This window comes from Gavia stellata, chromosome 10, assembly GCF_030936135.1.
Source record: "Gavia stellata isolate bGavSte3 chromosome 10, bGavSte3.hap2, whole genome shotgun sequence".
Classification (NCBI taxonomy): Eukaryota; Metazoa; Chordata; class Aves; order Gaviiformes; family Gaviidae; genus Gavia; species Gavia stellata.
In genome coordinates, this window is record NC_082603.1 from 26,667,657 (window position 1) to 26,737,949 (window position 70,293).

General features: G+C 45.3%; 3 protein-coding genes across 4 annotated transcripts; 1 reads left to right on the forward strand and 2 right to left on the reverse strand.

The window, feature by feature from the left end:
* Window positions 1-926: 926 nt before the first annotated feature.
* Window positions 927-10,166, reverse strand: TAL1 (TAL bHLH transcription factor 1, erythroid differentiation factor). The gene is made up of 4 exons (XM_059822026.1): window positions 10,153-10,166; window positions 6,920-7,348; window positions 6,007-6,098; window positions 927-1,386 (listed from the first exon to the last, which is right to left on the reverse strand). Exons 1-4 carry the CDS (start codon window positions 10,164-10,166, stop codon window positions 968-970), a joined length of 954 nt encoding a protein of 317 aa, XP_059678009.1. The 3' UTR covers window positions 927-967.
* Window positions 10,167-14,465: 4,299 nt separating this feature from the next.
* Window positions 14,466-34,566, reverse strand: STIL (STIL centriolar assembly protein). The gene is made up of 16 exons (XM_059821679.1): window positions 34,535-34,566; window positions 33,301-33,408; window positions 31,514-31,629; window positions 31,213-31,400; window positions 29,967-30,214; window positions 29,219-29,302; window positions 28,998-29,084; window positions 27,201-27,348; window positions 25,907-26,016; window positions 24,955-25,069; window positions 23,131-24,192; window positions 21,663-21,828; window positions 20,650-20,875; window positions 18,505-18,697; window positions 17,635-17,888; window positions 14,466-15,734 (listed from the first exon to the last, which is right to left on the reverse strand). Exons 1-16 carry the CDS (start codon window positions 34,564-34,566, stop codon window positions 14,906-14,908), a joined length of 3,966 nt encoding a protein of 1,321 aa, XP_059677662.1. The 3' UTR covers window positions 14,466-14,905.
* A 1,212-nt stretch (window positions 34,567-35,778) lies between these two features.
* CMPK1 (cytidine/uridine monophosphate kinase 1) lies at window positions 35,779-50,264 on the forward strand. 2 transcript variants are annotated; one of them, XM_059821843.1, is made up of 6 exons: window positions 35,779-35,895; window positions 44,462-44,608; window positions 45,502-45,654; window positions 47,184-47,260; window positions 47,341-47,437; window positions 47,914-50,264. In XM_059821843.1, the coding sequence occupies exons 1-6, from the start codon at window positions 35,821-35,823 to the stop codon at window positions 47,953-47,955; spliced, it is 591 nt and encodes a 196-aa protein (XP_059677826.1). In that variant the 5' UTR covers window positions 35,779-35,820; the 3' UTR covers window positions 47,956-50,264. The 2 variants fall into 2 exon arrangements, with proteins under 2 accessions (XP_059677826.1, XP_059677827.1); XM_059821844.1 differs by lacking the exon at window positions 44,462-44,608.
* The last annotated feature ends 20,029 nt before the right edge of the window (window positions 50,265-70,293 follow it).

The following is a 70,293-nucleotide window of genomic DNA, read 5'->3' on the forward strand; positions in this document are numbered from 1 at the left end:
TTGCCTTTCTGTTGCTTTTTGAATTTAAGAATCCCCCAGTCCAAGGGGATGCTTCATTAGCAATTTTTTTTCTCCTTACCAATTCTGAAATTTATCTTCCTTGAGAGAAGCTCTGGCCCTACAGAAACTGCTGGGAAAACTCCAGAAGACCACAACAGGCTTGGAGCTCACCCGCTGAGCATTACCAGCAGAAGAATCAGGGACTGGGAGGGCGGCAGAAAACACCTATGTACCTTTTCGTTCAGTGGATACTGCATGACAGTGTTAAACAGAAGTAATCCCACATCATAAATACAACAACCCCAAACAATCCAAAGTTAGGTATAAGGGAAAGGAAGAAAGGGGGAAAAAAAAAAAGAGAAAAAAAAAGCCTTAATCCTTTTAATAGTTCTTTTGCTGAGGGTATTTTTTCACCTCTTTAAAAAGATACAGTCAAAAGCTCTTGGACAACAGGAGCACATGGCCCCAGCTCCTGCTCAGACCAATTGTATATGCCACAGGCTGGAGAAATGCTGCAGCACTGGCAGGTTTCAGCAGTCTCCAGCGCCACATGGAGCTGGAAAGCTTTGGTGGCCTCCACCAGCAGTGAGAGGAGTTTCATGCCTCAGCCGGGTGGCTGTTTAAAAAGTGATGGTCAGCAAATGGTCTGAAAACCCTCTAAATGCTGGAGAGGTGCTGGCCACGTCTCCTTCCCCTCCACAGAGTCACATCATGAGCAGTATGTACAATGAAGATGACTTCAATGCTTTTCTTCTTTGTACGATCACGTACCTAAATGCCGAAAATCCATCTGGTTTGGTCTTGTCCTCAGCCAACGCGCCGGCCACTCCGTCCCGGGCTGGGGAGAACAGGGAGCCCGAGCCCCTGGGGAAAGGCAGAGTCACAAATCCCATGGGCACAAGTTCCAGCATCTGCATGCTCGGGTCTTGCCTCCCCCTTGGTGCTTCGGGAGTGATGCGGAAGGTCATCACCGCTGCGCATTGCCTTCTACAGGGAGAATGGCATGGTGCAGGCTCCGCGTGTGCTTCGAATCTAGCGTTTCGTGCTCTTCCGTGAAGCTGTCGGGGCTTGCCGCTCCATCTAAAGAACTTCCACAGCTAGAGTTAGGAGACAACATATCCTGCAGGAGGTCTTCCTGGACTATCCCAGAGTCTTTGTTCACTTTGCCCCTTTGGTTTCCTTCTTCCTCCTGGTCGTTGAGCAGCTTGGCCAGGAAGTTGATGTATTTCATAGCCAGGCGCAGAATCTCGTTCTTGCTCAGTTTTTTGTCGGGCGGGTGGGTGGGGATGAGCTTGCGAAGCTCCGCAAAGGCTCCATTGACGTTCTGCTGTCTCCACCTCTCTCGGCTATTGGTAAAAATGCGACGAACCACTTTCGTATGAGGACCTGCAATTGCAACCATGCAGAATTAGAAGCGGCGCATAACAGATCATTTTTTACTTTGCTGAGTAAATCACCATTTCCCAAATTAACCAATTTATTTTAGCCACATCTGCAAGGCAGTGAAACAGGAGTTTCCAGCTAACTGGAAGCTAACCTGATGAGCTGAGGTAGCCATAATTTCTGTTCAATCCAGTGGAAGGGAGAAATGTAGTTGCATCTTTTTAGATGTCTCCTGAGATACCTATATTTACCTCTCCAAGGAGGAAGGCTTAGGCCATGACACACCTGCAGAAGGCTGCTATATTTTTAGGATATCTTAGCAACAAAGGTCCTATTAAAAGGTTGTCTCACTGGGTGGTTTTATTTTCTATCCCAAAAGCTTCTTAAGGGCATACCATTGGGACAGGAGAAAATAAGCTTGACCAGAGACTTTGACAACTCTAAGATCCAGAGATCTTCCCTGATGTAAGCAGGATCCAGAGCTGATAAAGCCTGTAGGACTGCCACCAGCCCTCTGGGTGGTTTCTATGAAATGGGGTGGCAGGATTCACCCCGTAGCAATGAGGACAGGTAGCAATGTGACCCACAGAGTGAAAGCAGCAGAAAGGGTGGAGGATGGAGGATGAAGCTGTCTCACAACTGACCTGAGGACCACCTGCTCTCTCTGCACATCAGTGCTGCAGGGCAAACACTCCCTATCTGACACTAAATGGAGAAGGGTCTCTAAATCGCTAGAGGTGTCCATTTGGCTTAGTTACATGTCAAGTCCCAGTAGTTTTACAGCCATATTCCTGAGGGGGCATGTTACACAGGATTAACGCACAAAACGCGTCAATTCTCCTTTCAGATCATCAGGGTTACTCCTGTTGGCATTAGCGAGATGTTATTCCCATGCTAGGAGAGACCCAAAAGCATGCCTACCCAAAAGTACTGTGCTACAGGAGTAGCAGTGCTGTAAATCAGAACTGCATATCCTTGGGTCCATGGAAACCAGTTCATGTAAGGAGATGCTACCATAAGATTCTCTTACTCCTTTCCATCCTCACCTCCAGGAGACACCAACAGTGGAAGGACAAGGCAATCTCATGAAACTCTGGCGGAATGACCATGGCAGAAACCCCCATAGGATGGGAAGCATCACATACAGTGAAAACCATCACAAAGTATGAAGCAAAGACTTGCAGATAACACATCGATGTGTCATACCCCAAAGGACAGGCTATGGATATTCCCATCCGCACCATCTCTCCCCCGTAGCCCCACTCTGAGACACTTGCCTAACTACTCCCTCCCAGTGGGAGCAAGTCCCTGGCCGTGGTGAGCAATTTAAGCCACAGCTCTGCCATCACCCACTGAAATCAGCATCCCGGGGGGCATTTAAACATAATTATATAGCAAAACTCTTGGCTGCTTTGAGTGTGGAAGTGTGGCCAAACAGATGTGATTTTTGAGTCAGGATGCACCTTGACAGGTCCCACCTGGCACAACACAAGAAGAGGAATCCCACATTCCAGATGATTAAGCACCATCACCTGAAAGGAGGTTGCAGAGACATGGGTGTCGGTCTCTTCTCCCAAGTGACTAGTGACAGGACAAGAGAAAATGGCCTCAAGTTGTGCCAGGGGAGGTTTAGATTGGATATTAGGAAAAACTTCTTCACTGAAAGGACTGTCAGACATTGGAACAGGCTGCCCAGGGAGGTGGTGGAGTCACCATCACTGGAGGTGTTCAGAAAACATGTAGACATGGCACTGCAGGACATGGTTTAATGGGCATGGTGGTGTTGGTAAAAATGCATTGGTAAAAATGCCTGGTTGGACTTGATGATCTTACAGGTCTTTTCCAACCTTAATGATTCTGTGATCACGTTTTCCTCCCTCCAGAGGAAACTGAGCCCCTTCGGTCTAGCACATCACATGAAATACCCTCCACAACTCACTTCTCCTCATGGCGTGCTCAGTCCCCCAAAATCACAAAGGTCCCCCCAGGGATAAGCTGGGGGATGTCAGAATTAGAAACTCATCTCCGACCTCTAAGATGCTGGTCTCATGCTTTAATAAAGCCAATTTTCTACTCCCAAACAGCACGTAAATGCCCTTCATATGAATTAATGTGCAAGAGCTCAGGGAAAAGGAAGGTTTCTTGTCCCTGATGCGCACTGCCCGCTGTGCCATGGGGTCATGGGGAAGGTGGGGGGGGACTAAAGAGACCTCAACAACACCGGGCTGCCCAGCACTGCTAATAGCGCAGTGGAGAATGTGCTGCAACCTGCTACAGTAATACAACAGTTTCAACACTCAAATGCTCTTTCCAGACAAGACAAAGCAACCAGCCTTGAATCTAGAAGGAGATGCAGCTTAAAACCTTTTTACTCCCATACGGGTATGAGAAAAAAAAGCTTGAATACTGTTTCTTTTCCAAAAAAAAATCTCAAGAGACTTCCAGTCTTCACAGGCTTCAAACATGTGTCTCTATTTACTGAAAGCTGCCAACTAAAAGGCATCTATTCATAAAATTTTGAAATCAGAAAAAAGACCTGTTCGTTTTCATCCAGGGACACCCAAACCAAGCTCCAGTATATAACACAAATTCTGACACCACTCAGATTTTTGGTTCCTGCATCAACCAAATTAAACCTATGTTTTAGAAAGAGATCAGATTTTGGCCAAAATGTGTCAAGCAATGGAGAAATTTAAAATGCCCCATAGCTGTGTTATAATAGAAGAGATTTACTTCTCATAAAGAAACTTGCCTCATAATTAATTCAAGCAGTCGGCTGAGAATTTTTGCCTGAATTTTGCTCCAATTGATTGACTGATGCTTTTTTTAATTGTAATTAGAGGTCTGAGGAAAACCAGTAAAAAGATGAGCTTCCGAAGTTCCAGAATATCCTTGCAGATACTTTTTTACGTTCTTATCTCCGTTTATATCTATTTTTTAAGAAGATATTCAATGCATCAAACTATCCCTAAAATAGATAAAGAAGTAGTTGCAAAAAGCCACCACTCATTTCCTCACAAAGGAAACCAAACACCGAGCACCCGGCAAGACTCCCCTGCCCTTCTGCACCTCCCGAGGGCTGAGGACCCGCAGGAGCGATGGTCCCCTGTGCCGCGGGTGTCACCCGGCAAGTGACCACCAGAGAGACAAGCAAAGCCCAGCAGACAGCCCAGATGCCTCAGCATGGGATGCACGTCCCTACAAACTGCTCCTGTTCAGACTCATCATCTGGTACCTATTTTTCCCTCAAAAATTCTGAGCCCAGCAAATTCACATGAGCTAGAACCTGCAGGATTGGGCCCAATCTACACACCTGCGAGCAGAAACTTGGTTATAACCAAGTATCTCTGAATCTTTAATACCTAATGTAATCGCAAGTCAAAAGCTCTAGTCAGACACTGTGATTTGATGGACTTTCACCGCAGCCGCTAAGCCTCTGAATGGAAGCCCAGCCAAAAAGACCTTCTTGTGCCGGGGCTGGGACAAGCCCTGTCCCCCGGGGCTGCGGGCTGAACGGACCGGGCAGCGAGTGAGGAGAGAGGGACTGACGAACGCAGATAATGCCCTGAGCCTATCATTTCGGACCGTCTTATTTTAGAGTGATGTGGAGTATGATTTGATCTGATTTTAGATCAGCCGGGTAGAAGGAAAGCAACAGCCAGCTAGAAAGAAGGAAAATTAATTGTCCGGCAATTGAAATACAGCGTTTACAATTGCTAAAGAGAAAACACGTTTCAATGGATCTCATTTGTACGGGCTGTTAACTCTGCAGATAAACGTGTCAGCCTTTCACATCCAAACTGTTCTCGCAAATACCCCTTTGCGTGGGCAGCGCTGCCGCCTGCACGCAGCCTCCCACAGCCCACGCCGGCTGCCTGGGAGCAGGCAGCGGGATCCTGCCCTGCCTTCTCTCTGCCTTCCTTTCTTTACACTTATCCTGCCAGTCCGACAGGGATCCCCGCAGCTGGGATCTCTGCTCGGACACCGGGCCGTCACCCCCCCATCTGCTCCCAGGCTCTGGCACAAGACCGGGCACGGGGTATTTCTCCACGGCAGGGTGTGGATAGACACCAAATCAAGCTGCAGACAAAAAAGCTGCTGGCAAAGGGACCAGCCACAATCCAGCTGTGACCCTGCAGACTTCAGCACAGGTTTAGCTCTTTGTTTCTAGGCGGTTTAAAGGCGGGTGGGATCTTTCTGCCCAAGCCTGTGGTCTGCGTTACGAACATCTCCTGGCTGAAAGGAGGCAAACACAGCATGTCACTGCAACGGCCCTGATCCAGCCTCTGCACTTCAGCAAGGACTTAATTTCAGTGGCTTCCTTCGGATTTAATCTCTAAGCAATTTGCAGAACAGGGATGTAATTAACCATACGCTGAACTGCTTTGCTGCGTGAAAGCAAATCCACCGAGCGGGCTGCTTGCTGGTCATCAGTCGGGACGGATCTGGGCTCTGCTCTGCAGAGCCTTACCGGGGGGGGCTACCCTGCCACCGCAGGCATCCTAGTCGCCTTTTACAATTTGGGGTTTTAATCCCAGCGCGTGGCATCCCGCAGCAACTTGCCCCCTTCAGCAGATGTGGGGAACCCCCCAAAGAGCCAGCGCAGGGGCGAAACGCTCTCACCGTCGGTGATCTCCATCTCGTAGGGAGAGGGTCTCCTCTTCACCCGGTTGCTGCCGTACATGGAGAAGGAGTCCGGTTCCCCGAAAAACCCGCTGCAAACGAAAGGCAGAGGGGCCGTGAGGACACACCGGCATCCCCCCCCCAGCCCGGCCCCCCGCGGGGCGGAAGCGCCCGGGGCCGGTGGGAAGCCGGGCGGCTCCGTGACCTCGGAGGGAGCTCAAGGCTCACGAAGCGGAGCCCGGGGTCGTGCGGCGACACGACACGCAGCCGCCCGGGGACACGCACCGAGGGACTCCAGCCCTTGCGCGGGCTGGGGGATGCGGGCGGCGTGGGGCAGGCGGGCTGGCGGCTCCCGGGCAGAACCCCCCCTCCTCGCGGCTCTCTGCCCCCCAGCCGCCGGGCACGGACGCCCACCCGGGCCGGGTCCGCACCGCAGCCCCCCCCCCCAGGAGAGGAGAGGGCAGCGGGGCGCGGGGGGCTCCGTCCCCGCACAGGCGGGCTGCGCTCCGCCCCTGCCAGAGCGTTTTCTGTTTTCGCTTATTTGCGGGACTCATCGGAGGACGGAGAGAGCCCGGGGAGCTCCGAGGATCTAAACCAGCCCTCGACAAGTGCCGCGTTTACTGACGGACCGCTTTGCTCTGCCCGGGGCATTTCTACCGTGATTTTTTTTTTTTTTTTTTTCCCTAGGAACGACAGTTTTTCGTTTCGGGTTATTTTTTCCCCCCTTTCTTCCTTTGCAAAGTTGCATGCAAACCCGCGATGACTAAGCGCCGAGCCCCGCGCGGAGGAAGGGGTGCTGCTGCTGCCGCCCCCCTCCCTCCCTCCCTCCCTCCCGCCCCGGCACCGAGCCCCGCAGCCGAGCGGGGCTCCCCTCGGGTTGCCCCGCCGGGGGTGGGGTGGGGGAGTCACGGACCTGTTGATGGTGGCCAGCGGCTGGCCCAGGTTGTAGAGCATGGCCCTGCCGGGGGGCTGCAGCGGGAGCGCGGGGGGGCTCAGCTGCACCATGCGGGCCTCGCAGGCGGCCTCGGCGGCGCGGCACGGCTCGGCGCCCGGCGCTCTCTGCATCGCCTCCCCCGCCGCCTCCCGGCTTTTTATGTCCAGGGAGCCCCCCCGGCGCACCAGCTCGATGACGGGCACGGGGGCGGCGGGGGGCCCGGGGGAGGGCCGGCCCGCCTCCTTGGACGCCCCGTTGAGCAGCAGCTGGGGGTCCGCCGGCGCCTCCATGCCCCCGCGGCTGCTCTCCGGCTCGCTCGTGGTCTCCGCTTCCGAGTCGTGCCGCCGGGGGGGGCGGGCATCGCGGGGGTCACTGGGGGGCGGCGGGGCGGGAGGCCTGTCCATCGTCCTGCGGAGAGAGGCAGCGGTGAGGGGCGGCCCCGGCTCGGGGGGGGGGTACCCCGCCCCGGGCACCGCCCCGACGTGGGGGGCGGGGGGGCGCTTCGGGGCTCGGGCTTCGCCAGCGAGAAATGGGGGGAAACGGGGGGAGGGCAGGGAAGGCGCTAATCGCCCCAGACCAATTAGAGTTTGCCGGCCCGGGACGAGCCCCGGCACCGCTGCGAGACGGGGCGGGGGTCCGCGGGGCTGCGCCGCCGAGCCGTGCGGCTCTCTGACGTCATGGAGCGCCCCGGCCCTGCCGTGACGTCACGGAGCCCCGCAGAACGGTGCGGCGCTGTGACGTCGCGCAGCTCCCCGGCCCCGCACGACGCACGGGGCGTCCGGGCCGAACACCCCCACCCCGCTCCGACCCCCCTCCGCAGCCGCGCAGCGGGGGCCCGAGCGGCGCCCGGCGCACCGCGGTGATCTACGCGGCTAGACGCGGAGGGCTGACACCATCGAGGCGGCTGATGCAGCGAGCGGGGCTCGGCCGGCACCCGGCGCGCCGCCCGACTGGGCGTTAAATTATGCGGCCAAATTACGGCCGGGCGGGAGGCGGCCCAGCCCCCCCGTTTGGGGGATTTCTCCCCGTTTTGGGGGCCCCGGCGGTGTTTGCCGCCCCGCGGAGCCAGCCCCATCGCGGCCCGGCCTGCCGGCAGCGGCCTCAGCCTCGCGGGCGACCGCCCCTCCTCCCATTTTTAGTTTTTAATATTATTTTTAATCAGCGAAATACACCTGAAGCCACTTTCGGGGGGGGAGGGGGGTAAGGCGGCCCATAACGGAGTCAATCCCCCGGTGCCGTCGCTACTGCAGGAAGGAGGAAGGGGCCCGGCGCTCGGCGCGGAGCAGCCCTCCATCCGCGGCCGCACATTGTCCCCTTCTCCCATTGAACGAACACTGTCGTGACAGGGCACCTCGCGCCGAGGGCAGGGAGCGATATCGCGACTATCGCCATGCTGTTTCTCCCACCACCCATCTCGTTCGTTGGTTTTTTCCTATAAATAAAGGGCTTTGCGGAGCAGAGAGCTGCCACACACCGGGTCTCCTCCCCATCCTTCTCCCTCCTTTGCCTCGGGTAATTTTTTTTTTTTTTCGTTTCTGCGGGGCTGAATTGCGAGAGAAAACCTTTTTTTTTTTTTTTTTTTGGCCATATCTCACCATCTCTCTTAAAAAAAAAACCAAAAACCCACCCCAAATGCCCAACCTAAAGCACAAGCTCTCTGCCTTCCCTCCAGCCCCCTCCCCGCCAGCCCTCTAGAAAGAAAAATCTAATTGCCTATTCCGATATTGTATAGGAAGAGATTACTCACATGTGTCATATTTAAGTAGGGACACCGCAAGTCTCTCCTGTTTCAACAAAAGCGCTCTCAGTGTCAGGCTGAATTTACTCCTCCCCCTCAAGGTACTTACGACTTTACAGAGAGGAAGGACACCCGCATCGGGATAAAACTGCTAAATCCTGGGAGGAAGAGAAGGGGGAGAGAAAAAGAGGAGAGGGTGGATCTCGTGGGCCCGGATTGCCAGAGATCAGTGGAGAGAGGGGTGCAGGGGAGAGGGAAGGAGGGGACGGCACCCCGGGGCGGCCCCTGTTATAGGGGACAGCCGGCCACCCCCGGGTCCCCCCCGCCTCGCACACGGGGCCACGGCCTGGCGTGGAAAAAATAAATAGCTAAAAAAGGAGGAGAAACAAACAAAAGACAAAAAACAAGCCCTATATTTGGGGCGAATTGCTCGGGGGTTTTGGACACGTTGCAAGCCCGGTCTCCCCGGGAGGAAATCCCGGACGGGGCCGGAGACGGAGTTGTTTTTCTCCCGATGGGCTCGCAAAGAGCGGCGGCGGCGGCGTTTCTCCCACGCCCGGCTGGAAAATTTAATTCCTGAAGGCACAAATTTAATTCCTGCGGGGCCGGTTACGGGCAGCGCTCCCGCCCGAGGTGCCGCGACGGCCGGGGCCGGGCCGCCGGCGGGCTGAGCCCGCTCCCCGCCGCGGATCAACAGGAAGGCGAGGACGGTTCCCCCCCCGCCGCCAGCAAAATCACGAAAAATAAGCTTTTCCCCTGCGTAAAAAACGAAATAATCCTGATGGCGTGTCCTCCCGCTTTCGTTAAAAACGAAATACACAAACCCGCAAAAATACCCGCAGCATTTGGCCTTCATTTAGGGGTGATTTCGTTTAGAAAAATGGGGCGGGGGGGGGGGTGCATTAATTCCCCGCCCGCTGTTTTCTGCTCCGCAAAATCCTTTTGTTTTCCAGCCGCGGATCGGCAGGAAATTTCCAGCCCAGAAACGCACCTCTCCCGTGGGCCTTTTGCAGGGAAATTGCCCCAAAGCGGAGGGGCGGGAGGGAGCGGTATATGGGGGGAGGCCCCCCCGGGAACAAGCGAACGGGCCCTGGCCGTGGCCGGGCCGGGTCCTGGTGTCCCCCCCCCCGGAGAGAAGCCGGGCCCGGCGGGTGCTTCGCCCCCGGCTCCCCCGCGGCCGGTGCCACCCGCCCCCTCGCTGCCGCAGCCCGGGGGTCCCGGGGTGGGGGGAGCGCACCCCACATTTCCAAAGGGGAAAGCGTCTTCTCCTCCTCACCCGCCCCGCAGCAAAGAAGAAAAAAAAAGATTGAAACCCCACCGCGGAAAAGATTTGGTGTTCCCCCCACCCCGCCTGTCTCTTACATGGGGCAGAAGCCCCCCAAGCACCCCTCGCTGCCCCCCGAAACCCCCCAAACCCCAACCCGCCACACCCACCGCCCCGGCCCGCTGCAGGGCCGGATTCCTCTCTACTCACCATTTGCTTTTCATTGGGAAAAGTGAGTGGAGCCATTTTGTGGCCTACGCATCGCGGCTATATTTGTAGTAAGTGTTGGGTGGTTTCAGCCGGGTAGGCTCTAATTCCACATCACGTCCAGTTTCCTATTTAGTATGGAGAGCGGAACACTACTGCAATGTGGCCGAGAGAGATAAAACCCCAGCAGTGGCCCGCCTGCCCTGATAAGCTTCTAAACCCATTATTTATGAAATGATTCATTATTATTTGGCAATTTTATCGAAGGAAAGCGGAAAATTATTGCAGGGATATGCATAGGAATAACTCCGGAATGCATGCCTTCTAGCTTTTTATGTGTGTGTGCTTAGATGCTCTTAAAAAGACACTGGGAAAAAAAAAAAGAGTAATAAAAAATTGCACTGTGGCTGCCCGCATCTGAATAGCAATTCTTTATTTTAGTCCTCTTGGAGGTTATTATGCCCCTGCTTTTTTTTTTTTCCCCTCCTTTTTTTTTATTATTAAATATGGAACACCTACTCCGTTCTTAATTAAATTTAATGAGACAAAATAAATTGTTGGAGATGCTGAGAGGGAGGCAAGGGGTGTGGGCTGCTTTGGGACAAGAGGAGGTAAATAAAGCACATCGAGAGGAGATGTTTTGGAGAGAAGTGGCCCCATCCCCAGCCTTCCTCCCCCCACACCGTGTGTTTTCGCTGAAGGGCTAAATTGGGGCGAGCTGCCTGTCTCATCTCCCGTGCTGGGGCGGGGGGAGGCCGAGCATCCCTGCCGGGCCGGGGGATGCTGGGGCACGGGGAGCGGAGCGGGTACCGAGCCGGCACTCCTCGCCCTTGGGAAATTTGGGATGGGAACGGAGGGGAGAGCTCGGGGCCGGGGCCTGGGCCAAACCTGGAGGAGAGGGGCCTGGGGAAGGGGAGAAAGGGCTCTTGGCCGCCCCGGAGCAGCGCGGGCCAGCCAGCGGGGCTCGGGGGCCGGGACCGGCTGCGCGCCCCGTCGGGGCTGGGGCTTAGCCCGGCCCCGGCGGGCTCCGGGCCCGGGGGGGACGGGGACACCCCTGGCCTTCGCCAAAGCCGCCGTGCAAACGGGGCGGCTGCTGGGGGACGGGGAAGCGGGCGGGTGCGGGGGTCGGGTGCCCTACGCGGCTCTTGGAAGGCGACGGGCCGCCCCTGAAACCCTCCCCACATTGCCGAAGGGTCCCGGCAGAAGAAGGAGGGGAGGCGGGAATCCCTGGGAGGGTCCAGGGTTCGTTCCACCGGACCCCCACAGGTAAAGCGGTCCTAAAGACAGCGGCGAGGAGCGGTTTTCGGTAGCTCGGTGGATCGACCTGTCCGGGCAGCCGAAAATCAACGAAATCGCCACCGGAGCGGGGCAGGGAGGAGGGGGCCGGGGCTGAGCACCTCCCGGCACGGCCCCCGGTCCCTGCTGCGGGGCTGGGGCGAGGCTGCTGCCCTCGGCCGTGCGCGGAGCCCGGGGCGCGGGGGAGACGCCGCCGCCTCGTCCGCCGCCGGGGCGATGCGGACCGGCCGCACCTGCCGGGCGGCCCGTGTGGCGGGGCCGGCGGGGCTGGGGTGCGGGGTCGCTATTGTCTCCCCGCCACCTGCACGCCCTCCCGCAGGGGGAAATGCCGGAGCTGTTTTTCTTCCTTTCACTCCTTCCCCTCAGCCTCCCGCTCTGGACGCGGCCGTGGGAGAGGTTTCCACAAACCCTCTCCGCTCCCCCGCCCCGGGCGCGCCTGGGGTCGGGTCCCGGCAGGCAGGAGCCCGCACGATGCCGGCAGCGTGCGTGGGGCGGCGGGGCAGGGACGGTCACGACGCGGTGGAGAGCCCGCCGTGCCTCCCGCCAGGAAACACGACCATTTTCAAGCCGGCTCCTCTCACCAACAGGAAGCGTTAAAGATAGAACAGCCGGGGCTGGGCGGGGGAGATTAGGAAGCCGAGCATCTTCTCTGCACCCAGGGCCGCTGCGGGGCCATTCCCACCCGCGCCTGCCCCCGCTGGGGCGGGAGCCGTGGCCGCGGTCAGCCCACCTCCGCCCGCACGGCTGCCCCTCGCTGGGCAACCCCACCCCGAGCCTAACGGGGACCCTGGTGTGGCAGGCGACGGGCTCCTTCCTCCCCCAGTGCCCTGCCACGGGTGGGCGTCCCGGTCACACCGAGCAACCAACCCAGGGCTCGCCCCCTCGCCGCACCTTCACAAGGCGAAGAGGCAGCAAGCCCTGCAGTGGAGGCAGGGAGCACCAAGCTTCAACAGAATAAAGAGGTCAGTGATGCTCCGAGCAGGCCCAAGACCTCCTGAGCTAGCACTATAAATATCTTCCTTTAATTATGACAAAGGATAGCTAGAAACAACGGAACCAAAAAAGAAGGAAAACCAACAATAAAGCCTTACGCCCTGCTGCCCCTCCGCACGTGGCATTGCCTGAACAGGCGCTTGAGTTTGGTCCCCATAGCTCAGGCTTAACGAGGCCAGACCTGGCTTTCCGTGTATTTTTGCCTCCAAGCTGCAGTAGACGCTTCAGGAAAAAAAGGCCAGGCATCTTGAAATTACTCAGCACTACACTATGAAAGGAAAAGCCGCTTTAGGGAAGGGTGGGTTTTTGTTGTTTTGATCAAGTAAATTAACATTTCACTTGCTCAGAAGTTGCTGTCCAGGATTATATGATTTGTGTAACTTAATATAACACCACACCCTTGTCCTGAGCTGTGTGCAAGTAGTTTGGCTTTTGTTTTCAATTTGGTTCTAGCCCTCCAGCGTTTGAAGAAAGTCTTTAAAATATTAACCAATACAACTGTCATCTTCCTGTGTTTCCAGACATTTTACAATAGGAAACAAAGAACAAAACCCTACAACAATAGCTCAGAGGTATGAATTGCCTCATTCATCTCACTGGAATGTTCAAAAACATTAACTATTTTTTGACTGATTCAGCAGAAAACATGCTGCCAGATAATAAGCTCGTGCCTGATCCAGGGGTGATTCAGGGACTGAGAAAGGTTTTATTTTTCAGCACAGCAAAGTAGCACCTTTCCTGAAAGGAAGCAGATACTCTTGTTGCTGGAAGAGGCTGCGTGAGAGGAGAGAAATTCTGAGACAGCTTGAAGGGGGCTGCTGCCTTCCTCCCTCTGTACTGGCTCTGAAATAGCAAATGGCTTATTTCACCCCAATCCTTAATCCACAAAGGTGGTAGATGCTGGAAAAGTCTCTCATGTCATTGTAATGAATTAATGAGCAATTACTGCCCACTGAAACATGCCATGAACTAACAGTGCAGTCCTTTGGATTTGGACGGGAAAGGCCCAGGACTTCAGTGTGGGGTGTTTCAATCTCTAGTTTAGCACTTGGAACAGGAAAGACAAGGTCAGCAAGTTTGAACTTCTGTTGAGACAATGCCATCATTAAAACAAAGTTCGTTCAAACTCCCGTTAAAGCATGTTGATGGGCTACAGCCAGTGAGAAAACAGATGGCTTGGCCATCATTCTGCACTGTCCTCCTGTCACGAATGGTGGGAATGGGAATGAATTGCCGCTTCCAGCGCTGGCGTCTCATTTCCAAGACCACAAGGTCAGGACAGAGGTGCGTCACACCACAGTCACATACTCACCAAAGGCGGACAGAGCTGTCCCAGCCAGCACTGGGCACACCTGGGCTTTCCAGCACCAGCGGGTTACTGTGTAACATAAGACAACACACCAGTAACCACAAAAATACCTACTACACCTAAAAATTGAACAGAAGTCAAAGTCTTAACAGAAATGGAATCATTAAACAATAAATACCTGAATTCCTCAGCTTGTGGAATATTATCATCACAGGGTGATGGAAAAGGGCTGTTTCATTACTAGACTGTAGTGCTTGATAACAGAATATTTGTATGTTAACACAAAACAAAGCAAAATCAATTATTTTCGCTTATCCTACCACCCAGTATTGGAATTCTTGAAGAGTTCAGTAGCCAGTGACACCCTCACACTTCCAGTTAGCCATTCTAAAGAATGACTGGGAAGTGGCAAATGTGTTAAATAAAAGCTACAGCAGACAACTGAAGATTATTTTTTTTAATGGAATCTTTGACCTTTATGAACAATATGTACTTCTTAAATAAATAGAAAACATTCATTCAGAAAAAAAATAAATCACAAAACTTTTTAAAAAGTTTAAAAGTGCTAGTTTTTCCAATTTCCTTCCAAGACTTCATGATACAGAGAGTTATATGTGTCATTTTGGCTGAATTCAAAATAATTTTATGCAAAGTAAAGGCACAGTTATACTTCCCCTCCCACCAGATACAACCCCCCCACAGTAATCCAACCATTTCAGCAAATTTCTAGAAATTAGTGCTTTAGCTCTGTTACCGCTGCTCTGCCACACACTATATCGATGGCTCACAGTTGGCACAAATGTGTAAAAGTCAGTGTTTAAAAAAAGTCAACAGAAGAACATTTAAATAAGCATCATTGTTAAAAGTGTATTAAGAGTACATCTTGGGCTCAAGTTGATTCACCTTTTAGGTAGTTTAAAATCACACCTAACTGTAAACAAAAGTGCACACAAACTTCAATGCTGCTCAGCACTGACTCAACCAGGCATTTAGAGGCAGCTGTCCCAGACCTGAAATCTCAGTTCTGCAAGTTTTACGCTTCTACAACAGAGTGACCTCTTCAAAGATAGCTTAATCCTTGGTTTCCTGTAGTCTCTTACAGAGAGGTCCCTCTCAGATTTGAAACAGTGGTTGCCAGCCATCTCGGGGGGGGGGTGCTCAGAACAACTTTGGCAACTGCCTGAGTTGTTTCACATCAAGAATGGTGCCAACAGAATTCATGCTGTTCGACTGGTTTAATGTTTCAAGGGCTGGCATATGCAGATTTCCAGGGAAGACCTGAATATCTCCTTCATCTTTCCTGCTGGGTTGTTCAGTGAATTCAACTCTCCCAGGAAGCAATTTGGTTTTTGTTTTTAAATCCTTTAAAATCTGAACTGAGTTTTCATCTGCTTGATCTGCTCTGGGAGGAAATATTTCATTTGTAATATTTCTTAATACAGGGCTGTTTAATTCTGGTGGAGAAGCATTAGTAGTCAGCTCTCCACTACGACTTTTTAGACGAATGGGAAGTCTTCCATCAATTCTTTTGGATAATTCAGTCCAGTGGTTGAAGCCATCCAACACAGAGGTACAATTTTTGTCCAGCACGCTTTCACTTTTAACAGTGCCAGAACTGCCATCTTCAACCTGCAGTTCCTCTTCGTCTTCACTACTATCATTGCCCTGTATCAGCCCGTATCGCTTCATGTACTTCTTAGTTGCAAAAGACATGTTGTTTGGTGAAATTAAGCTAAGACCCACCATGCTCTTGTCCATATTTGTATGCAAGATGTCTTGGAAAGAGAAATCTGCAGGAGGATTTTGGCCTGATCGACTGAGAGAAAGTCGAGATAACTGATTTTCACTGAGATACTTGAGTGCTATAGCGTTTGCTTCCATGCTCAGATCAACAACATCAGGAGTTAAGCCACACATGCTGACATTGGCAAATGACATATAGTTTAGTCCAGGAACCACTGCTTCGGGATTTATGCACGCTAAGATGCTGAAATAAAGCATCAAAAAGTTAGTTTAACATTACAAGAAAAGTATGCATTTCACAATATAATCTGATAATTTCATTTTGCTCACTGTACCGCTTTCTCCTTCCTTCCGAACACCACAGCTCAATCAGGCTGCTTGTGCCAAGATCGTACATTCTGCACACACTAAAAAGCAGCTCTCCAGCTACTCACACCAACAGTATCCAAACACTGTTAGAGAATTGATGATATTCCCTTCTGATTCAATACTAACCACAACCCTTATGTGAAGAACAACCCGCCTCTAGCAGGTTTCAGAGCTGGTTTTGTTTTTAAAACAGGTTTGAGCCCTTGGTCTATTCCCATCAGCAAATGTGACATCGTATGCCTCTGATCTTAAGACTCTGGATGCTGCTATCCAACCTACAATTTATATCTAGACAGAAGACACAAGCCCAATGACAGAGACCAAGAACATCTCCTCTTTCCCAATGCATGCCAATTCCAGGATTTTTACAGGAACTCTGACATAGGATCTGTTTCCAGAAGCCTGCAAGGTTGTAGTTTTTGAAGACATTCTTCAGTAAGGGAAATTGTTTCATTTTTTCTGTGGCCTGGTACACCAATTCCTTGCATACATTAGGTGTTTAGTTTAAAGACTGAAGGGACAAGCTCTGGTACACTGGTAGTGGTTATAAACCAGTGCAATTAGTACATGCATCATATACTAGTTCATAAACCCAAACTCCTCGTGTTGAAAGTTAGGAGTCTTCCTATTTCACTGAGCACAGATTCTGAAGTTTGCTTCGGGAGAGTAAACTCCTGGCTCAGACGAACAACCACTAATTATGCTATGGAGTTGCACTGTTGTTTACTTCTCTATTGAGCTGTAGACCTTTTCTCAGAATTGTTTATCAGTCATGAAAGTGGCAAAAGGAAGAATCTCACGCCGCTCCCCAAGTCTGAAGAAAAAACCCCAAGAATTCCAGTTTTGTCTTATGGATTCACTTATTAGCATATTATTGACATTAAAAGAACACTGACAGACTCTCCAGCCAGGAAGGTAGCCCAGAAATTCCAGAAAAATGCCTGATGAAATTCAAGTGAAAAAGCAGAGAAAAGAGCTTAGAAACTGTATGACTGGAAACAGCTTTTCATATATAGCTGAAGAGAAGATTAATTAGGACACAGTTAGGTTTTTTGTTTACCTAACAGTTATATACTAGTATCAAGAAGACAATAAGGATGGACGTGAAGCTGTACCAGGTAGTCAGCCTATGCCTAAGGAACTACAAAAGTAAATTCTGTGCCTCAAACGCCTTCTTCAGAAATTACTTCTGCTCCTTCTTCTGTTTCACGAAGGCTGTTTCCCTCCCCAGCCGCTGCAGCCTCCCTCCCAGTTTCAAGTCAAGGCACTCACAATAACAAGCGATGAGGACAGAAGCAGTTTTGATTATATATATATCAAAGCCATAACAATTTCACTTATACTGATGAAGTGCAAGACAAGGGTTAAGAAGCAGTGACAAAAGTATATAGCTGCTTAACGCTCCACTTCCCAAGTCCAGTGTTTCTCTGGAATACTTTGACGTAGCCCAAAGGATTGAAATCACTCAAGCAGCTTTGTTACTATTCTAGGGAACTGTGTGCTACTGCATGCAGAACTTAAGAATCACCAGATGCTCTAACAGCTAGAGCTACTTGTGTTACATTTAAACAATTTGAGTTTTGATAGCAGAGCTCTTAAACCTCTCTGAAATACCCATAGCATGAGCCAGTGTTTCATCTTTGTAGGAAACGTGGATCAAGTTGCCAAACAAATCGCCAGTGGCCGTGAACACAGTCCCTTCTCTTTGCTCATTGAGCCAATCTTCATTTTTGGTTGGATCTACACATTACTACTCAAAACAACCAGTATTTTACCTGGCATTCTCCACTTTGTGTGTATTTTTCTTCATTTTGCCAGGCGAGTCAATTGTCACTCCAAGACTCTTCAGTTGTTTGAGTGTAGCACTAATCACACTCTCTTTATCCACCACTCCCATGTCAGTCTCTGAAGCCATTTCTGTTGTATCATCAATATCCTGGTACTTAGGACCACCATCATGAACAAATCCTGCTTTAACAGGCAAGTGATCTTGGTCTTCTGAGGACTTTAAGAGGTGGTTTACTTGGCCCTACAGAAAAAGGGAACAGGGGAGAGACCTGCATGTCATGATGTTTTCGTTCATGTGGAGTTGTAAAAACCCAAAATCCTGGTTTATTCTTATGCAACTTAAAATACAACTAGGTAGGTTAGCATCCTATTCTGACAAAATAAGCCAAATTCAGATTCAGTTCAGATGCAATCATGTAAACTCACAGCAGTGTAGTCAAACACTGGAGTATCTTACATTTCAAGCTTTCTGTAAGAGTCTGTTCTGAATTTAAACACATCAAATACCAATATTCTTCAAGATTAAAGTATCTGCCCTTTAAGCGACTTGAAGGTAAAATGCTGTGCTATTTTAAAGGGCACTAATTGGGGAAGTTATCCACTAACATTATCTTTGAACTAAAGAATTATTATTTATTAGACAGTACTCCATCTATGCATGGAAAAATGAAGTACAGAATAACCACTTGAACCTTAAAAAAAAAACACCACAAACTTGGAACTTTTCAGTAGAGCCTAATGTGTGAACTTGAAAACCACATGCAATTTTCATTCATGCCAATAGAACACCATAACTTCAGCAGTATGCTGTTTTGACTGTTGCATCCAGTGCAGAATATCAAATTTACATCAGTTACCAGTAAATCCTGGTAAAGCTTCTGATCCTCTGAGGGATGCGGAGCCAGCAACGAGGCAGGTGGCTCTGAGTTTTGCTCACTTGTCACCACCACATGGTTGCTGGCTCCCTCTGTTGGCTCTTGCTGTAAAGACATGCCAATGCTTTCTTCCAAGGATGAAGCCCGAACAAGTGCTTGGGAAACGTTTCCATTTCTGAAAGAGAACACCGAGACAGCTAGGTATTTCCTTCAAAGAGAAAAAGCACAAGTATCACTACGTGTACCTTATCTTTTCATGAACACCAGAAAAGGAGAAAAATCAAGTACGGGAAACAGATTCTAACATTTCTTGGTTTGTCTTCTGCTAGAGGCTTTGCTCCTTTCTGCAGTCATTTTCTTTCAAAAGTCATTGAGGACTGAGGAAATGCACCCCGCAATGTGAAACTACAGCAGCCTGACTAGTTTTTCAAAATATGATTTGAAAATGGCAATGGCTTCTCTGGACTAGTCAAAACTCTGTGACACTCTATGATTTAACCTTAAAGCAGATGAAATTAAAGTTATTAACAATTTGGAGTTTATCTTATGTTTTCAGCATTTTTATGGACACTTAAAAGCCTTTAGGAATAATGTATCTTCCATATGTTCTGAAACATGACTTATTCAAGCCGCCATTTTTACCAAGGTGAGTAACTGAGAATGAGATTCCTGCGGTAGTTTAAAAACACTTTTAAAACTTCTCAAAGACACCGTTACAAGTACACACATACACAACGCACACTGAGTATCGTGAAATGGGAACAAACACCTAGTTCAAATATTTCTCAATAGCAGATGTGAAAGAGGAACCATAATCTATCCCGAAGTTTCCAGATAAAAAGGGTAAATATTCTAGAATGAGTTACAATGCGATGCTCTGCATCCCCTTCAGCTAGCTGGTGTGTGCATGGTGTAAACCTTTTGAGACCAGACATATCAATAGCACTATCATCCCGAGGAGATCCTTAAGCAACCCTCCTCCCCCTTCCTGTTCGTCCTCAGGAGGCAAGTGTAAGATAAGGGAATTTCAGAACTCAACTGATCAATTGCCTGTGTTGAAAGCGATAAGATTTAAATCACGTGACATACTAGATAGTCAATGTAGGTTATCAGTTACTGTTACACCAGCAATTATTCATCATTCCCAAAAATGTTCCCCTCCTCCTCAGAGAAATGTGGGTGATGCTTTACATTCTTACTATAAGATACTTAAACAGCTATTTTACAGGTTTACGAATCCAAGTTGAAGAGAACCTTAAGATGGCATCTCTCTAAAATACAATGTTAAAAAGACTGATTTGAATCAGTAACATCTATGGTAGCAGTATATGTTTGCAGATAAATATTCATAGTCCTTGATTAAAATATTAAGTTATAGCTTAATTATCATAATCTTTCCCAATATGATTATATTAGAAAACTAATTTAACTGGAAGGGTATTCCTCCTCCTTTGGCTTTTTATACTTAGAGAATATTAGATCATTAAAAGTGCTAAATTGTTGAGCCATTCCCTGTGTAAAAATAACATTCGTATAGATAATTAAAAATATTTTTAAAATCACTTCCAAAATTAGTCTGAGATTAGTCATTGCACTATAAAGAATCTGAGCTTAGAAATAATTAAATTAACAGCAGTGAAGTTGGTACCTGCATTCACTACACACAAAATAATTAGGTGTAAAAAGTAGAGAAATTCAGGGAACAGTCATAGAATCATAAACCCCTCATCCTAAGCCCCTCAGAATTGAACGGGTTCCGACAGGGAAAAACCACTGTAGGAAAAAACTGACTACAGCAGCGTCCCCTTTCCCCCCTCGGGATTTAAGGTAAGAAAGGGAACGCTGCCAGCACTGTACTTGCTGTTCCAAGTTAAAGGCTTTTGCCATGAGCTGCTGCTGATAGGTAGGCTAGCTAAACGTGCATGACTGATAAATGCAGACTCCAAAGGCAGCTGTGTTTTGCTAAGCTGTACAATTCAAAGCATAATTGAAACACAAAGAAGGGAAAGAACACAACAACTGAAGTCAGGTGACTATTTCTAATTCCTGAAAAAAATTATGAAAGTAGTAACATATGAAAGGCAGTTCAGCTTATTATGTGGACACAAGATATTTCTGTTTACTTACTGGAGAGTGTTCCGATTAGTTCCTTCATCCACAAGATGAATACTGTCTACAAAGCTGGGCATGTCGACCACCTTTAAGGAAGAAGCAATACTTGTATTACTGGCATCTTGTTCAGCGTTAATTGAAATGCTTATGTCTTCCTTCGAAATCTCTTCATCCTCTTTTTTTCCTTGTGGTAAGGACTCATCTTGTTTTTCTGAGGCTGTATTCCAAAATAAGCTAGCACCTAGAAGAGAATTAGAGATTTACCCATTTAAGGAAAGTCATTACAATCTCCTGAGACCCTTTGGCTTTGTAAAGCTAGAGGAATCATTTCTTCACATTCAGGTTTTTTTCACCATTTTAAAAGTGATTTAGGGTTTAGAACAGTTAAGAGTTGCCAAAACATCATTCAAGTCCTACTTTCTTCCAAAGCATATTTGATAAAATTAAATGGTTGTATTAAAGCATTTTAATGCATTGACCTTGAGCCAGTTTGAAAATTTCCTCCAGACTAACCACAGTATTTCCATGGATTTAACAGGAACCAATACATTAATATGTAACTTTACAGACACAGCTGCATAACTTGCTAAAATTAAAGCAAATACAGCCTCCTCTCTGTGCATGTAAACGCATGGCTTACAAAAAACAACAAACAACATCAATAATATATTTAATAGAACACCAGATGGGATAGAAACTACTACTTTTAAAGACAGCACGCCTTAATTAAAAAAAGATGTGGATTTTTTTCTTTCAATAAGGCACAATTTAAAATATAAGACCTTGCTAAAGCTATTGGAAAAATAATTCTTCCAGTGATGGCAATCACTGCCATTGCAGCCCAAAGACAAAAGTAGCTCCAGCCTAAACTTGCTACGAACACCTCGAGAACTTAGCTGATGTATGTATCTAGATGCATGTTTGCATACCTTCAGCATTTCTGCAAAACATTCCCTTCATGCCGAAACAAATCACAGAGACATCCAGAAAAAGTGATGCCAGTCTATTTTTAAAGAATAAAGTGTTACCTGTGCTCACAGCAATGCTCACACTTTTCCTCATGTGCGAACCCGGTGAGGACTGTGTTTCCATAGAAACAAGGTCCCCTTGCTTCTCAGGCCGCAGAGGGTGGCTAGCTGCAGCTGGTTCAGAGGAAGAAGCCTGACGAGCCTGTGCTTCCAATAAGCGTTGGATCTGTAACCGTTATCAGAAAGTTATAATTTGTATAATAAAATAGAAAGTATAATAGGCTAAAGTGAATTATTAAATTGGGCTCCTCCAAGATCTGGATTCAAATCCAGGCTGCATTACCACAGAAGTCTGATAACCTTCCAGTTCTCAGCAGTGCATGCAGCATAAATCCGAGCATCAATTTTGATGTCAGCAGAGCTAGCTAAGAAGAGGTTTTAAGCACACTGGCAGAACTACACCAAGACAACTTGAGGAAAGCCTATTTGCATTACACTTGGAAATATTTTCTGTTCCTTTCATTCATATACAAACCCTATTACTGACTTACCAGCCAAGCATTTATATGCCAACTGTCCCTACACCACGCTAAACCAACTTTGTATTAATTACAAAACTAAGCACTTAAATTATAAAACTAAGGTTGCCCAGGCAATCTTCACTCTAGTATTTGCATCCACCCTGTTCACTGATTAGTTCACAGCTCCATGGAGAAGTACCATAACAGTGAATGCTGCTTTTATACAGTAAGGAGGGGTTTCCCTCCCTCATGCGCAACCCATGCTTTGAGAACTTGATTTTACATACAGCAACTATATCTAAAGCATATTTCAGTTGCAATTTTCTTGTTTAAGCAGGAAAAAAAAAAATGTACTGTGAGCAACTGTACCAACTTTTCTATTCCTATCATTTATCACCAGCAGCAAAATTTAAACTTTGGCTCTTCAGCCCCAAATCATACCCTGCAAAATACAGGTACAGCAGTGTAACTCAAGGTCTGTATTTTGAAGAAACATAACCTGGTATCAAAACAGAACTTAGGGAGACCAAAGCCCAGTTTTTCAGCCCAGCAACAAACACTTGATGAACCCCACCAGTCTACTGCAAACAGACAACTGAAGTTTTCTGAGCAACACTCTCAATAGCTCAGGAAGCTTCAGGCTTGAAGGTGGGCAAAGCAACACACGAAAACATTCTATGCTTCACCTGTACGTTTATGCATTTATATAGAATGCATACCTGTGTGCATTATAAAACAGTCTGCTAAAAAGGAAACCTTCATATTATGGAAATACAATAAAGAAAAATGTAAAATTTAATTAGGAAAGAGTAAAATAGTATTCATTTAAGGGACCATCAATTAGCAGAGCTAATCACAACTCCCCTCTATCCCCAAACTGCAGCTGGTATGACAGGCTGTCTTGTTCCAACAAGGATAGACAACAGTTAAATTAATTCCTTTGGCAGAGGAACTATCAAAGCATAATCAGTAAGAGGGCAGAGGAGAAAGCTGTCATTTCCACAAACCTGAGCTTGAAGTAATTTGAGTTGTCTATCTTGTTCTGTAAGAACCCGGTATGCATCTGGAGATAATCCCATCATTCCATTATCTGATCCAGCTGTAGAAGCAGGCATGTGCAGGCATGGTGAGTGGGCTGCACAAAACTGCAGACTAGAGGGGCTTGCATTTGAAGGCAGTCTTACTCCAGGCAATAAGCTATTGTCAAGGGAACAGCTTCCCATTTTCCCATGATAGCCCATGCTTATAGGGCTGCTTGTGGTATATCCTGGATTGCAGCAAATATTTGGACAAATGATATTTTGATGGAGCACTGTACATGGGTTCTGCTGGGCCATCTCTGATTGGATTTCCGCTCCATGTTTGGGGCTCGTTTTACCAATTCCTTGCCATGAGAGTATCGGATTATATTGGACTGAAGCAGGAAACTGACAGTTGCATGCACTGGCTGGACAGCAAGGTGGCACTTGAACTGGCACCTGCAGTTCTGGCGGTCTTCTGCAGCTCTGTGGTGAAAAAGCAGAGTTGTAGAGGACTGGCTGCATAACAGCAGGAAGCTGCTTCAAACTGGATATTGAGGTTCTTCTAATTGGAGGCTCTCCCTGCTTTGTGACTCCATCAGGATTTAATACAAGTCTTTCTGATGGCTTTCTGGGGTGATCCACAGATGTATCTGGGGAAGGCCCACTACAAGGGGTTGAGGGAGAAGAAGATCCGGAACTTTTTCTTGATTGAGGGCAAGCTTTCTTACAGTGCAACTGTTGCTGTAGTATAGCTTGAGTTCCTCTGGAAGGCCTTGAAGTTGGAATTTTCTGGTTTAAATGGCTTGGTAATTGCCTCAAAGAGGGATCTCCCGTATTAGCAGAAAAGTTTTGCTTGTCTTCAGGGTGCTGGGTAGGGTAATATGTAGATCCCAAGCACCATTTCTTTTTAGTAGGCTGATGTACCACTGAAGGTAGTAGAGTTTTAGCATCTGAAGTCCCCATAGGCTTAGACGATTGTCCCGATTCTATGAAACTCCCATCCAGAACAAGTGACAGTTCAGGAACTGAAGGAAAGACCCTGGTAACCTGAAGGGACAATTACACAAGCAAGTTTAAGATAATTTTAAAAATATTGTCTTTCAGCACTTCACATGAAGAATTTCAAAGGAAATTTTTTCATTTAAAAATCAATATGACTGTTACCAGCTCCAAACCAACTACACATTGAATACTTTTCTAAAGATTGGAGAATCCAGATACAGAAAAAGCAGCAAGATCTTTAGAATCATTCTTAGAAGCCAAAATTGCTTTCATACCACATAATAGCCATGTCTACCAAATGAATGCTCCGTGTCATCCTGGAGCGCATTTCAGAGCATGAATCTTTCCCCTTCAAGAAGTGGGCTACACATTCCCTCTTACTATTCTTAAACCCATGATGTATGAGGGCTGCTATTTCATTATATTTGTATATGCTTCAGTAAAAAAGGACAGACCAGCAGATCTTTATTTCATTTACCCAGAAATATAGAAGAAAGAGTTTGCTGCCTCTATCTTTGCCTCAGACACTAGGGCTCTTCCATTTAATGGTAGCAAGATTCCCAAAGTAGAACCTACTATCTCTGTTCCCAAATCCTAGCATATACAGAAATTAAAGTGTCTATAATCCTGGAAAAAAGGCAGGTTAACTAGAGCAGGAGCTGGGACTCTTGGTCCATTTCTTCAGTTCTGTTTTCCCCTGCTAGCACTTTGAGACATCAGCTTTCTACTCTCCAGTCCCCTTACAAGGAGTTTTGCTGCTTTAAGTGTCACATCAGAGATGCCTAGAACAATTATTTACTTAGTTACCTGCTGACTCGCTGGGTGAGGACTTGGAATTGGTCTGGGGGATAAATCCTCATCTTCTACACCAGAGTCATGATCACTTGCTGACAACTTGCTGGGTGAACGGCCTTGAGGAGGACTAAACCCAACATAAATCAAACTAAAAATGTTTGCTTGTCAGATTTGGCAGCAGTAACATGAATCTTCATGTTTTTCACTGTGCCATCTACAGTGCAATATCAGCATCATTTATTTTTTCAAGAAGCAGTTGTTATACATCTCCTCCCTGGTTAGCTACGGAGTTCACACAGCAAACAGTTCTAAGATCAAACAGTGAAAATACAAATGCTGCTTTTGGGCAAAAAGATACTAACCCTCCCTCCCCACACCCTCAGACATACACACCTTTTAACTGACATTCTAACAGCAAAGCACTGATTTGTATTAGAAAGATAGGGAGTACTACAATAAAGATTGTAACATTGTTTAAAGGAAAATAAAGGGCATCTTATCCATCAAATTTTTATCTATGACTATAAGTCAGTTCTTAAAAATCCTTAAGTTTCAACCTGTCCAGGTCTCGCAGCTCTGAAAAGTCAGAGGGAAAAAGGAATTTTTACCAACTTAAGTAGATTTCAATTAGAGAGCTGCTTCAAAGGACAGATCTCACAGAAAGCTTAACACAGTGAACTAAGCTCCATCAGTAAGGAAGCCTTTTTAGAAACATCCACTGTATAAATTACAACCACCAGTATCAAGATTAGAACTACAAGTAGTTTGTCTTGGATAATAGTCAGCTCGACCACCTTACTTGAAGATTATTAACTCTAGGGATAAACAAAAGCACATACACAGATTTTAATGCGAGAAGATCACTGTATGCACAGCTAAACTGACACCTGGCACAGCAGAGGTCAAAAAACCTCACCCAATAAATATTTAATTTTCACATGTCATTTATATGCAAAAGATTTACCTTCTGATAGGAAGTTTCTTGCAAATTCTGCTGAAGAACTCAGTTTCTGCATTTTGGTTTTCTGCACTCAACTCAAACTGGATAGGGCTCTTGCCTGAAGGTTCAACATTCTGGAATGAAATTTTCTGTATTTGTGAAGCATGAAACTTTCAACTTTTAATCACTGAGGTACTACTCCCAAAGAAATAGTTTTAAGGACGTTTATATTTGATTATTTGCTGCTTGTCCTCTACTTTCAATTCTCAATTCTTTCACCACTGCAAGGAGGCAGGCAACTTCCCTTCCTGTCTAACACTGTGCCCCCTGCTACTCTGTAAAGTAGTTGGCCTAATTATAGCCATGAGCAGATGCTTCCTTGCTGTAACTGCTTAGTTACTCTTCCACAAGCCTTCACCACTATAGGAAACAGCAACTGCTCCTACACTGTTTCACACCCCACAGCTGCGCAAGTCCTGGAGACAACAGAAGTGAGCTTCTGTTAAGAGGCCTGTCATCTTCAGAAAGCTAAGCTGTACCTAGGCTAAAGGTGGAAGGCAGCCCTGAACAGAGAAATTTAATTGGAAAGAGAACAGCACAGGACACACAACACACTAGCTGCTTCTCTACCAGAGCACAGGAGCATACATCGAGCAGATTAACAATCCAACTTCAGGTTCTGCACAAGCCTAGGAAAACACATAAGGAACTGACATTTCCTAGAATTTCCTCAAACCTTATTAGTTATCTCCCAGATATTGTATCATCAAGTTCTTTCAGAGAGTTACTTTGCGCAAAGATAAAATCGTTCCTGCTTTGTTACTGTAGCACAGCAAGAGATCTGCAGATTAGTAACCACTGAATTCCCTTTTGCATTCAATGTCAAGCAAAACACAAGCTTTGCTCTCCAGAAAGCACTGATGTGCATCACCTATAGCAGTTGCTAGATGTGTCCAACATGCATGTAGCATACCAGAATAACAAATCCTATAGGAAATCAGAATCTCTGCTCCTGAAGCCAAAAGGTCACTAGTAAGAAGGAGCACTAACCAAGTCCAACAGCACACTGTATTTTAAAAGACAGATTCTTAATGCTATTGGAAAAGTAAGCAGTTGCTGACTTTGGAGGTCACCTCTGAATTTGGGAGACAAACTGAATTGACCGTAATCACTCTAAAAAGGAAGCTTTATAGAGCTACATCATTTTCAAACACTGCAGTTCTATTTGGGTCACCTTACAGTGACTCCTCCTTCAAGTACTTCCACTAAAAGTCAAAATGTAAAGTATCACGATGCAGTAGGAAACTAAGCCACTTACTTTGAAGAGGTGTACTGTTTCATTGCAAGTTAAGATCCGAAACCCTAGTTCAGTCTGTCCACTGCATGGAACACACTCATAAAACTCTGGTTCCTTGTGTGTCAATGAATAAAGCACAATAAGAAAACTCCCAGATTCTGAAAAAACCCTAAAATAGAAAAAAAACACATCTTAAAAAAAACTTAAACAGGAAGAAGGCCCTTAGTGTCTCAATATACTGAGCAAACTATCACACAGTTTAGCAAACTGGTGAATCACTGCATTTTGAGTGGTACTGAGCTATAGATAGAGCAGATGAACTTATGACTGATGCCACATGCAAGAATGAAAGCAAAGTAGAGAAATGGGAATAATCGGTCTACTTTCCAGTTCAAACCCTTAGCATCACTTAGTACTTTAAGTGAATTCCTGGAAGACTTCAATCATAGCATAGAAGAAAACTTCTGTAAAAATGATACTATGATTTTTTTTTTTTAATAATTCAATTGAATATGTATTATTATAAAGACTCTTAGTGTTTCAGTTATCCCTAAACATTCTGAAAGTGTTCATTAGCAAACAGGTTTTTTTAATAAAAATAATATTGACTTTTTTTCTACAGGTTGAGAACAGTGAGTAACAACAGTCAACACTTAACTCAAAATATCAAGGATAATGAAAATAACATGCATTTCCAGGAAAAGGTAGTACTACTTTCAGAACAATTTTTCTTTTTATAGCACTTGCAATATGCTTGTTTGGGGAGGGTGTGTGGTTTTTTTCTTTAATATACATGATAGACAAAGCGGCAGGAACAAGATGCTTGAAAAACACATTCACACAAAACTTTAAAATTATACTTACAACTTAAGAGTTAAAAATGTACGATGCACACATTAAGTGGCTAGTCTGCAGAGGTTAATTCTGTTTGCATGGTTCATCAAATCTGCCTAATCCACTTCCAAGATAGAATCAGTGAAAGTTAATGAGAGTCAAGCATCTAACTTGCCTATCTCATAATCTAATTGGGCTCTTATCTGTATTTGGGCATATTTAAATTGTTAAGGGAAAAAAGTCTATTCTGTAATTATAGACACATCTGTTCACCAAATGTGGTTTTATTTCATAATTTAAAAGCAAGTGTGGTCAAGCAGAAGAAATTCTTATGCATAGAGCATATTTTAAAGTTTCATTTACCTGAAGAGCAGTTTTAAACACCTGAAATCCCTCCCAGCTTCCATATAAATAGAACTTGGCAAATGTTACAAGTAAAAAGATGTAGAGAATGAGGAATGATTATTTACTAACATCACAATGAAAAAAAAAAAACCAGAATGCAAAAAACTATAAAAACAGAATATTTAGCAGGAAGTCATAACAAGACAGTATTAGCTGAAAATCAATATGCTTCAATATGTTGGTCAGATACAACCAGGGAGAAAGATTATGTCAAAGAAAACACCCATAAGAAAATTTCAAAAACAAAACCAAAACCCCACCACTGTTTAAACTACTGTTTCCTGACTTGCTGCTTCTTATTTAAACTAAAATGCAGTGACCTTAATGATATTAACGTTTACCCTCTCCTGTCTTTGAGATATCAGACCAGCTTTCTAACACGTCAGTCATAGAAAATTTGTGATGCAGAAGTCAAAACCAGAAAGAACAATTATAACAGACAGCCTCACCTCCTATATAACATAAGTCATAGAATTCCCTCAAATATCTTTGAACAGAGCCCATGTTGCCATGCATTTCTGTGGAATACATTTTTAGGCAGCCAATAGCTTCTATGTTTTACAGATAAAAGTGACTTGCCTTTCTTGAATTGAAGAACTGAATAAATATCGCAAGCAACAGGCCCAAACTTGAGGACTACAGATATGAGTAACTCCACTCAGCCAACTACAAATAAGAAGAAATACCCAATTAGAGACAGTTCCATTACCAAGTTTCCACTATTTAATTCCTCAAATACAGCTCAAATCATTATGTGTATTAATCTGTACAAATCTGTAGAAACAGAGTCAAACACTTACACTCCAACTAATGGCAGAGCATAAGCCTTGGGATCAGACTCAAGCAGCAAAAGCAATTTTCGTGTCTGGTCCATAGTAAGGTAGCTGAAATAAAGCAGAAGTTGGGGTGTTTTTTTTAGTATTTTGAAAGACAGTCTTTCAGAAAAATCATGAAGAGACAAATACAAGTTTAGAAATTACTGTAAGAAAAAAGTTCATCAAAACCATTCTTCCTCCATACAGCAATTCCTCAGCTTTTCATCTATTCCCTGTGTATCAAGGACCATATTTGCTTAATATTATGGTAGTCACAACCAATTTCTCCTTAGTTCATACTACTAAATTAGCTATCAGTCAGAATGATGATTCCCCAATACCATCTTATAAGCACAATTAACAGAAAAAGTTTTGATTCACATTCATCCGATTTTCATCCTAGGGCAAGCACCGATACTTTTTAAAAAGCTGGATTGTGTTTATTATGTTACCTAGAGGTGTGTCCCCCTGCCCAATTAGGAAGATCCTTCTACTGAAGTCAAAAGCAAGAACTCCTCCTACTGAACCAGTTAAGGTTTTTTCCCCACCCCATTTCCTGTTTCTTGTTTATAAGATTTTAAATTTTTCCAAGTCCAAGAAGTTATGTTGTTTTTATGCCAGTTATTTTACTAAAAAGCAAAGCACTGGTTGAGATCTTGCCTGCCTACCTGCCTTTGGAAATGCAACAAACTGCCACGCAACTTTGATAGCTTTAGCACAACCCTTTACTCACCCACATTTATAAGTTCCTTGAACTTGTGCAATATTCATAGGACTGTTCAAATTTCTTGCTAGGGCTGTGGGAATAATTGGGACAGACTTCACAGGGGTGTATTCTAAGATATTTGCTGCAGTAATAGAAGCCCAGTGAAAATTAAAATGGAGATTATCCAGGTTTTCTGTGAAAACAATATGAGCTCTAACAGTGAGCAGTTTAGCAAGATCCAATGATTCTTTACTGCACAGACTGTGCTGCAGACCCTAGAAGTAGGGAAAAGAGAAAAAAGTTAAATACACAAAATTGTCTTCATATGACAACTCTGATTCAAGTTGTATTACACTAGGAACTCAAATCATGCATCATAGCTACTATCGCAGTAAGCACTGTATAAAACATCATTAACTCAGGTCTTCAAATCTCATGGCTATATTGAATATAATGAATAATGAAAAATACACTTGAAATTAAGCTATGCATATCTTAACATTGCTTTATGATCTATTAAAAAACCTTGGGTTACTTAAATTGTATAAAAATTAATAAAATAACAGGCAACTAGAAGGCTCAAGGGGATCTGTCAAAGTTTTCTTACTTGCATTCAAGAAATTTGTATTTTAACATCTGATTGTATCACCATGAGAAAGTTAAGATGTGAAGAAAGCATTATTTGTATTCTAAAATATACACAACAACAACTACAGGCAAATGTTTACATGAATGGAAGGTGCATTTACTAGATTATATGTGTACAGCAAAGTACAGAAGCAACACATGCGCATTTCAGCTATAACTACGAACATACAGATACCTTACATGCTTTCTTGCAAGTCACTTTCCTAGCAATAGTTTTTAATCAACAATCATACAAGCACGGCAACATATTCACGATAGATTTGAAAGAAAAAGCTGGTTTTTTCCTTGTTTAAGTAAGTTTGCTGCAATCACTGTTGTCTTGCTGGTTTTGGTGGTCAGACCAAAAAACTTTGGTCAGACAGCAAGATTTTAGTCCAAGATTAAAGACTGTGTGATCCTTAAACACCTGTGAAGACGAACTGTTTTTAATAGTTTCCGATACACTTTTCAGTAACACTCAGGCAGCTCATTTCACATAACCAACCAGATAGTCTTGCCTCAGCCATAACTTTGCTGTGTTTGAAATTGACAGAGGTTGGAAACCAAGTCCTGTGCACAGTTCAGTCTCCTCCCTAGAAGACAGTTTATTTTTTAAGAGACCCAAAAGTTGCCAAGAGCTGCCTACCTTGAAAGCCAAGCTGATATCTTCAGCGCTGTGCACTATAATATTATCTGAAGAAGATCCCCAGGCATTAACTGTACATGGAATCAAAAAGTCTCCAGGAAGAGACGCAGTTGGTATTTTGCCTGATCCACCAGCAACTTCTCGACCAGGATCAAAGCGGTCTATTGTTAGTGTTATGCCTTCCCCATCTTTAAAATAAATAAATAAGTAACTTTAGAGTCCAAGAGCAACAACTCAGGCTCCTTGATAACAGCTTACTCAACCAACCAACATTGTCTGTCTACCTGATGGTCAAAGTTACCTTCATCTACTGCAAGACTCCCAAGTAAAAAACAGGAAAATAGTTTCTTTTCATTCTGCTTAGCATGGCGATAGGCAAGTCGCAACGTTTTCTCCATCATAGATAACTTTGGGTTTCTAGAAAGAGACAATAAGCAAGTTTAAGACCCAAGTTATTTTTAATGCTTTTTAAAAAAGTACTTACCATATTGCAATGGCTTCCACATTTTTTTTGTCCTTTAAAAAGAATACATACAGAAACAGCCCAAAGCCCTAAACAACAAAAAGGCAAGAATTAACAACATTTCATAACATGCCAATGGAATTTTAGCTCCTGTTCTGTGCATCACCCCAACTATTCACATTCAAGAAAGCCATATTTTAACTGGAGCAGCTCCACAGAATGCTCTGTACGATCACCTCAACAAGATCATTTTGGCTTGACTAGTCCAGCAAACCAATATCAGAAGGGAAAAAAATTTTCCTATGGAGAATAAATAGCAAGGAGAGAGAAGAGCTTTTTTCTATGGAGAATAAGTAAAAAGGAGAGAGAAAAGCTTTTTAATCTGAAGGGCAACACTGTCACAAGAACTAGAGATGAACACAAGTGAATCACTTCAACAGAAAGTGGAAAAAGTTAGAAACACTAAGACCGAAACACAGAACCTCTAAAAAGTCTAAGTTTCAAGAGTAGAACAGGCCAAAAAACTTAACAAATTTTGATGTGGTGTTCTCTCATTTTAGCACAATATTTAGTGTGGATACTTAAAGCAGCAGCAGACTGGGCTCAGTGACACAGGAATGCAAGTATGGAGAAAGATTAGGTAATTATAAAAATCACTATTTAGTAAAAAAGGTAATAAGTTTGGAATCTAGAGCAGTAAATACATCAACATTATTTTAACTTGAGATATCTTATCTGATTTTGACTTGGAAAGAGGTCAAAGCTGAAAGTGAAGCTACTGGTTTATGCGAATACTGTGATGATGGCTCATATCCTACCTGCTCAAGATTAACTAAGTGAAGTGCCTCCATAAAAATAAAAGTAATTTATTTTAAACTTCATTAAAACTTGGAGGTTTTAGTATTAAATCAAAGAACATTATGTGGCAAGGACAAGCAGAGGCCTTCTGACCTATATGTAAGGGCTCTCCACCCTTATATGCACATTTATGCATATACTTGCTTATATACTTGCTCTAATAACTGCAGTAAGATTTTTGTAATATCTATATAAAAATTACCCATTTAAGTAACAAGGATCAATTTTTACCCTCCATTTGTTTTACAAGTCAGGTTTGGAACATGCTGCCCTAGCAATTTACAAGTGCTTCAGATTTGTCTCTAGACTCATTCTAAACAAAAAGACATCAGAACTTTTGGCATTTTAATCAGACTCCTGAAGCAACCAAAATGCTTAGTTTTAAGCTTTACTTGAAGCATGCTATCTGTATCCAGTTTGTCAAAAATATTTTTTTTCCTTTGTAAATATTTAAAGACAAGGAAAAACACGTTAAAGAAAACTACAAGTATGCAGTTACTTTTATACCTTTCCATATGGGAAGGAAATGGAAAGAATTTGTAAGTTACTTTAAACTGAGGCACCTCCAATCCTAATGACTGTGATATGCAGCAGAAAGGGAAACTCTCAAATCTTTCCAATGAAAATCCCTTATAATGAACGCATCGGTTGTTTCTTTTTCCTTTGTGCCTTGTCATACACCAGACTCAAAAGATAAGAATTATATGATTCAAAGCCTCATTTTAATTTAATTTAAACTTTAGATGCTTAAAAAAGGTTATTGATACCTGTAATAGGTAATATGTGAGCCAATGACATCACCCATAGGGACTGGGTCCCAAAGTGCACACTTGGACAGAGGGAAACTGAATGGGACCATCCTTTCGGGAACAAATCTGGGAAGAAGATCAGAGAGATAAGAAAGGAAAATGGATTAAGCTTTGTACTTTCTAACAGCAGTTATAAGAAGGAACAAAGGAGTAACACTGTAAGAAAAAAACCAAACGGGATACTTAAGCTGTTGGTACCTTTTTGTGTTTCAAGTCCAGGCCAATGAAGCAGAAACTTTGTCCTGTGAAGTTGTCAAGGATATGAACTACAAAGTCAACACAAAACTTTAATTTTCCACCTGACAGTTCCTTCATATAATCTTGGAAGATGTGTAGGCCAAAACACAAGTTTACAGATAAAGCTCAAGAAAAAGCTGCTCTGGAGGTATTGCAGGAAAGGAAAAGGTTATCAGTCATTAGAAACTACCACAGCACACAGAAAATCTTGATTTAGCAAACTTTAACATCAGATTAGCTCCTAAAACACCTGTTTTAGTCACTTTTTCAAGTCAGCATTCCATCCACTTAAGCTTTGAAGACTTCTGAAATAAAGCCTTGGCTTAACTCAAATAATGTAGTGCAAAATTTGCAATCAAGACTTCAAAGAGGCCTGAAGAAATTAGTATGTAATTATGTGAACTTATTTACACAAGCAGGATTACATTTTTTAAGAGTTGCCTAAACTAAATATATTAATTAAAATACAAAACATTTGACAGTCCACATCATTTGGCAAATATCTCAATACTTTTTAACAAATAAAAAAGAACTTCCTTTGGAGGTATTTGAAGCGTCAAACTTTGCCAAGGTGCTTTCTTTGCATTTCCTCAAGTTCCCATGAAAGAACCTTCTCTACTTTAAGGCGGCCCTCTAAGCAACTCACCTACCTCTCCTGTTTCCAGCGACAGTTAATTGATTCTCATTGAAAGCTAAACGCCCACCAAAATAAGCCCTAACTTCGGCTTATAAAAGGGGAAACTTTTTTAAAGCCCCCCTGTTTTCACTACTTTTTGGCAAGCACGGATCAGAAACCCATCCCCATAGGTCTTTATAACCAGAGCCGCACTCGCAGAGCGGCATCGGGCCCAGCGTGCGCCCCGAAGGGCTGGGGGCGACGAACCGCCTTCCCCCTCTCCCGAGGAAAGGTAGGGCGGACCCTCCCAGAGCAGTTACCCCGACGCGGAGCAGGTACCTCAGATCCGGGCCGGGCAGAACAGGGTCCATGCAGGGCGCCCGCAGCTCTGCCTCCTCCCCTCCCCGCCGTGGGGCGCCGGCGTGGGGCAGCGCCCAGGCGCGGGGCTTGCCCGCGACAGCCCCTCCCTCAGCCGGGCGCCAGAGGGGGTCTGCCAGCGTCCTCTGAGGGAGAAGGGGAGCGGCCAGTGACACCCCCTCACCAAGGCCTAACTACCGCCGCACTCCCTGCAGGGAGGCACCAGGAACCGCCTCGCCTCCCGCCGCTACAAGACCCCTCCCGCCCCGCTCCAGCGCCTTCCTCAGCCCACGACCTACCCTTCGTCCCCCGACACCACCGGGCGCCAGCCAATCAGAAAGCACAGCTGGCCGTGCTCCCACCCCCACTGCCTGCTTCGACCCAATCGGCGCGCGGTGGGGAACAGTTCGCTCGACCAATCAAAGCGCATACCGGGGAACCAACCGCCAGCGCGCGCGCAGGGGATTTAAAAACACCAGCGGGCTAATAAACGGTCAGCGGGAGGGCGGGGAGCGCGCAGGCGCAGTGCGGTGCGGCGGGGTTGCCATGGCAGCGCGGGGCGCCTCCGCGTCCGGGCGCCCGCCATCGCCGGGCCGGGCCGGAAAGGACCGTGGCGGCTGAGGTGGGTTTCAAAATAAACCGACACAACCGTCCCGCCTGCCCGGTCCTGCTGGAGCGTCGCTCCGGCCTTGGCTTATCCTAGCCGGGTGTCCCGGGGCGTGAGCCACCCACAGCGCCCGCGGCTCCGTTAGGGCCTGCAGGGCTCGGTGGCTGGTAGGGGTGCGGCATGTCCCTCACTGAGGTGTCCCCCGCAGCAGCGCTACAGCTCAGCCGCTTCGCCCCGATCCCAGCGGTCACACGCTGCTCAGGGCGAGTGTTCACCGGAGGACGGACGGTGCATTGCACGTCGCGCACCGGGGCGGGAGGAGAGCGCATTGCAGGCTGCACAGCGGCGGGCGGGACGGCGGACCGGAGGGCAGCCGCATTGCGCGGTGCGCGCCGGATAGGAGAGCCGCAGCTCCGGGCCCTGCGCGCACGTGCCCGCCCCGCCCCGCCCCTCCCGGTCGGCGCGCGCCGCCGGGGACCCGGAAGCACTTTCCCTCGGCGGGGACAGCTCAGCAGCGGGTGCGCGGCGGTGGCTCTGCCTCAGCCCCATCCCCAGCCCTGGCCTCGGTGACCGCCGCTCTCCGCCCGCTCCACGGCCGCCCCCTGGCCGCCGTCTCGCCGCCGCTGTCCTGCTGCTGCTTCGCCGCCGCCTCCTTCTCCTCATGAAGCCCGTCGTCGTCTTCGTCCTCGGCGGGCCCGGGGCGGGCAAGGGGACGCAGTGCGCTCGCATCGTGGAGGTGAGGGCAGTGGACCCGCTGCTGGGGGGGGCGGTGGTACGGGGCGTCCCGGCGTGCCGCGGGGCTCCGGCTGCAGGGGGGCGCCGCGGGGCACGCTGGGAGTCATAGGCCCCCCCCTCCCCGGTGGGGTCCGTGCTTCTCCTTGGGGTGCTCGCTCGGGGGAGCATGTCCCCCTTCGCCCGCCGGCGGGCCCCGCATCTCCTCTGCGGTCTGGGCTCTTGTCTAGCCTCGATGTACCCTACGCCCCTTGGAAGCGATAAAATAAAAATAACTGACCCACAGCTCCGCATTAGCCGGTGAAGTGGTGGGGGCAGCCCCCACGCCAGCCCCTCCGCTCCCCTTCCAGCCCTTCTCAGGCGGCCTAGCCAGGGTCCGGCCTTTTTCCTTATGCCTTTTCTTCCCTCAGCCCCCCAGGATCCTACTCCACCGGTGGTTCTGCCTGTGCTGGCACCCACCCTGGGCGGTGGGACACCCGCCTGGGGCTTGGAGGCCGCCCTAGCGCGGCGTTAAGGGCAGCGGTTCAGGCGGAGGGGCAGGACGGAGGCCCTGGAGAAGTTCCTGGGTGGTGGTGTGTTGTCAGGCCGGTCTTGCAGCCTGGCCTGCGTGGGTGGCTCTGTACACATCTGCGTGGCCACGTAGGTGACTGCGTGGCTGCCACCTGCGCACTTCAGGCTGCTGGTTTTGTGGCCAGGGAGTGGAGGTGAGGTGGTTTACAGTGGTTGGGAATATGTTGACTTCAAATGTGTGGGACCAAGGTCTATATCTTCTCAAGCCTATCCCATAAATGTAAGAGGTGGTACAGTAGATATTGCAGAGTGTTACCTTGCTGACCCAGTGCCATCTCTATAAGTTGTGAAAGTAAAATGTTAAAAATAGAACTAAAATTTTGTTCTATGACAGAATACGATAGAGGTGAAAGGATGTCCTGGCCCCATAGATAGTTAATCTTCTTGTCTCTTTTCAAAGAGCCTAAAACTGACAGTCTAGGTTGAGAAAACTTTTTGCTAGATTTTTCACATTTTTGGGTTTCCAAATACATTTTTACAGCCATTTGAGGTAGAACAAGTATCTAGGAAAGAACGGTGAATGCTACATGATGTAGTACTGTCCTTTTAAAAACAAAAAAACCCAGGGATAATTGCATTGTATTCAGGTAGATAATTACAGAAGTAGGTAAGGCTGAATGCTTCCAAACGTGTGTACGTTGGATTTGAAACAGCTTTTTCTTTCTTTTTTTTTTTTTCCGAGCAGTTGTATGTATTTTTTACATTGAAAGCCATGTAGGTTCAAAGTTTGTCCATACCCACACTGAAAGAAATGACTAAGAACTGTAGCAATGTCCATGTTTCTGAAACTATTGGTGGAAAAAAAAACCCGCAACTCCTGGCACAGGCATGTTTTGCGAGTTGCCTATTCTGGTGATGCCCTGGCAGTGCTGTTACAGTTTATCCATGCTGCCATTATATCCCAGTCCTCAGTGTTGTATAATGAAGTTATGCAAATTTGGTCCAGACTGAAAAATGCCGTTATGACTTTAGTTCTGAAGGATTTGAACCTCAAATTACAGACTCTCATTCAAACCAGCTTATTCATTAAATTAAATTGTGGGATGAAAGGTTCATAGTGCTCATAAAGCCTTTCTGGTAAGGTCAAATTCTGCCCCTGGCACATAGCAAACAAATGAGCTTAAACTGTAGGGGAATCTTGTAGGCTGTCATTAACGGTTTTCACCAAACCATTAATGTAGCCTCAGGGCTGAAGTACCTTGTGTGGCTGCTGGCCTGTGTTTAAAAGTATAAATGCCTTTGGTTTGATAGGCTAATATAATTGGATAGAGACCACTTTATTAGGAGGAGTTCAAATTGCTACTCAAGTTGTATTTGCAGCTAAAAATGAAAGAAGAAAGTTAACTTTGCTTGTACTATATTTATTTTCTTTTCTAAGCCTGGAAAGGGAAGTCCAAATACTAATAAATATAAATTTGCTTTAATTGTGCTAATCCTGTTGACTGCATGGAAAGAAGTTACTTGAAGTCAGTGGGCTGACAGTAGAAAGCACTCGGACCCGCTCACTGTAGTGGACGGCCTTCCTGCTCGCTCGGACACTTCTGCAGGAGCTGCTGGCTAAACTTTGAGGGAGAGAGGGTCTGAGGTAGTTGAAGGGAGAGTTGGACTGATGCACGCCTGCTGGAAAATTTCAGTAAAAGGGGACATGAACAGGGAAGTGCAGATGAAACACAGCAGAGGTACTGGAGAGCAGCGCCTTTCTTAAGCACACATCCTTGGCCTGGCCCCTGGCAGACGCCCAGAGAGCCCTGGTACAGGCTGTTGAATAGCCTGTATGCAGTCAATGCTGCCTTTAGGTTGAAGGTGTATTTTTGTTCAGATTTTAAACCCTGCTGGCAGCTTGCCACAGAGGAAAAGGGCTGTAGCTGAGTAATAATAAACCTCATTCATTCTTGTTGTAAATGGACTGAATAATATTAGTTTACGTGTGGAATGAATCTGACCCAGTATCTTGCTGTAAATCTGAAGTTTGTGCTGAACAGAAAGTCAGTATGAGCTATAAATATTTCTCAGTTGCTATTCATGCTAGAGATTTGGGACAGAGCACATCACATTTGGAAGAAGTCTCACTTTGCTGAGGTGAGATCTTGTATGATTTTAGCATTAGATGATTTTTCTTAACAAACCAAGGGTAGCTGTGTTTTGTAGAGTAAAGGGGGTATTACGTACTACCTGGGAACGATTTCTCAAAGAAGTGTTGCAATTGTTTTGCTGACTATGCTTTACATTCCCAGAAAAGGGAGGTGGCTATCACATGTTGTAGGTGAAATATGTATTTGTTAAGTACTAGCCTAAATCATAACTGCTCAATATGTGTGTGCTGGAGTCCCCCATTCTGGAGAAGGCATGTATTCATGCCAAATTTGGACCAAAATGGAGAAATTATTTGAGGGAAGAAGATGCAGTAACAAGCGGAAATGGGTATTGACACAGTGTACGAAAGGGAACAGCAGGTAAGCGATTAGGTTTCTTTATCTTCACAGATAAGGTTGGAGGAAACAGCTGAACCAGGCTGGTTTTCTCCGATATGGAGGGAAGACTCGTGTACGTTCCACGAACTCACAGAATTGTCACTGAAATGTAAAAGTGGCAGAACTGCTGCTCTGGACCAGTTCCTCCTATTTAGGAAGGGATGAAGCAGAATTCCCTCTTAAGTTCTTATCCTCTCCCTTCCAGCTCTGCAGATTAACCCCTGAAACCTTCCACAGCTCTGTTAGGTGGAGCTTGCCATCATCTGGGACTGTTGTGTAGCTGTCGTATGAGGCAGAATATTTGAAGCAGGTAGTTGAATGATGTCATTTGGATGCAGGTTCTTGCAATAACCTTCATGCTTTCCACAGTGTTTGTATCTCTGTGACTGTGAGATTGTTATGTGTGCGTAGGACGAAATGAATGTGTTTTATTGCTGACTTCTGAACTTTGCTTATAAAATGGTTATGGTAAAGTCAAGGAAGAAAATGCGTTCTTAAAATCTGCACAAAATATGCTTTCATGTACTTAAATTTTAAATCCTTACAACCATTGCCTGAAATGCAAAGCTTTTTGGTTGGTGGGAAGAAGAATTATAACTAAATAATTTGTCTTTATTCCAAGCAAGATTAGAGTTGTATTTTGTTTGTTTGTTTTGGCAAGGTGATTCTGTAGGGATTTGGGCTATGCAAGACATCCCTCTCTGTGTACCTAAGATATAATTCACCTCCACCACAACCCTATCCTGTATGTTTGTGGTTAAGTCTAAAATTAATTCCACAAGGTGGGATGCTGAGCCTTCTCCTTTTATAAGAGCACAAGTTAATATCCAAATGGAAAAAGCTGTTAAGTTGCTTTGGGATATATGATAAAGAGATTTCCTAGGGTGAAGAAAACAATGCAATGAACTCATTGTATCAGAAACACTCCTCTGAAAGTAGCAGTGGATTTAAGTTTTGCTGTCATGTGTTAATTGTCTTCTGGAAGTCCTCCGACTTCCAGTCTGCGTTAACTTCCTTGAAATAAAAACGTTTTTAAAGTTGTTTGCTTTAAACTCAACTTCTGAAATCTCTTTCAAGAGTGCCAAGTATTAGTATTCTACTTAGCCTTAAGTTCTCATAGTTGTTTTTTTGAATATAAGTTTATATTTCTGAACTTTGGAGCTTTTTTTAAAACATGGTGAGTGATTGTTTAAATCTACCCCCTGAAGATTCATCCCTTTATGCTTCCATTTTGCAGAACACTGGGCATTGAATTTTGGACTTTCCCAAACATACTGGGTGCCTTTTATTGAGCTCAGCGTTCCTGAAGCACTGGGGTGCTCTGTTTGCCTGCCCCTTCCCTGGGGGCACTGTCAGTGGGATCTCATTTGTGTGTTTTGTTTTGTTAATGTGGTTTTTTTGTTTGTTTTTCCTCCCCCAGAGGCAAGAACATATTTCAAAGTAAGAAAATGTCGTCTTTTTTTTTTTCCATTGGAATAAGCAGACAGAAGGTCTATTACTGCATTATAGTTTATACCCCAAAGTTTTAATTCCGTGTACTAATTGCTAATAGGACAGACAAAAAGCTTTTTAGGTTAAAAAAAATAAATACGAAGGCTGCACGCTTTACAGGGTTCTGGTTTTTTTTTTTTAACTATTTCTTGAATGGTGTACAGAGCAAATTTCAGTTGTTTATTAAGGTTGCCCAAGATAGGACAGGTCAGAACTAGGGCAATAAAAGTTTGTATTTTATTTGTTTAGATCTTGAGGCCTGTGACTTTCATTTTCAGAGTAACAATGATAAGCCAAGATAGGAGTCAAGGTCAAAGTAGTAATTTGTGTTTCTCTTGCTTTATCTTGGCTTCTGCTCACTTAAGGAAGTCTCAAGCTGTGTGTTTAGTGGAGAGATGTGTTGCTGGACCACACAAGGCTGAATCAGAAATAAACCTTCTGCCCCTCAAAAGCTGGCTGTGTAAGGAGTCCCAGCAGCAGCTGCTGCACACCGCTGCTCCTTTCTTGCTGCTTTGAGAAGATTGCTAGGGCAGACTCCACCTTATTGAAGTGTGACACAGATATGACTCATGTATTTCCAGTTGTATTCATCTATTTATTGTATTTACTGAAAACAAAGCATGTTCTGTCTGGAGAGTGTAAATTGCAAATCCTGGCTGACAGAAGGCCGCCAAAAGTGGCTATAGGACAGGGGAGAGAAGGGCATCCCAGGGAGACTGCAGTCTCGGGTTGTAATTCGGAGATGTGGAGCATGCAGCTTGCATGTCCCAGTTTGTCCTGCTGAATGGGGACTGATTTACCAGGCCACTGTGAGACAAACAAGCGAGCAATGTTTTGCTCTGCTTTATGCAGTACTGCTAAGTGCTGTTCTGAGTAACACCTCTATGGTGGGACTGATGGAAACTTGAGCTGGCCTTTCCATGTCACTGTGATTTCTTTTTTTGTGAAAGCAAAGGAGGACGATGTCTACAGTGGTGCTGAAGACAGCTGATTTTTATCTTTTTCATTCACAGTTAGTTTTTGTAAGAGATTTGGATTATGGGTCTCCAAATATAAAAATAGTTCTAAAAATAATGAGAACTTGTGTAATAGCAACTTACTGATTTAATCTTTTTTCTTCTTACAGAACAGCACACCAGTCCGCTAGCATAGCAAAAAACATTATCTCTGAAATAAGTTTCAGAATAGTTAATTCTATATTTTGTTTTTTCTTCTCTGTAATCTAAAAATCTGTCTGGATTTTAGGTGCTTGGCATCCAAGTATTTGGAAAATTAGTTTCTATTTCAAGTCTTCCTTCCAGTCTGATGTTATGAATCCAGCATCTATGCATCCTTCAAGAACTGGAGAAACTGCTTTTTCATTGTTTGGCAGCCACAGTCCTGCTCCGTTTCTGATTTTGGAGGAGAGGAATTAGGCAGTAGGTGCAACAAGTCACATTCTGGGGATTGCATCAAGATGTAATTGGCACTGCTGGGAAGTCGTGCTGGCACAATGCAAACCTTGGCAAGACACGGGAGTGTTTTGCCCTGGTTTTTGTGCAGTTACATCACAGTTTCTTTTGCGAGCTCTTGGGGATGTGACAATTTTCTCCAATTCAGGCTGCTTGCTGAGGGTTTATCTCGCCTAAGATGAAAGAAAACTTTGTGCCCTGTACGCATTGATTAAAGCTGGCAAGAGTAGCGTGAGCTCCGCATCTCTGAAGCCTTCTGTGTACGGAGCAGCAGCCAAGCTTTTCTCTGTGCTTGTTTGCATTGTCTAAACCGACATGCTTTCTTTGGCTCTTGACTCAGTACAGTTAACAAATAGATGTTTTGCCCCTGAAGGAGAGGTTTGTTTTTCTTATTGCCTGGTTAATCCATTCTGAAGGTTACTCTAGAATACAATTTACTATTATCTAAAACAAGTCTATTTATACAACAGCACTTTAAAACACTTGTATCTTTTACTTTCCTGTTCAGCTGTTAAAAACTATTTTAGTTTGCTGTTGCAAAAGACAGAGAATTCCAAAAATTGTCTGACTCAGTTTCATTTTCATGCATGAAAAGGGAAATGCCAAGGAAAATTAAATGGTTTGGTAATCCTCTAAAACCGAAGGGATTATATTTTCCTCCTGTTTTCTCCTTTGTAAAAACTTGATGTTAAAACTATCATCATTCTTCAACTTTAGCAAGAAGAGCTACATGTTAATTTAGAGTTCAGCAGAGTAAGGTTTCTTGCTTATAAGGAAAGATCTATTCTGGTTTATGGCTTCTGTAGTTCATAGTTAATTTTTAGATTTGCAATTAAATAGGCATCTCCAAATGCAATGCACATCAAAGCGGGAGTACAGTGAGCTTATAGAGGATGTCTGTGGAGCTTTTTCTTCACAGTTACTTAGAGCAAAATCTTGCTTCCTTTTTTTTGCCAGCTGTGTAGAGTTGTGGAGATTTAGGTAATTATATCCCTTCTTAAATTATGACTATGGCAGAACTAACTTTCCACGCTTTTGTGGGTGAAATTGGAAAGCAACTGAAATGTTTTTAAAGTCACTTAGTGGGTTGTATAATATTTCTGTTGTACTTAGTCCAGTAGCCAAGTTTTTAAATCCCAAGTTCACAGCCTTAAAAAGTATGTAGTCACATTATTATGCTGCTCAGACACCATTTTTGAAATTTGCTTTGGGTGTTGCTGCAGCCAGGCTGATAACCCTGAAGTTTTTTGCTGCTGCTTTTTTTGTGTGTAAAAACTTCAGAATGCGTATGTATAGGTGTACTCTGTTTCGGATGCATAGCTAGCTTAGGTAATCACCAAGGAGATGTCTTTATTGCCTGTTTTTATGGACTCTATTTGGTCAAGAAGCATAGTACACTTGGTTAGTTTTCTTGTGGTGTTAAATGAGCTGAGAAAATGGCTGTTTTGTGCTCTGAAATTTCCTTTATAACAATGCATTTCTCTTTGGTAAGAGTGTATTTGTATGTTTGCACTAGGTGGCTATTTATAATGGTAAATGCCTGAGAAATTCAAGTGTAATAAATACTTTTCATTGGTATTTTGCATTAGCAACTTTTTTTAGATGTGGTTTGAGGTGAAAGAAAAGCGTAATGGTGTTTGCTGTTTTCCTGCATACTGGTATCAAAGTGATAAAGATTTGGATCTGATCTCTCTGCTCTCTTTCTGTTTACTGTACACGGTGTGACATAGGGTGGCACCAGTGTAGCTGATTACCTTCCATCTGCTACATCATCATTAGGAGAAGGCAGTAGTCTCCCCCAAGGGCTGCCCTCTGAGTTAGTCACGTTCATCCCAGGGAAGGAGGTAGCAGGGGCAGGCATGCAGGGCTGGGTTTGGAGGAGTGCATGTGTAGGACTTTGTGTAGCTGCAGTGTTAGATGCAGAGTTGTAAGTGATTTGACCAAGGTAGAGGAGGAAGTTGGTGCCAGAACCACAACGGGAATGTAAGGTTTTCTGACTTGTGCTGTGCTTAAAATGTTCCTCCAGCTCCAAAGGACCTGGAATCACTTCATGTGCTTTTCTTTAGGTAATTAGATAAAATTACAAACCTATTGCATAAGCATAGCAGGGAAAGACACTATCTCAACTTTTTCACTTTGTAAATCAAGACTTGACCCAGTAACTGATAACCACTTACAATTTTTAAGTAGTTGAACTGTTAGGATGGGGTATAGCTTGTATCTAATTTGGTGATTGTTAAACATATTGCACAGTGTAACATTTCAGGAAGTGCCTTGGGGACTTTGAGACGATCTCGTTTCCAAACATGACAAAATTACCTTTGAAAACATTACATGAATGCTGACCAGAGCCCTGTTGAGCATTTTACCCAAGAATCTCTCCTGCTGTGCTTTCTGTGCATGCAGAGTATGCTGTGTGTCAGATTACACACTGAAGATGGAATAGATCTGTCACTAGCAAGATGCTATTCCCTGTATTTTTCTGTTGTAATGCGAAGATAAATGTGATTGACAATGTTGACTGATGTTAACTTTGCACGTGTACTAATTCAGGGGAGTCTATGCCTGTTTGTTCTGCACATTTCAGAAATACGGCTACACGCACCTTTCTGCTGGTGACCTCCTTCGAGATGAACGAAAAAGGCCAGGCTCACAGTACGGAGAACTCATTGAGAACTACATTAAGGAGGGGGAAATTGTACCAGTTGAAATAACAATCAGCTTGCTGAAGAGGGTAAGGAAAGGGCCATTTCCTTGCTGCTTCACTCTTGCAGACTAAGCAACATAGCAATGGCCATATTCTGGAAGAACTGCCTTTCCTCCGGTGTGAGTAGTATGAAATGGCAGACACGTAGGTGAGCATCGCATAGTGGGCTTCTTTTAGCAATTACTTGTGTTTCTTTCTGGCTGGTTGGAGGGCAGTAGGTGATGGCCTCTGATACCTGGAGATCTGTGAGAATGAATTATTTTTATTTTATTTTAAATTTTTAGTAGCTCTAGGGAAATCAGTGAAACTCTGTATTTCTTATTTCCCATAACTAGCTTTTGCACTTCTTGGTCAGCTCAATCATATTTGACTGGAGGGTAGAGGCCTTAAAGGTATTAAGTTTCTGTAAGTTTTATCAGAATAAATAGCCAGGTGAAGGAGAAGAGCACCTGATAATGTTCCTGTGGAAGGAAAAGCTCCAGCCTTCATCCTTATTAGATGTCCAGGAAAACGAACACAGTATCTCCTTTAAGACCAAAAAGGCTTCTGTTGCTCATGGCACTAAATTTATTTGGAGTTTTTCCATTAGAATTAACTCTAGATCAGGGATGTTTTGGCATCTTATTGTGTAACAGCACTTTCCAGTATCTTGCAGAAAATCAACTTTAAAGCTGGGATTGTGTGTTATGAGATTTTGAGCTTTATGAAATAATGAATTCAGTTTGAAAGAAGGCTATGTTGGTGCATCAGTGAATTAATTAGCATGCATTGAAGGTGAAACAAAACTACGTTTTGTAAATCTGCAATAATCCTAAAATAAATGCTTCTCAACTTACCGTGTCAACATTTTGGGGGTAATTTAGTAAGTAGATAAATGGTTGTATGTGCAAGAGATCATGAATTGAATTCTCTTTTATCAGGCTATGGATCAAACAATGGCTGCCAATTCCCAGAAGAACAAGTTCTTGATTGATGGATTTCCCAGGAATGAAGATAATCTTCAAGGCTGGAATAAGACTATGGATGGAAAGGCGGATGTTTCTTTTGTTCTCTTTTTTGATTGTGACAATGAGGTAATGAAGTGTGTTATTCTGTAACTTCCTTTCTTGCTATATTGTGAGAATCATTCAAGAAGAACAATAAAACTCTGTCAGGTAGTGAATGGACTAGTGTAAGAGTAGAAGGAAAACTTGGTCTGTGAGTTTCAAGGATTTTTTGGCAACTTGTTTTTGCAGATGAAAAACTGAATCTTTCTGAAGTAGAAGGCAGTTAATTGCACTTGGTATAATCATGTGCAAATAAATTATATTGAAGAAGTACTTCAGGCATTCTTAAGGAAAATTTATAAAAACTTTAAATACATTATACAAAATTATTTGGTTAATTTTCAGAAAACATTACTCTGTTTACTCTTAGTAACTGCTGTTTAGTCCAAAATGAACTTGATAGTGATGTCTGCTCTAATTCTAAAGTGCTGGCAGCAGCAGTCTTTGTTTTCATAGTTATGAGCTGTGCTATAGGATAGCCAGTAATCAATGTTTTATTCAGCAAGTCATTAGATTACAAGAGCATTTTGACAGTGATACATTATATTCATTTAATGAGTGCCATGATATGCTGTCTTTTTAATATGTCAGTGCCCTTGAGGTATAAAAACTGATTTGAGAATCCCAGCACCTTAAGCTGACTTTCTTCCTTTACCCTTTTTCCCAATTTCCTGAGAAATTTTGCTACTTTTTTTTAATTTAATTGCAATTATTTTTTGATCTCAAAGAACAAGTGAGGGGTTATTTTTTTCTATTTAAAAACTTAAATAAGATTATTTTTTTTTCACTTGGTGGGGTGTTAATTTTGGAGTTCTAATTTTTTGACTAGATCCAAAAATAGACAGCAATGCCTACATGATCTAATGGATTTTTTTTTTTTACTATGGGTGTACTTTGTAGGAAAGCAACAATTTTAACCATTGTCCTCTTGCATGAGTAGGATAAATGGATTCATAAAGTGTACATATGTCAGTGTTGCTTACTTAACTTTTGAAACATAAACTTAGTTCATTGGGCAGCTTTTAACTATGGTTAATTCTTCAGTTTTTAGTTCGATTTTGATTTTTAAGTCTTCGTTACAGCAATGTCAAGTAAGAACATTTTAACTTACAGTAACTTAGTATGTAGCCTTACAAAATTCTTGGGAGAACATATAGTGACTTTCTTTCAGTGCAGGCAAGTATTAGTAGTCTAATCTGACATGCTGCTTTTCAGAAAGTCTGAACACATCCTTGAAAATCAGATAATTTTCTTCTTTAAATGTCTCAAGTTGAGGACCTGGTTGAACCACAGAGCTTGATGTTGCTTTTACTTCCACTGACCTCAATCCCATTTTAAAGACCCCCCATTTTAATAAACTGATGAAGAGTAAAGCTATCATCCTTTTTCTCTGGAAGAATGCAACTTCCCATGTGAATTCTGGTTACATCCACCAGGTCTGGATAGTATTTTGCGTGTCAGGCCTATTTAGATTTTCAGGATTTTTGGTTTGTTCCTGCCTTCAAGATAGCACCTTGTGTTCTTGGTTGCGATCATCCGTTTCATGTTTTTTGTAGATATGTATTGGCCGCTGTCTTGAAAGAGGCAAGAGCAGTGGTAGGAGTGATGATAATCGGGAGAGTCTGGAAAAGAGGTACTATCTTTAAAACTTTTCCGTTCCCTTCTGTTTATATTTTACTATGTAAGGCTTTTTTCCCCTGTGCTTTCTCCTAGAATTCATACATATCTACAGTCTACTAAGCCTATAATAGATTTGTATGAGAGAATGGGAAAAGTCAGAAAAGTGGATGCCTCTAAATCTGTTGATGAAGTAAGTATATAAGCCAAAAAAACATGGGGATGACAGTGGCAGGGTACATATTTTTGGCATTCTTCTGAGATATGTGTGTGTGGTTAGTGTGCTAATTAAGCACTGATGTCTATTACTGAGGAAGGTTGTGGAACTCTTGACTCTTGAAGAACTGATTAAGATGTGAATAACTTCAAGAACTCATTTAGTTCTGCTTGAACATGAGCTGGACTAAATGCATTTTCAGTGTTTCTGTGTTTAGCAGTGTCTTGTCTTTTTCACTTTCATCAGCTTTTGCTTTTCTGAAGTAGTATTGCTCTTCTGTCTCAGTTTCCCAGAATTGATGTCAATTTCACTGTTAAAGAATTACTGTGAATGTTCTAAGAAAAACCTATATATTTTTTAAAATACTGTCAATTATTGTGTGTGCTGGTTTAACTTGAAGTAACTGTTTGACTAACACTTCATAAAATTAATATTCTTCTCTCTCTTTTTAGGTTTTTGAAAAAGTTGAACAAATTTTTGACAAAGAAGGTTAATTCCCAGCTTGAAAGTTCATTTAAACTTGTGCTTGAATCTTGCTTGAATAGCTGCTACTGCAGTCCACTCTTCGAAATTGTTTTAAAAGATTTTTTTTATTGTTTTTCACATATCTAATGATGATTGGAAAAGCAGTTAATTACAAATAGATCTGTTTTTTAAATAGGAAATAATTTCTTGTGGCTATAGTATACAAATTTCAGGGTTCTTCATTAGTACAAGTTCAGTTACTCACACGGCGAAACTACAGTTAAAACATCTCTCTGAAGAGACTATTTATTCCGTCACAGTTCTGTACCTACCATGGCCAGCCCTTCTTATTCCTTATTGCCATATACCTATTTTATTTTTTTTAAGGATCAACTAAACATCAGCATTAAGCAATGAGGGACCCGTGTGCCCTTGTTTGGTTTTCGGATGCTTGGACCAAATTAGCAGATGTTTTTTCAGAGTATAATTTTGTCACGAAGTTCCCTGTTATCCGCAAACCTGAATTCTGTAAGTCAAGCTACAGTTAGTAGGAGAATCTGTTTTAGCAGTTCTCACAAAACTATTTAATATGCCATTCAGTAATAGGCATACAAAGTACTTTATGGAAAGTGGTGCTTTCTTATGACTCTGGATGTAAACTGCCTTGTAAGTTCTTGAGTACCTGGATGACATGGCCCTGGGCTTTACCTTGTCTTCATTTGCAAAAGGTTAAGAATATAATTTCAAAGTCAGGTCAGTATTTCCATACTCATTTATTTTAAATGATAGTTATATTCTTAATTACAGCATGGTCTTCACAAGATGGCAAAACTCTTAAATAGTGTACAATAAGCAAAATCATCTAACAGTTCTGTCTTTTGTAACAAGTGGAAGGGATTTTCTGTATTACTATTGAAATACTGTGTTATTGAATGCTTTAAGGTTTGTTACCTGGGGAAATATTTTTATGGTTAAACTAGTGAATTTGTTTCCCTAAAATTGTATAATTTTAATAGCTGTTTGTTTGAAAATATTGTAAATTATTGCACTTTTGTTATGATGTGGTCAGCTGAGGGGAAGATACCTGCAGAAAAAAGTTCCATTCCCTTAAACAAATTGAGTCCTGCTTCATCACGTTCTCTTGTATTAGCCCAGTACAGTCAGCAGCGATAGTTGGGATAAGCAGATAACTAGTTGAAACAAACTGGTTTAAATGTTTGCACAGATGTGGTGTAATTCTGCCTTTTGTTTAAAGTAACCTTTTCTCTCCCCTCTATAGTATGCATATGTCTGTGGGGGCCCAACCATGCATTCCTTGCATGCCCTAAGCTTTCACTGAACAAGGCTCCAGAAGGCTCGAAAATGAGTGTTTTAACTAATTTTGGTGATAGAGTGGTTCTTCCTACATTAACTGACACTGTAATTGGTTTGTGATATGCTAATAGATGTTGCAAATTACAGGGAATTGCAATTTGGAAATCTTGGGGTTCAGCTTTTCTTTAGTGATGACTTTCGCTATTTAGGAAAAGCTTTAAATTAAGCCTAGCTTCTAATTAGAATCAGACGTGTTGGTCCTCATCCTGCAATCCGATCTGTGCAGGCAGATTCGTATTTGCATGAATTCTCATCTCGCTGAGGTTCTTGAGGCTGCTGCACTGGGGAAGAGATGGGTACAGAAAAAAAGGGTAGATAAACTACAGTGTCTTTTCCAGCATGGCAGGAGTTCAAACAACGGAGTGAGCACAAATAGCTGTTTACTACTGCAGAATATATGGACCATGACTACTTTTGTGAGTGTGGGAGGCTAATGCTTTCGCTTTATGAATTTCCCCTTAAAAAAAAAATCATGGAATTTAATTCTTATTGTATAAGTATGCTGACGTAGGATAGGATCCAGTGAGACTGCATGTTTTGATACGAAGGTTAGAATCAGGATTTTTCCAAAAAGACTTCAAACAGGATTCTTTAATTCAAGAGATTTAATTATCTTTTGTTTCGAAGTTACTGGTTTTTACAAGTTCTGTTCAGAATAGAGTATCTGTTTTCTCTCATCGTATACTTTTCTGTGTATTTAAGTGCTGAAACAAAGAAAAAACCCTTTGGAGCAAGTTTTTAGAAAAAAACCAATGTTTTGGCAATATTGAATTTGGAGTGGATTGTAATGTGTCTGTGCAAAGACTAGATTTTTTTTTTGTCATTTTATTTATTGAAGATGCCATTAAATGTGTTACCAATCCTTTCAAGTTGGACTTATGATTGAAATAAAGATTAAAGGCAATATGCCAATGTGTTGTGTCCATTTAGCAGCAAAACTGTGCAAAGAATTTGAGGACATCCAATAAACTTTGTTCTGTGGCTTGATATGAGTGCTTGGCTTACAGTTATCTGTCACAAGGGATATTTTTCATATCTATCTATATGAAGTGTGTAATTATTAGTGTTCGATATCTTGCGCAGCCGCATACACACAGGTATGTGTATAAGGGTTCAGTTTTCACCATCAAAACTGAAGTCCTGAAGACCCTGTTAGGTACAGGATAAGATCAGGTAAACGTCAGTGGAATTGGTACCTTTTCTTGATTATGTAGGTTTATCAAATTATTTGTATAGTTGTGCAGTGGTAATTCATTTGGCACATCTGTGAAAGAAAGGGGACTTGAAGTAGACTGGGAAACACAAATCTATTGCGCAGCTGCTCTTAGAGATGATTTTTGTCTTGATTTCTCATGCTTCCTCGCTCAATCACCAGCTGATTTCCTGAATGCCATTCTGCTGCTTTGCGGCATGTGCCTACGTGCTGTACTCGAGACTGTGTTCTTAAAGGAGATTAGCACAGTGTAATATTCCTTATAAAAGAAACTGGAGGTTACCAGGCTTATTTTAAAATAAGTCTTCACATTTTGTGTAAAGGCTTGTCACAAAATGGGTGGTTTATTCACAGGTAGGTTTCCAGTAAACAGCATGTTGAACTTGAAACCTTTAGTCTGGAAAGATTTGCCGAGCTGGCCTGAAAGGGATGAGGAAAGCAGGGGATTTTTAGCAGTGGTAGGTATCTTTCTGCTGGTAAAACTACATAGACCAAACTGTTTTGCTGAAACCTCACTTGAGGTTGTAAGGACTGACTGACGGGCAAGGCTCTGGTAGCTTGCCCCAAAGCAAGCTTCCCACTCCCACACGTGGGAGACTTGAACAGAAAATCCCTGCCCAAAAGGTGCCAATTTGATGGAGTCGGGGCTGGTGGAGAACACTATAAGCATGCAGCTGAGGACTGCCTCTGTAAGATACTCCCCACTAGCAACATTTATCTTTAAGAAGAGACGGTTCATGAGGGACTTCTAAGGTCTTGTGCGAAAACAACAGCGGGGACATCTGTGTGCTGCTGCCCAGGCTGAACTGGGGAGAACGGGAGCGTTAAATGGAAAAAAACCTCAGTTCAGACTGGAGCTGCCAACTGTCATTACCGTTGGTGGTTTCTAGCTGCCAGCATTTAGGAAAGTTGCAGCTTAGGGGATTACTTTTTTGCTTAGTTTGAAGTTCAATACCAGTTTGGTCTCTGTTGTGATACAGATGGCTCTCTGAAAGCTATGATCTGTGATTACTCAGCTGGCTGCCTGCTCGGGGGGTGGGGGGGGTGTTGGAGGGGGTAACCCTTGTCATGATCAAGTTATTTCTTCAAAACACGGTGCAGCAGGACTTGGAGACTGGGCACCTGGGGCTGCGTGCTTGCCACAGTCCAAAGATCCCGGGGTTAACAGCTAATAATGAAAACTGCAAGACGATGCAAAGAGGATTGAGCTAATCAGGTAACAAAGGAGACGACAGTAACAAAAATATTAGGACTTTTGGTTTCATATAGAAGTAGTTCTCACGCTCTTTTGATCTGCAGACCTTTATAAATCTTCCAGTGGAGATAGGGGGGCATAGATGAATTTAATCTTGCTGCTCTCTGCTATTTTTTGTGGGTTGATTAGTTTAAGATGGTAGTTTTCAGCCTGTGGTCTGTAGAGTATTTCTGTTGGCAACAATAGGCGTCTTTATTGAGCCTTCTAATCTGCTCAGTTGTAATTTCTATCCTCCTTGCTTTCTGCCTTTTAATGTCTTTTTCTTACCTTTCTGAATTGCAGATGCTCTTTAGGATGGGGAAGGAGATGCTCTTACCAATCCTTATGTGCCTTGCAGAAGAAACAAAATCTTTAAGTACCTTCAGCTGGAGGAGTCAGAACCTAACTACTGTTTCTGCCAACAAGCTTCGTACATAATCTGTTACAAAACTGATGTAAAGCATGTTGTGCTTTTTTTTTCCACTACAGAAAATTTTGGTGTACTACCTCTGCTCTTTACTTCCATATGAGTGAGATCAGATGTGTCTTGTCTTGCTTCAGCACAGTGCGTAGCAGCAGTTACATGAAAAAAACTCCTCAATCGCTAGATGTTAAACTAGCAATGACCTGTTATGCTTCAGTGGAAGCAAGTGAGGTGATTGAGGAGGGGAGGAAAGGCTCTTAAGGAAGGTCAGTCAATTCTAGTCAGACTTCAGCTTTAGATATGTATCTGTTGCGCACAGCAGCGATGCTTGTATTTAGTCTAGCTATTTCATGATTATGTTGTATAGAAACTCCTGCAAAAGCATTCCCTGCCTAGAAATTGCTTGTCTCCGCTCATCGACTCTGCCACCTTGAATTCCAGGGGTTGTGGAGACAGGAATTTGTCTTCACGGTAAAGCTGTAGAAGCTAAACAGGGCAGGATGAAGGCAAATTGAGCCGTGCTTGTGAAGAACGAGATGCACAGCTTATTTCACTGTGGGCAGCAATGCCAGCCTATTTTGTCATCCTGGTTTATAACTGCATTCAGAGAGCAAAGCAGAAATTTTCTCTTTCCCCTCAAATGTTTGGCAGAAAGCTTGCTTTTGTCTAAAATGCTTCTTAAGCACTGTGCAAACCATTCAGTCCTAAACCAAATACCAGTTTGAGTTGTGCTTTTTCTTTCTAATTTACAAATAGGAGGGTTTGGTTTAGTTTCTTGTAATAGCTGCTTCAGTGAGACAACTCTTGGAAAATACAAGGCACCATCCCAAAAGATATTATCTGCTTTATTCTGGGGGGCTTTTTAGCACAATGTAGTTTTTGTGGTAAGAAATGGCAAAGATCGCTGTGCGACTACCGAAGTGTAATGATATGTGGATGGTACGTGGAAATGGTATCTTGTACAACTTTTGTGCTCAGCACGCACTTTTATTTAGTGCCGTGAGATGTGAAAAGAAATTTTAGTATAGATTCTCAATTGGATCAAGTCTTAGGAGTGAAGCTTCATCTCTCCTGGAGGTCTTCAGGCACTATCAGGATCTATCAAGATATTTGGAGGATGTAATATGTGGTGGTCCTCTTTCCTGACTGAGCATAGAGCTATCTCTTTAGGTTGCCGTTCGGGGCATTACTACTGTAGTCTTAAACCAGAACCAGCTGTGGTCACCAAGTATCCTGAGGTCCATGTTATGGTCTAAGCCAAATACCCCTGTCCTTGTCTGAATACCTCTTCTGGTTTTATTTAGGTATGATGGAAATCATCAGTGCCTTTATTTCGGGGAGAGGACTGGCATACTCCAAAGTTAAGCTGCTGCCCTACCTCATACTCCTCCGCACACACAAAGTTCTGTGAGAGGGAGATGCTCTCTGGGAGCTGTAGTGGCTTCCTTACTTCCATTTTCCTTTCCAGGCCATGCATCCTGGGTGGACAAGATTTTTTTCAAGGTATTGTAGTATCTCCCTACCCCAAGAGAGGAGATGGTGGCCAGACCATGGGAGAGGCTCATGGGCATAGAAGACAAGAATGGTGTGAAACATCCTGGATGCATTTTTCAAGTGAAAGTATAATCAGTTGCCACATTTTTGCTGGGTAATCGAAATGCCCGTGGAAAACAGAAACAGGGATAATTTTACCATGTTCTTTCTAATTTAAAATTTTCTGTGGAAAGAAAGTGCATTTGACCTCTTCCTTGCGACAGAGCTCAGGATTTTAAGTGCTGTTCCTGAAGCAAGCATTGCATTTGGCTTACCATGTGCGACTTCTTGTGAAGCTTCCCTGAGCTCTTGGATGCTGTTCTTGCCAGCGAGAGCAGATTGCTTCCAGCAATAAACATCCCACAAAATTATGTATGTTCTTTAAGAAAAGTACCAAGATTTTCTGCTAATTGCAAAAATACATAATGGATGCCTTCAGCATCTGTTACTTATTTTCTAACCAGCTTTCATCCAAAAGTAACCTTTAAACAAACATTAAGATTGGGTAGTGTAACTGTTCCAATGTGTCACACACATCTACACCCTTCAGTTTAATTAGGTTTGAAACACATGCTTCTAGTTGACTTCTAGTGAGAGGGAGAAGTTGTTTATATCTCTAGCTCGGAGACATTCACAACCTGGAGAAGACTATATTCGGTGCCAGAGCTGAAAGCATGTCTCGGGCGTTTAGCTGTGCTCTTTTTGGAAGCCAAAGCTCAGCAGAGAGACGATTTTGCTCACACAATTACTTCAATCTACCACAAGGAGGGGTGCAAGGCTCGCAGAGGGGAGGATGCAGCTTGAAAGTGTCATTCATAGGCGCTAGAGTATTTCCCGTATATTGAAAGACCTGATTTTTCATAAAAAAGCCTGCTTTTTTTTAATGGTGTAACTTAAAAAAAAAAAAAAATCCCCATAAAAAAACAGATATTTTTGGATAGATTTTTTGTTGCATTTAGATCTGCTATATTGGTAACTTGGCAACAGTGAACGCTGTGCTGCTTTGTCAGTTTATTTAATTGCATCTAATGAGAACAACTAGATGGGGCCAACTTAATTATTGTGGCTGTTCTGTGCCACTACATTCGTGACAGGTTTGTCGTTGCCATCCTGAACCAACGAGGCAGCTTTCCGAGATTGGCTTGGGTGAGAGCTTTCCACTAGTGAAGGAGTCGCATACCTGGTACCATGGCAGAGAAGTATTCCTGGTGTCTCTCCATTCCAGAGTGCCTCAGAAGTGAGATCTGTCCTGGGCTGACAGAGGGAGCTCTGAAAGGGAAGCTGCTGGGAAAAGCTGAGTGGTAAGCACCCGATTCCCTTTCACAGGGGAATTTTAGATGGAAACAACTGTAGCTACACAGTCAAAATCCTAAATTGTTTTGTCTGTTGATCGATGGTTTTTGACAAAATCTCCTAGTTGCCCTTCCATCCTATTATTCCTTCCAAAGGACTCTGATGGAAAAGCATGGACTAGTTCAATCCTTCAGCCACAGCTGTGCAGATACTACTGGGGCGTCCTTCAGCAATAACAGCCCCATGCTTCCCAAAAGGACTTCAGGGTAGGGGAATGGGAAGAGGCAGGACGGGGTTAGCATCGTGGCTGGTGGAGGGCAGAGGAGTCTGGAGATGCCGGCAGGGTTATACTGGCAAAGCCTTGTGCTGGGGCATGGCCAGTAACTCTGAGCGTGGGGCACGAGCAGGACTGGTACGAGCAGCAGTCTCCTATGTAGGCTCAGCATCTCCTGCTATTGCAGTCACATCTGGCTCTTGTGTCACTTCACTGGCAGACAGCAGAGCAGCACTGTTGGGGACTGAGCACTAATGACTTTGCAGCCCCTTTGCAGTAGATCTCCTATTCCTCTATGCTTAGATGCATTACCATTTTCTAAGCAACCTGTATTACAGATGGGGAGATTAGTGCTCAAAAGGACTCTGAAACTCAGCAGAAGCCCAGCCCAAATGAGTGGCAAAAGGCCTTTGCTTGCAAAGAGCAGCTGTTCAGATTTGACCAAACTAGCTCCTGACTCAGTGCAGTTACCAGGACGAGGTCCCTTGGGAAGGACAGGCTTGCTGTGGTTTAGGAGAACTCACTGCATCAAGTTCAATGAGTCGAGAGTCATTTACGCCCAAAGTTATTCCAGGTGTTTAGGTCATGATGTTAAACAAGTTCTGCTGTTTTCCAAAGTATTGAGAGCAGGTTTTTTTTTTCAGGGAAGTTCATCAGTGCAATTTTTTAGGGCACCTGTTCGTGCTGGTAGAGAAGTGCCTCAAGAACAAGTTAACATAGTTGCGGGCAGAGTCTGAGAACCAAAACCAGTTTGGGAGTCCAGTCCTCCTTGAAGGATGTGACATGTCTCAGCAGTCACGTCCAATCTGCTAATGTCCAACTCCGCTGCAGAATAAAAGACTAGATCATTATGCTTCAGATAACATGCATTTTTAAAAGTTAAGAACAGTATTAGTTAATTAAAATGATAAAGCACAAGTGATCTTAGTAATAATAAAAAGTTATAACCTTAATTTTGAAAAATTAGTGAAAAAATGACTCATCCATTAACTGACACTGTGATAGGAGAAGGGAGATTTTGAGTCCCTTTGGGAGAGCAGGCAGGTTTCTGCTGTCTGAGTAGGCACAGGGTCACCACAGCAGCTAATGACAGTGGACAGGAGGCATATGAAGAGCCTTAATTAGCTTGGTTGTTATTCTTCCATCATGAGCAATTCAGTAACTCCTGCCTTATCTAACCTGCTGTCCCCTCTCTGAACTGCACAGACCCATAAAAATATGAGCTCTGGGGGAAAAGGATAAAAGTGGGGAGACGAGAGCCCCCAGAAACAGCTAAGGAGATGCTGAAGGGCACAGAAATGGGTAAGGTCATTGGCAAAAACCAATATGTGACAGTCGTTGGTACAAATGCAGGGTAACCCTGATGCGTTACTAATTGGTCTAATTGGTTCCAGCAGGGAACCCAGCCCAGGTGGGTAAGGACAGGCACTTGCTAACTGGGCTCCTGCTGGTCCCCAGAAGTCAGTGCAGAATTGCAAACTGGAGCCCAGGACCTCACACCCTGGGAGGGAAGTGTTCGTCTTTGAGCCCCTGCTGTGGGATCCAGGGAAGGAGCAGGGGTGAGTGCTCTGGGTTTGGTTATTACTGTAGTGGTTTGCTTAGGGGCGAAGTTGCAGGCTCCTTCGGACTGTCTGAGCGGGGCTGGGCTGGGCTGTGCGAGGGGAAGGTGCTGGGGGTGGTTTTGAGCAGTGCCAAGGACATATGGCTGAGTAGCTTCCTTGTATTTCATTGGGTGTCGCTGGAGGCAGAGCGGGGACACGAGCACAAAACCTTGGGATCCCTTGGGCAGAGATCTCCGTCGGGCGTAGGTCTGTCCTGTGCTGCTGGTCCCTTTCCCCACCAGTAAATGCCCCAAAGCTCCTAAGCTGCTGAGGAGTTTGATGTTGCTCAAGGGGACTTTGGTGCCCCAAAACCTGCGTGACTGGAAAGCCTGCCAGGCACTCAGAGAGCATGAAATTCAGTTAGAAATGATCTGAAGCTTGTATTTTTTTCTTTGCTTTCTGACTGGCCTTTTTTTTTGGTTATTTATTTCTGTCCCGTAACCACAAGGAGCAGGGAAATTGTTTTTTCCTTTTTAAAGCAGACTCAGATTTTTGTATCATCTCTTAGGGCTTCATTTAAAGGAAGTCCCTCTAACTCCAGTATTGCAAGCCTTAAGGAAGCATTGCTAACTAAACTTAAACTGAGAAAAATGAGCAAAGGATGAGAGGTGAAAGAGAAATGCCGACTGTTAAATGAGTTTCCAGACACCTGCAGTAAGTCACTGAACCTCGCTTGCTGGAGGAGCTGCCATGGTTTATCAGGTTGGTGGCAAGCTCTGCCTGCCAGGGCTCAGCCCTGCCCGCAGATCAGCACGTATCCTGCGGAGGAGCTGGGATGCTTTGTCTTTTTTTTGTTCAGTTTTAAGTCAGAGCAAGCTCTAAGTAATGGGCAAATGAGCTGCGGGAGGAAACCCTGCTCCCTCCCCTGCAGGGCTGTGGCACATGTGATGGAGGTGAGACAGAAAGACCGTGAGCCCATATTGTCCCCTGCCTGCAGGAGCATCAGCCCTGCTCTCTGTCTGATGGGCAGGTGATGCCATTATGGCTTTTCTGCCTCAAAAAGGTGTACTTAACACCTGAGAGGGGTGACAGAAATGAGAACTCTTTGCCAGGGTGCTGAGCTGCTGCTGTGAGCCCGCTGGCTCCCTGCTTTACTGCCCAGCTGTGGGGACAGACCCTCTGCTCCCCAGCAAACTCGCAATCCCAGGCTTGATCCTTGGGGCTTTTAAGCCTGTGATGGTGTGAGCAGAGGAAATGGGCTGTTTGTGTGCTGAAAATTAGGTGTTCACCAAAACGTGCCTGTGACTGGTGGGCATGTGAAGGTGGAAAGGAGGTGGTGTGCTGCTGCTGGCAGCCACGTGCAGAGGGGCTGCATCAGCCAGACCCCCCCGTAGGACACGTACATGGGGGGGACAGGACACCAGTGGGGTGGCAGTACTGGGCTGTGTGTCATAGGGGTGAGAGCCTGTCTAGGGGATGGGTTTATCAGGTGAGCATCCGTGGGGACGTGGGACCCCTGTCTGGGCTCTGCACACCCCATCCCTGCATATACAGACACTGGCGGTCCCCAAAACCCGCTTCTCTAGGGGTGACACTACTAGCATCCCATGAGGTCCCTGGGGGTGAAGCCACCACCAGTGGAGTGAAAAAGCCTTTCTGAAGGTAAGTAAAGCCCCAAGCTGTCCTATTATTTTAAAGAAGCTGCCTACCACGTGTGACCTTGGGGGGTGTGTTGATGGGTACCTGCCGCAAGGGTTTAGTCTGAATCCAAATCCTCTCTCCCTCTGCCTTTCTCTGCTGAAATGGGAGCTGTCATCGTGCTGCTCAATCTTTTAAGTCGCCTGGAATGCCGGTTGTCTCTCTTCTTTAAGAAAAAGTCTCTAGGACGCTGCATGAGGCTGTTGCTGTTTTAAGGTGTGCTCACTCTTTAGTGTTTGCCTGATCTCTTCTGCCTTGTGACTTGGTGAAGGTGAATTCCTGCTGAAAGGTTTGATTTACTGAAAGTGGGGAAGATAGCAGGGCCTGCAGGTCTATGAATAGACCTGTTGTTGAGGCCACTGTGGTCTCTTAAACTGGGCCCCCGTTGGTAGGGAGGGGAGGAACGATACGCACCCGGGATGGCTGCAGGTTCCCCTTGCTCTGCGGGTGAGAGGAGCCCCTGAGGTTGCTCCTCGCCTCCTGGGTGAGAGCGTGGCTGTGGGCTGGATGAGGATGAGGCAGGCAGATACTGGGCTCTTGCTGCTCTCTGATAGAAAACACAACTGTGAAACTGCTTGAAATACCTGTCGTAAGTAACACAAACCCACCAGCAGCTGCCAGGAAGCTGCTGGAGATGGACCAGCAGTGGGATGTTTGCTGCTGAGCCCTGGCTGGAGAGCATCAGACTGATGCGATGGGGAGACGTATATCTCAGGTGAGACATAATCCCTCTGTCAGGGATGAAATAAGCTCTCACAGCAGCTACTTTTTCCAGCTAACCTGAGGTCTTTTCCCTTTTTGGCCCCAGACCACAGCCTACTTGATGGGGACATCTTTAAGGAAGTCAATCAAAGGGCGATGGTGGAGAAGAGAAGGCAAACAGGAAGGGCACGGTGGAAGGGCAAGTTTCAGAGTGACCTGATGCTGGGGTGGTGACGTGAATCGCTGGAGCATGCGTGAAATGAATGGCTCCAGCAATGACATGGTCAGTCTTTCGGTGAACACGAGGAGAGGGGAAACCCTCTGGCTCCAGGACAATACCTGGCAACTTGTGTAGAGGAAGAGCCCCGGCACCAACCGGTGCATGAGGCTGATGAGAGGTAATCTGGGCAGGTCATTCAGAAAATCTGGTTTGCTGGCCCCTGGGGAACATAATGGCCTTGGCTTGATGTTATCTGGGAGGCTGTGCGTCCAGGAGGAGGTAGTGAAACAGGCAAGCAGGAGCCGGTGGCTCAGAGTCAAGCCCTGGGGTCGCCAGGAGGGGTGGTGCCTGGTGGGAGAGGGGATGTGCTTCGCTGGCGCTGGAGAGGGATGCGAGGGGTCGGAGGAGAGCTGATGTGAGGCCGAGTGCTGGCTTGGATGAGTCTGCTTTAAGCCAACTCAACTTTATGTATGTCCTCTCTGACGCTGGGTGCGATAGTTTTCAGACCTGTTTCTAAGCATGTTGTTTTAATGTGGTTGGTATTTGAGTCTCCCTCCCGAAGAATGAAGTTTCAGCAAAATCTGTAATTTTTAAGACAAGTTTCAGTTTTTATCTGTATGCGCACCTCTGAAACTAGAGATTAACACAGCATGGATCCTAGCTGGGCGAGGGTGAGGGCTCTGGACATTGCTGTGCGGTGAGGTGGTCCCAAATCCCACAAGATCCCAAAATGTGCATTTCTGTGGGAGTTAGGCATCCAGCTCCTGATGAGTTGAGCTGAAATGATTTTCCCAAGGACTCTGGGACATGAAAGATAGAAGACCCCAAATCTCCCAGCCAACATTAAACTACAAAAGCATCTTGTCTCCCTCTTTAGTCTACATTAACAGGCAACAAACTCACTGTACCTGTTATCATAAAACCTTGTTTGTATTGGTTGGTTTAATGCTGAAATTGGTGTATTTCTAGGGTAATCACAAAAATGCTTTGGTTTATTATTATTTTCAATTACATTCTTCTTTTCAGATGGCAACGTCATGAATAGAAGGGACCTGCTGAATAAACAGCCATTGCCTTTCTTTGTGAAGAGATTATGTTTTGTTGTGCTTGCAGAAATGACTTCTGCTGCCATGTGTTGCCCTTTAAAGGCAAAAGAGTAATAAATAAGCAACAAAAAGCATCTCGTTTAGATATGGTGCCTATTTGGAAGGAAAAGTTAGGTTTGGTATTACGTGCGTTGTTCAATTTATTTTATATTAATTTGTTTGGGGTTTTTTTTCAGTGCAGCCTAATTAATTCCACATGTTTTCCCCAAGGTTTGGACAGTAAAACTGCTTGTCTGAGTCATCAGCTAGACAAATAACTGGCAACTTCAAGGGCCCATCTCCTAAATCATTCCACAGTTGCTTGTGACCCTAATAGAGCTTGGTTGCTTGTGCGTTCGAGTCAGCTGTAAAGTCTAATCTGGGCTTTCACTGGCCCCGGGAGACCAACAAACTGCCGATTACGGAGCCTCACGTCGGCTTGTCTTGGCACATCTGCTGGAAGAACGCAGCGAGCTGCTGGGGAACGTGCGGTCGGGGCTGGTATTTATAGCCAGGGTGGAGGAGCCTTCCCAAAACGGGCACCCCAGGGTGCACACCTGGCACCCACACCACCCCTCCTGCAAGGAGCTGGTGTGATCCCCCACACAGAGGCAGTGGGGCTTGTCGTTCCCAGTGGGTCTTCTGAACCCACGACTTGGGAGATGCTGATCTGCCGTGCAGGGATGCCTGGGGGTGCCACGCTGGCCTCTGCAGTTTAACAGGCTGATCCTGAGATGGGCCATCCGAGTGTCTTTATCTTCTCCAAATGCAGGTATCAGTCCCAGGTCCAGCTGGCCTAAATATAACCCCTGCTCGGGGGTCCTGCAGAGTAGCCCACGTGGTGGGAAATGAGAAGTGCAGCCACACGGGCTGCATGAATACGGCCCTGTACAGCCCCCTCCTTGCTGGGGTCCAGCCACGCGTGAGTATCGGGAGTTTTAAGATGGACATGTACCTCCTTCTTCATATGTGGTGATTGTCTGGTTTCTGAGAGAGATGTGAGTGCTTCTAATTGAATAAGAGAGATGTTGGACTTCAGCTCTTCTGTCCCAGTGGGTTATTTCTGGCTTGGCTTATTTTTTAGGGGTGCCACTTGGGTCTTGTGGAAATCAGAGCCAAAGTGTGACCCCACCATGGTTGGAGAAGTTGTACTGCTGTCCTGGGAATGTAAGAGGAGCTGAACTGGATGCTCCCTTGCCTGGATGTGGGGTTTTTTTAGTGGGTATGATTGCAGTTTAAAATGCAAGAAGGTGCCAAAAGTAGCATGAGAGACTCAGCGACGATCTCTGAGCTTAAGGAAAAATAGTGTAAATCTGGAACAGACCCCTCATCTTCAGAGCCGGCTCCAGGCTTCTCAGCAGGAGAGGCACAGCTTCTGCTGAATTGGAAAAATAAAGCAGCCCAAATGCCTCTCCTGAGAGGTCCTGGCCCCTTGGCTTGTATCAGGCGTGTTTGGAGCAAGCCTGGTGCCACGGGAGGGATGCCACTTAGCCCCAAGGAGGTCACTGGGGGTGGTGGGCATGGGAGGAGCAGAGCCCTCCCCTCCTTTGGATGGCATCAAGGAGTTAAAGGTAAGTGAAGTTGAAGGAGAATGAACGGATTATGCTTTGCTGGAAAAAGTCATGTTGTTACACTGCAATGCGTGACAGTGACACCTGTGAATGTTAAATCAGCTCATTGAGTTAAAGCTGAGCAAATTGGTGTGCTGTTGTGTACGTGTCCCCGTCACGATTTGAGCTACCTTGGCTTTTGTGGTGGCAATTCTGGACACGGGCATCTGAAGCCCGCTCAAGTCCTCGTTTGACTGGTACCTGGTTCGGATGCTGGGTGCAGACACTGCCAACAGCACGGATGCCAGCTCGGCTGGGGAGGTAACTGAGATCTTGTGGTGGTGCTAAGCAGGAACCGTAGCCTAGTCCTTCTGTTTAATGCCTACATTATCTCAATTAATACAATGATGAGGAACTCAAGGGACACCTTCCTGCAGGGACTAACCCCAGTCTGCGATGGTCTGCCTTTGGTCCTCTCTATGCTTCCTCTGTTTTCCCAGGGAGAGAATTGCTTGTGCAGCCGAGTGCTTTATTTTGGTAGGCCTTGATCTCATTTCATTTTTCTTAACAAGATTTTGCTGCTTGAGGAATGGTTTCCACAGAGAGCACACTGTGTGTCCGTGTACAGCGTGTATCGTGGGGTGTCAGCATGGGGCTGGGGGGGGAGCTTCACCCCAGACCTGGGGGTGTCTGGGGGCTCCCAAGAGCTCATCAGCCATTCTGTTCAAGGGGAAAGGAACTGAGCCAGCCCCTTTACTGATGGATATTTCACATGCAGACAGTTAACTCTCCTGTCCAGCCAACCTGGAGGCAGCCACCAGGTCTCATTCTCTTCCGTAACCATCCTCTTGTACTTAATAGAGGCTTTCTTTCCTCTCCCTGCCCTCTTAACATTTGGATTTGGGTCTAGGTCTAGCTTTTGCAGAGAACAGCTCTCTCCTCCATGGCTACTCAGCACCTTCTCCTCCTCCTCTTCCCACCCAGGAAGGACTGGGCTGGTTCCTGATCTCCTTGTGGGGCTGGAGGGTCTCTCCATGTACAATGAACATGTGGTGGCAGAGAAGGGTAAAAAGAAGCAGAGGACTGGAAGAAGCATTTTGGCAGTCAGTGCAACTGGCCAAATTGAATTACGTGTTAAAGTTTGCCAGTTGTCTGTGTGTTGAGTATTTCGTACCATTATAAGATTTTAGGAGTCCCAATGCAGATTTTCCATATCTTGTTTGTTGAGATTTGTATGTTTTTCTTGTAGAAAGAAAACTCGCCCAGCAATTTGCTGCATGCATTTATGTCTTTTTTTAATGTAAAGTGGAAACAAGCATCTGAAATCATTCTTTTTCTTCTGACAGCAACATCTGTAAAACCTTAACGCTGGAAGGAGGCAGGAACCAAGAGATTTATAACCCCCCGCTGAAATATTGGAACGACCTTATTTCCCGGCAATTAGCTTCGTTCAAAACATTTTTGTTTCCTATTAGAAGCAATCTACTAACATTTACAGTGATGTGTTTAATAGTTGTTGGCCATCTCTGAATTCAAGCAGGCAAGGCAGGAGGAGAGGGGAGGAACATGCTTTGTAAACTGTGAGAGCGTTTGTGTTGCATCGTGTGTTGTGTTTGTTGATAGTGGTGAAAACATCCATCATGCTATGCTCCGGAACAGGGAATGACATCTTTTGGGAAAGGGAAGAGAACTGGTGTTTGGCCAAAGCTTCCACACCACTGCGGTGTATCAGGACTAGCTCCAGTGCCTTTGCTGGAGAGTGGATCTTGATTCAGCTGAAGCTCATGAAGAGCGGAGAGGTGAGGAGAGAAAATGGAGCAGCACCTACAGTAAGCTGCTGTAGCAATGAGTAAGGGCTCTGTTGGTCAAGTGGTGATGAGTTAGGCTAAAGAGGGGGTGGCTGAGTGGATCATTCCCCTTCTCCAGTGGATGCAGCAATCTCCAGCAGAGCAAGGAGCTGGTGACAGCATCTCCTGAGACCTCTCTGGGGCAGTCTGGGAGAGAGAGTTTCTCACAGCCCTCAGCAAGAAGTGGATTTTTTGTTAGATGGCTGGGTGTTTGTTGGTTGGTTTTGTTTTTTTTAGGATGTTGAGGGCGTGATGTAATGGGATGAAACTGAGAATTAGATCTTTTAGGCTGAGTTGCAATGTGAGGAAAGCCTGATGTCTGAATGCATTGATAGCCTGGGTTGGAAGTGGCAGTGAATGTTGTGACAGTATTGTCTTGTAGGAGCAGAAGAAAGAAATGCCTTTTTTCTCCTTGGCTTTGAGATTGGGAAGATAAATGTTGTATCTAGATAAGGTCCTGAGTGGATCTGAAAAAGATTAATGGTTTAATTGTTGAAATAACACAGTTCTAGGGATGTTGAAACAAAGTTCATCTTGAAATATTGGGGATATTTAAGGACAGTGTCTTGTTTCTTTGTTTTGAAATTATTAATGTGCCTTGAAAATTGAAAGAACAAAAAAATGATGATTTTGGGTATTGTTACTGGCTGTGGGATATCTCTGTGATGGACAGCATGGAGGAGAAGCTTTCTGGGGAAACACTGTAGCCCTGCAGGTGATGGATGGCCGTCCTTGGCATTCTACAGGGTTTTGTTGTCTGTTTGCTTTCTGGAGGCTTCTTTCACCATGAGATATCATTTTGGAAGTTTACTCCAGGATGGGCAGCAGATGATGTCAACACAATTTTGTTTAAGTCGTAGATGATTCACTTTGGCTGAAAATGAGCTTTTCCTGGCCCAACTGCTCTTCCAGCTATGCCACAGTTCCCCATCCCCTATGCTGTGCAGTTGTAACTGTTTTGTAAGGCTGAGCAGTTAGCTGGATAACCGAATGGTCCGGGTTAAAAACTAATTGCTTTTGGAGGTGTGGCAGTGAACTGTAGCATGGAGCTGCAGGTATCAAGGATGGCAATTTCTTAACCTGGTTTTGCCTTGGGAGCCAAGTATATAGTTATATGTGAATATTCAGCCATTCAGATGATCTTTCCCCATAAATCATCCCGGTGGCTGAGATGCTTTCCTCAGTCACGTATGTGCTGAAATAGCTGCTTACTAGCAAAACCTAGAGATGCACTTCAGGTGAAGAGGATCTTCCGACAACCTCGGAGAGCAAAGATGTGTGCCCCAAAGAGGCAATGGTTACCTGCCCTCTCTAGTGCCCTGGGGACACTGGCTGGGTCCTCTGTGAGGTGTGGGGCATGTCTGCTGAATCTGCTTGGTGGCAGGGGCGCAGAGGTTGATACATCTCTTTGGGGTATCACAGCAAAGTCCACCTGGTCCATTAGTCTCCATGGATGGCTGGAGCATGACAACACAAGCTGAGGACTGGAACACCAAACCTCCACCGGTGTGTGGGGACATCAGGGGCTGAGGTGAACGCGCCTCTCCTGCTCTTTGCCACGAGCTCGCCGCAACGCCTGCCGCGGAGGGAGGGTGCTGCTGTCAGTCGTCAGCCTGTCTCACCCCAGGCATTCCTGGCACAAGTCTCTTCAGGTTTGCCTCTTTGTGCGCAGCCTGATAGTTCCTCCGAGGAGGAGCTTATTTGTCTTTTCTTTTTCTTTCTGAGGGGCCAGGGCAGCTCTCCATCCTTCCCTCCCGAGACACAGGCTGAAAAATTCCCCTCCTCTTCAGCTGCAGGCAGAGTCCCTGGCACATGCCTTGGGCTGCCCTGGACAGTCCCAGCCCCCTGCACCAGCAGAAACACCACGTCCAAGCACCGGCAGGAGCGATGCTGTGGCTGAACGCCAAGGGAGAGGAGGAGGAGGAGGGCTGTTTAGGAAGGATGTTGGTTCCCCCCAAAAGGATAAACTGGCCGTGGATCAGCTTATGCTGCTTTTAGCAGCAGAAGGTGAAGTGCTGAAGCCAGATAACATAGGAACTGGTGGGAAGCAAAAGCTCAAGTGAGTTTTATGATGGAGGTTGGTGCATTTCTGAAAGGGATGAGCTGCCCTAAGAGGCCCTTTAATATATCTCCCTGTGGACTTATTTCCACAGTATCCACCCCAGACAGACTACCTCCCCCTTTAAACGGTGTTGTGGTTAGGGGAGCACCATCGAGGCCTTTTTCTTGAGGACCACGTCTGTATATTCCCTTTCATCCCCCTGACTGTGAATGTTATTCCTGTGATGTGCTCCTGCTATCGTAAGGGTGGTGGGAGGACCGAGCCAAGGTTGGACTGGACTCTGGCAGGTTGTTTGGTTTGGTCCTTGTTCCCAGAGCATCATCTGGTCACAAGTGATGTGTAGCTGGGAGAAAAAAATGCAGAGAGGCAAACTGGTCCCCGCACTTAAATAGCTGGTGGGATTTGGGGAAGATGATGCATTCGTTTCACATGTGGCACCATGGATTCATCCCATGCAAAGCTGTTTTGCTCACAGCTGGCCTGGGACAGCTTCCACATGTCCCCCTTGAGATGCAGGGTGCCCTGCCTCACTCCCCATCCTCTGGACAAAGAGGCTTTTCAGCAGGGGATTATTCTGGTGGAGATTTCATAATTCAAGTGTGTATTTTAACTGAAGGATGTTGCTCTGTGTTTTTGGGGGTTCTTTTGTGCCAGAAACTGTCACACAATGTGTGGGAACATCCCTTTTCTCTTTTCTTGAAGGGCAGCCTGTCTTACTCCACTTTCTTTTCACCTCCCAGCTGCAGGCAGGCTCAGCACACAGATTTATTTGGGGGATGTGTGCATGCACGTGGGTTTTTTTGGGTTTTTTTGTTTTTTTTTTTTTTTGTGGGTTTTTTTTTTTTTTTTGAAAGAACAATGTTGTGGCGGCCGACAGCTAATCCTAAATTTGGGATACCTGACATCATAATGAGAAAACAAACCTTCCTGCACTTAAAATGAGTGACAGGCCAGGTTTGGCCCCAGCAACCTTCAGAACTGGTTTGACCTTGCAACCAGACCTCCTGGGCTGACTGACAGCTTTTTACAGCCGCATTAGAGCTGAGCTGACCTTGTTTATCTGGGGATTCACCTGGGAGACAGCAGACATGTCCAGGGATATTAAGTCTCAAGCTGAAAATGTTTGCTCAGGTATTAGAGGGAGAGTTAATTTAGACTGAATACCTCCTATGTGGCACCAGTCACTGCTCCGAGGGACAATGCGCCCCTCGGCCGATGACAGTTGGTTTAGACTTTCTTTAGAAATTGGAGTCTCCTTTGAGTGGAGCCGTGCAGAGTCCTTCAACTCTCTCTGAATTTCCCTTCATATTTAATATTTTTGGGGTTTTGGTAAAAAGGAGCCCAGGTGAAGGTACAGGTCAGTCTCCCTGCAGGGGGGGGGGGGGGGGGTGTCTTGCTGCTGGCACCAGGAGAAATGTGTTGGACTGGGTGGATTCACTTTAATTTTATAAAATGTGACACACATGAGCCAACATCTGTCCCAAGCAGTGGTGTGGCTGGTGTCCCCTTTCCCCAATACCCTCCAAGCCTTTCCTTCCCACACAGGGGGATGTGCTTCCCCTGCCACAGTGACTCAGGAGAGGGCTGGGGACCAGCAGTTCTTCCCCTTCCCTTGTGTAGACCCAGAACAAGAGGACCAAGCCCTGGACCTGCCCTCCTCCTGCACCGTGAGAATGGGCAAAAAGGGGCACCCAGCAGCTGGTGCTCGCCCTGTCTGCCCCCATCTACACATCCAAGGGATGCTGCCTGAAGCCTGATCCCCTCCGATGTCACCCAAGGAACTAAGTCATCTCAGCAGAATAATTTAATCTGCTGTGCAGGTGGTTGCAATCTCTGATTTAGACCAACATGCATGTGCTCTGGGCAGGTGGTACAGCCCTCCTGCAGCATCTCTGGGCTCTGCAGGAGATGATTCTGGATGCATGGAGACCTTGGGATTTTATGTTTTTTTAATTCTTTCTTTCTTTTGGCTTGCAGATAACTAAGGGCCCTCAATGTGTGTATGACCGCATGGGTGGTCCTGGCTGCATCCCATCCCCAGGGAGGACCAAGTATTACTGTTCCCCAGGGTCAGGCAGACAGCTTTGCTGCTGGTCTTCCCCAGGTTTTCCTCAGCTGCTCTTTGTGTTGAATTGGTGCTAATCCCTCTGAAAAGCTCCTCTTCCTCCACTGGGACCATAATCACTTTTCAGGAGTGGAGGTTTCATGTGCTGGGATCCCACATGTGGGTGTCTGGTCTCTGCTGAATGGGGCTGGGCTCATGGGAGAGAGGCAGAGGGTGGCTTAGGGAAAATCTGGAGCTGATTCTTGCTGACAACACAGATGTCCATGGTGTCACATCCCTCACAGATGGAAGCCCTTCCTTGGTGTTGAAGGAAAGATGTTGTTTAGTTAATTCCTTCCCATTTTTCCTGCTGGTATTCCTTGGTATCACCTCCTTCATCTCCTTTTCTGCTCAGGCTTTGCTGCTGCGCTCCCTTTCCCCTCAGATGTGCCTGTTTAGAAAAGTTGGGGTAATTGTTCACTTTCTGTATTTCTCGCTTTCACCTTGGCACTGGATTTTTTGGGCCCCAACCAAGGTGAGACGTTAAAATGCCTGGCTGGGGTGGGAGAGACAACCTTGTTAGGATCCTCACAGAAGCAGGAGAACCTGAAATCTCCAGGGTGGGAAGCCTGAGAGCAACTTTCAGGAGGCATGGCAAGGGATGCTTTTCTTTTGACTGTCTCAGACTTTCATGGAAATTTTGAGACCAGATGGGATAATTTGAAATCCCTCATTACAGGCTTAACTTCATTCAAATATCACATGTTGTGCTTAAGGATGAAGTTAGCTGCTGCTCTGCAAAGGGACAACCAGTAGCCAGCCACTGAGCATCCTGCCTGGGATGCAGCATGAGAGCTGTGTCCCTTTCCCCTGCATCACTTCTGTCTAGCCCAGGTCCCTGAGAAACCTCTCCTGGGATACCCAAAGACCCTCTCCTGAGGTCCCCAGTGCCCCCATGGTCACAGACGCTGCCCAGATGGAGGAGAGGGAGAGGCACAGATGAAAAGCTCCCAGGGAAGAGGAGGTGGTAGTGCATCCCACAATTGGAGAAACAGCAAGAGGCCCATTGGGTTATGCAAGTGCCCCAAATGCTGAATGTTTGTTTCTTTTCCTGATGCACCCTGCTTTGCTTTCCTCTGTGTCGAGGTCTGGCAGGTCTCTAAAGGCAGTAAGTTCCCAAGGGCAGGAAAAACCCTTTGTACTAACTCGGGAAGGATGCCCATGCTAACTGATGTTCTTACACCTCCCTCCTGGGAGCCGGTGGGAAACATAAGCTGAAAGTGCCCTCTGGATGTGTGGATCCTCAGCACAGCATGGGCACTGGTGCTGGTCTCTCCTGAGCTGGTCCACCCTCGGTAATGAGCCCAGCAAAGAGGGGAAGCATTGAAGCAGTTTAGCCTGGAGGGCTGGAAATGCGGCTGCTGCAGTGTGAAGCCTCCCTGTGCCGGGGGGAGGCTGGGATCCTGCTGCTGAGCTATTTATTTAAGAAAAAAAATATTATCATTTCAGGCGTTGGCAGCATGGGGTGTATCGGCCATTGTATCAAAGATGTGGTTTTAATGCACTTTCCTCTGCTTAAATGCTATTTGCCTTCTCCTTCAGGCAATTGAATTTAAGAAAACTCTGGTTGCCCAGGTTTTGTTGAACAAATTGGCCCCTCCACACACAATTCCCAGGAGGAGCCAGCTCTGCAGAAACTCTGGGAGCTGTCACTTCAGTGCATGGCTGGGACGGGCTGAATGGATTACCCAGCTCTGCATCGTCTGCTCTTTTATCTGTCTCAAAGCAATGGGAAGCCAGGAATAACCCCCCGGGGTTCTTCTGAGCCTGGCAGTTTCTGGAGCCCGGGGTCAGATGACTGTTATTGTAGCTAAAGGTGTTTAACCCCAATTGATTTTGACAAGCCCTATTAGCAGATCCCTCAATTACTTATCGGGTTTTGAGAGGAACGTTGTCGATTTAAGGCTGGATGCTCTAACCCAAGCGCTGCTGTCAGGTACCAAAGCCTCTTCTGCAGGAGTTGATGGAAAAACTCCCCATCAATCTTCAGGGCCAAATTCTGACCCTTCCCCAGGGCCTGGCAGCTCTCGAGGGTGTCAGAGTCAGCCCTGGAGAGCAACGGGCTGGAACGAGACCTATGAAGCCTCCTACCCTGCAAAGCACCGAGCATCCTCGGAGCATCCCTGGGTTGGGCTTAAAGCCCAGGTGGCTTGTCTGCAGGGCTGCTGCCTGCATCCCGACACTGGTGAATAGTGCAGGAGCAAAGCACAGGA

Excerpts from the sequence above, each read along its gene's own strand:
- TAL1 (XM_059822026.1), bottom strand. Across the intron at positions 6,099-6,919 it reads CCGCTGGCCACCATCAACAG|CGGGTTTTTCGGGGAACCGG; the intron begins GTCCGTGACTCC and ends TTTCGTTTGCAG. Across the intron at positions 1,387-6,006 it reads CGAGATGGAGATCACCGACG|GTCCTCATACGAAAGTGGTT; the intron begins GTGAGAGCGTTT and ends TTGCAATTGCAG.
- STIL (XM_059821679.1), bottom strand. The coding sequence starts at position 34,566 with ATGGACCCTGTTCTGCCCGGCCCGGATCTGAG. Across the intron at positions 31,401-31,513 it reads GAGTCTTGCAGTAGATGAAG|ATGGGGAAGGCATAACACTA; the intron begins GTAACTTTGACC and ends TTTATTTTAAAG. Across the intron at positions 18,698-20,649 it reads ACTAATCGGAACACTCTCCA|AAATGGAAACGTTTCCCAAG; the intron begins GTAAGTAAACAG and ends GTTCTCTTTCAG.
- CMPK1 (XM_059821843.1), top strand. The coding sequence starts at position 35,821 with ATGAAGCCCGTCGTCGTCTTCGTCCTCGGCGGGCCCGGGGCGGGCAAG. Across the intron at positions 47,261-47,340 it reads CGGGAGAGTCTGGAAAAGAG|AATTCATACATATCTACAGT; the intron begins GTACTATCTTTA and ends GCTTTCTCCTAG. Across the intron at positions 47,438-47,913 it reads CCTCTAAATCTGTTGATGAA|GTTTTTGAAAAAGTTGAACA; the intron begins GTAAGTATATAA and ends CTCTCTTTTTAG.